Source organism: Ostrea edulis, chromosome 7 (assembly GCF_947568905.1).
Source record: "Ostrea edulis chromosome 7, xbOstEdul1.1, whole genome shotgun sequence".
Taxonomy (NCBI): domain Eukaryota; kingdom Metazoa; phylum Mollusca; class Bivalvia; order Ostreida; family Ostreidae; genus Ostrea; species Ostrea edulis.
The window spans coordinates 71,361,781-71,430,168 of NC_079170.1; the positions used below are offsets into that span (position 1 = coordinate 71,361,781).

The window sequence follows — 68,388 nt, forward strand, 5'->3', positions numbered from 1 at the left end:
GTTACATATTCACTAAGGTCACTCGACCTCTTTTCAAAAAGTGGAGATCAGAGGGTAAGCAAGTGCTTAGATGATGGTTTTGGCAGTCATTCAATTTTTGATAAATGTCTTCAAGTCGCCATAGAAATTAAGCAAGATCTTATCGACAGTGGATTTATTCCAAAAGTTGAAAAGTCAACGTGGAACCCAGTTACTATATGACTTTTTTAGGATATCATTTGAATTTAAATACTGGAATTTAAGTACATGTATACCAGATAAACGGTTGAAGAAAATCAAGACATTTTATTTCAGATATTTATAGATTTCTACAGAAATATGGAAAAGTTTCCAGTCATATTAATAGCCAGTTTGGTAGGCCAACTAATTTCAATGTCTTTTGTCGCATGAAATGTTGTGTATATCATGACTAAATTTTTGAGTGCAGACATTTTGCAAGCCGCATCATGGAACGAATTGATCCGATTAAACTGTTATAGTTTAAATCAAATTAAATTTTGGGAAATTAATCTTCACAAAATTACTGATAGAACATTCAAAACCGATTTATCTGTTCGTTCCGTGATTTACAGCGATGCTAGTGGCACTGATTATGGCGGTTATGTAGTAGACAGTCCTATTGATGTTTCTCACGGCATGTGGGATGATACAGAAAGAAACAAAAGTTCTACATGGAGAGACCTTGTTGCTGTACACAGGGTTTTTCTGTCTTTTTTGTCTTCATTAGAAAACATGTCCATCAAATGTTTTTCTGATGATAAAAATGTAGTGAATATTGTAGAAAAGGGAAGCATGAATGTAGAACTGCAAGAAATAGCTGTAACTATTTTTGATTTGTGTTTAGCGCATGGAATTAGTTTACACGCTGAGTGGGTTCCACGGTCAGAAAATATCCTAGATGATCAGATTAGCAGAATATTAGACTATGACGATTGGGCGGTTGCCGACTCCATTTTTAGTTATATACATGTAGATTCTATTTGGGGTCTGCATGAAATAGACGTTTTTGTCACTGATCAAAATAACAAATTGAAAGTGTTTTATTCCAGATATTGAATGCCCGGTGCAATGGGCATTGGTGCATTTACTGTTAACTGGCAAAGTGTCAGTGGGTGGTTTGTCCCACCCGTATGCATGATAGCACGAGTCATTTTGTATTTGAAGCAATGTAGAGCTTCTGGTTCAGTGGTTTTGCCTCATTGGCCTTCGGCCAGCTTCTGGCCTTTGATCATTGATGATCACGGTTTTATTAAGGAAGCTATCGCTCATGTGGAGCTGTCTACTGATGAAGTTTTATTATGAGCCTGGAAAAGCTGGATCCATGTTTGGGAAGATAAATCTCCCATTCAAGATGTTAACAATAAGATTTGACTTTTTTCATTGACGTACTTTCTTATTTGCATGTGTAACCGGAACCAAACTGTTTGTATACCCACAGTGCTCCCTACCCATATCGAACTATGCAGGGCCTTCACAAACTTATAATCATTTGTTTTAGAATGTCACTAAATTCAATTCAATTCCAAGTATATTCATAGGCCCATGAATTTAACATAAGCAGAGCACACTGCATATACAAAATAGTATAAATACTAAGAATGGTTCAAGATATTTGTCAACCCAGGTTCGTGAATTCTTGAACTATGTCACTTATGAGACCAGAATTCTTGAATTAAAACACCAGTGTAAGAGTTAATTTACAATTTATTAACATATCAAAAGTTAATGTAATATAAGAATAACAACTTTGAACTTAGAAAAACTTAACAAGTGGAAATAATGAAAAATAACCTGAGAATAAGGGAAGGAGTAGACCCAAGCAAAACAAAATATATCAATAAAGTACACTAATGGACCTCCATACTCTTCAAATTGATTCAGAACCTTGAAAATAACGTCAAAAACATTCTACACTATCTCTCATGTAGCAATATAAATCTACTACCTATAAATTATAAGTCCTATGTAGAGAGAATCGTATTTAACAAAATAAATAATATTTCCCTAGGTAAGAGATCTACTTCACCTTGAGCCAGACTTTAAGGTTCGGTTTCAATATCAAAAAGAATTTAATTCCTTGTCAAAATGGACAGTAATAGAAAATTAAGAGAGAAAATCGTGCAGCAAAAGCTCACACACTGCCTAGCTAATATTAGTATGGAATAAGAAAAGTGGTCGAACCTGGAGATTCTTTACCACAACCTAAAGTAAAGTTAACGTTTTTATATCCCCTTTAACCAATCAAACTCGACTTCACAATACCCCGCCCAATGAGTGAAACATGAAATCTAAAACGTTTAAAGCTGAGACCCTTGACCATTAATCAGGAACATTGTTTATAAGTAGAGAACTAGAGGATCTTTTCCTGTCAAAATACACGTGCTTTCTCAAACCAAAATAAACGTGAAAATATTCGAACACAGGAAAGAAATCAAAGAATTAAGGACAGGAAAATAACTGAATAGTAAAGGTAACATTATTTACGATAGATATAAGAAATTTAGACACGTTTTGGAATTATAAAAATCAAAACTATTACACATGATTATTCGTTAACATATATATCATTTTGAAATTCCATCTTTACATTTGTTTTTGCAGGTTTATAAGGATGATATTTCTGAGCTTCCCGAAGAATTAGCTGGCAAAATGGGACAAGTAGCTTCTCTTTTTTCGGAAAGTCGTTCTGCATCAACCGTTAAAGGTTACTACGTTGCTTTCATGCGCTGAAAAAATGGGGGAGTGATAATTATATTCAGGAGAGTTTGCCGGCTAAGCCACTTCACGTAGCTCTGTATCTATCCTGCTTGTCACAACACTCAAAGACACACAGTCCCGTCACGCAAGCTTTTTACGGGATAAAGACTTTCAGTGAGTCAAAATTTGGGTCTTTAACTTTGTTTTCATTTTTAATTCCCGTTCTTTGATCTTTCGACATGAGCGATAACCACGTCATCATCCACTTTATATAACGTGTTGTTATGTCTACAGGTTCTCAGGGGTGTCAGGAGAAATATAATTCTACTCGTTTGAATTTATGAATTTTTGAAAATTTAAAGAGATATCTCTCTAACTTAAAGAGATATCTCTTTTTACATCGATAGAGATATATCTCTTTACGCTAGAGAGATATCTCTTTCTCACTGAGAGCTATCTCTCTAGCTTTGAGATATATCTCTCAAAGAGAAAGAGATATCTCCCAAGCTTAAAGAGATATCTAATTTGTGTAAAGAGATATCTCCCTAGCTTAAAAAAGATATCTCTCTAACTTACAGAGATATCTCTTTAACCAATAAAGATATCTCTCTTATTAAAAGAGATATCTTATTTTACGAATAAATAGTAAAAGGGCTTGCCATACATATGCAATAGTAACGAGGTACAAAATGACTGTAGAAAATAACAGGGACGTGGTTAAAAACCTGATATATATTGTGTATGCTGTAAAATGGCCATTATAGACATATAACACTATCTCATTAGGAGGTGAAGCCGGGGGTGGAGAAATGAAGAGGCAGTTGCTTATCAAAATGACTATCCAACCACTAACACATACAAAGTACTTCCGGGTTTGATGAAAAATGAGAGGGTTCCAATTTTCTTTACAAATAACCAAAAACCTTTGTAAGCTGATCAAAAATGTGTGATAGAGCGAGAAATGGAGTCCTGTTGTCATTAAAGAATACTCACTACTGCAAAAACTTTGCTTGTCTTTAAAGCTGGAACATATTTATAGAGAATAGCAAAAACGAATCCCAGTCCTACCAAAAAATCACTCACACACAACATAAGAACTAAGAAGAGGTAAATGTTAAGTCTTATCTTCTTTTCCTTGACAATAAGAACTAATATTCCACTGTTGAACATAAGAGCCAGAATTCCAACCACCATAAATAAGCCATGACAGGTAATGGATAATGATCTTGTTCAACATGAAACGAAGAGTTTAAGGTCGTATATGGTCGACAGTATTATGTTTGTACCTGCACCCGTTTCGAAACCATCAGACAACTAATATGTCTATGTTCGACAAATATCTCATCGGAATCTCAGTTAAAATTATTTACCGGGCCAGTCCATAGAAAATTGGGAATGATATTGGGAAAAAATGTACTATCAAAAGATAACCATTGTATTTTACACAATCTAGGCTAAGCAAAATCAGACTTCGTAGATACTCGCCGTATACTCTATTGTAGCGATTGTGAGCGTATTTAACTAGATTGACTCTCACGTTTGTATTTTTTATGGGATTTACTAGTATGAGATTGATCAGATTCAGATTCAAATGTGTTTAGCTAGATATATATTTCATTGAAAAATGCCATTTTGAAAAAAGAACAACGAAAGTTTAGACAAAAGAGAAAAACTTATTGTGCACAACGTTATTTGTACCCCCCCCCCCACCCATTATTTTTAACATCTACATGTAGATACAATATCATAAAATGTAAATTAGGCCTAGTAGTTCATGTAATTTCTTCACAACACATGTCAAATGCGAAATCGAAATATTACGGTATAAAGTGAGGTGTGAAATTTTGCCTTAATGATTCATGATATATTAATTAATGTAGCACTTAAAAGCAATTAGGATAAGGAAAAACTTGTACTTGTTTGCATAATGAACTTGAAAAAAAAAGCTTTGGAAATTGGACTGACCTCGCAATAAACAAAGTTTTATCAATATGGGTTTTTTAAATTGAATTCATTTCGATTTTTATTATATTTTATTTTTCCAAAATATTATAGTGAAGAAATGAAATGATGAGTCCCTTATAAATATAGTATGAGTAGGACAATATTAGAAAGATATTTCATTTAATAAAATCAATTTGAACTAGGTAATGGGTGACATTAATTTTTATTTGCAATCGCAAACCCAATGCATACAATGTCGCATTAAAGCATTCAGTGGTGGATGTAGAGAGGGATGGATTGCATCCCCCAGTTAAAGTTTTTATAATTAAAATATCTCTCTCCACTTGTTTTGTAGAATGCCCCGTTAATCATCACTTTGCACTTTGTTTGGGATCAAACAGGATGATGCGTCTGGGTTGATGGAAACCTGATCCTCGTTAATTAAAGTGTCACTCACTGATCATCGTGTCTTGTCACAAATCTCAGTGTCTCTTTTCAGTTTCAGTGTCCAAATTCTTCAAAATTTAGGGCCTTTTGGGAAAAGAAACATACTTAATCCCTGTCCCGATTTCACATTGCAGTTCAAAGCAGCGCATTGTACCATAAATGCAGGGATTTTATATGTAAACACTATAAAAGCCTATAGCAATGCAATGGAAAGTTCATAAGCTACGAGCGATAACTCACGTCACAACACATTTATCGATCGCTCAGGTAAAAGTTTGATAGCGCCGTGTAATTCACGCCAAATGATTTTTATCAAAATTGCCTTCGAAATTAATCCATAAGTGTACGACAGACATTTTTCTGTATAAAACTCAAGTTTTAGGAAAAACATCGTACTTGACCTTTAACCAATAGAATGCTTTCTTTGTTGTTTCATCGGGTAATGAAGGTAGCTAGCACTGCGTAAACGGTTTATGCAATTTTTTTCTGCAGTGATTGCTACCTTCATCACCCGATAAAACAACGAAGAAAGGCATTTTATTGTTTATATTCATTTTTCATGTATCAATTAAAGATATAAACTACAGTAGATATCATATGGTTGACGCATCTGTTACGTAAAATAGAACAGCAAATGCACCCTTTGACCTTGATGACACTCCATATTTGGTGATTTTGCAGACAGATGGTACACAGGCACTTGTTTCTGTAAATGACTTATGACCTCTTATAGTATACAGAGGTCATACGTCATTTACAGAAACAAGTGCCTGTGAGATGGTACTAGAAAACCAGATCTAATTAGTTTTAATTTTTTGGCATAGAATTGTGATATTGATTTATTTAAGGTGAAACATCAAACATACACACGCACACACAATACACAATGCGACGTCAAAGTGAGATTAGTTTGGTTAGGCTGTCAGACTCTCGATCGAAAGGTCGTGGGTTCGAATCCTGGCCGAGGCAGGGCCGACGTTGTGTCCTTGGGAAAGGCGCTTTACACGAATTTCCTCACTCCACCCAAGTGTAAAAGGGGTACCTGGCTATAGACAGTGAAAGATATTGTCAGAATGTTAGTGCTCCAGCACCTGTAACGGCACGGCAGTTTGCACTGTATGCTTCCCAGGAGGCTGAGAAAGTTCTAGATTGATATAAGGTCTGTTGGGGTAATAATGTATTGCAAACCGCTTTGAGCAGCACACGCTGGAAAAAGCGCTATATAAAACCAATCACGTTTATTTCCCATCCCCGGGTCTGACTTTTGAAACAGACCAGGCAGGCAGGTGCGCATTTTTTTTTTTTTTGAAAATTTTCTTTGGAAACGCCTATGAAAAAGCAGCTGAGAGCACCGATAGTCATTTGCAATACTGTACATCAGAAGAAGAGTATGCCATGTATTAGTCGAGCTTGTTTTTATGTTGGTCACTGGATTGACATGTCTGCTGGCATTTATAATTCATATCCTGGACATGTTAGTGTGAATGCACTCGGTGGATGCAATATTTTGGTTTACTTTATGAATACAATGTACTTAACTAGAAACATTACATCTTTTCAAAGAAAACATTAAAAACAAAAACATTTATTTTTGACTTAGCAGAATCAGAAATGTACTTATTAAAAAAATAACATTTGTTCATGAAAACCTAACTCGAAAGTCACGCCGTTTGTTAGCTTGTCCGACACAGTGACAGAGACATCGTCCTACTTATCTATGTTTTGATCATCATCTGCGGTTAAATCATTAGAATAACTGTACAGTCGATTTACCACAATCGGAACCACTTTTGATGTTTGTTTCTTATCCTTACAGTATACGACAATGCGATCTCCGTGTCGCTCATCTTTGAAATCTCCCGACAACATTGAAACTTCGAGAGATAAATCCCGGCGACTTCCAAAAATAGGGAAAGTAAAATTTGGAACGGACACGATTTTTATTCCAGAAATAAAAAAAAACGCGATTTTTTGGTAAACATTTTTTTTTTACCCGTCCGGGGGAGGGGAAACAAACGTATTTTTATTTTTAGCCTTAGTCATTTGTACTACTTCCATCATTTTTTATGAGGTGAAATTAATAAAATGACGCAAATTGTTAAGGGTTTTTGGAAAAAAAAAAAGTTCTCCCAATAAAGTAATTGAAGAAATCTAAAGATTCTGTCATTTATTTCTCCGGGAGTGGAAAAAAATTGTTGCTTCTTTTATCGCTTAGTACATTTTTTTAAACAAGATACCACGATTTACCTTAGATTTGAAAATTTTAGAGGGGCGTCGGCTGTAGTACACGCACTCTTTTTCAATATTTCAATCCACTTTGATATACACTATAAATAGTGTGCTTCTTTTTAAACTTCGGTTATTGAAGCATATTCGTTATATAATTAATTGAATAATTTTATAATTCAGTTATTTGATGATGCATACGTAGCAGTCCTTTGTAATTTATCGAAGAGAAACGACAATTTTTAACATTATCATTTCATCACCAAGACGATTAAAGACGGCATTATCATAATTCCTTTTTTATAATCAAAATGTAAAAGCATACTTTTGGGGGTACATTATATACTTTATGGAGTATAGTTTCTTTATTTTCAGAGTTTAGATTTTTATTCAAAATTGTATGGCTCTTGGGTGAATGGGGGATCTTTGCGTGGCCAGAGCTGGGCAACGGAATCAATGATTAATTTTATAATTATTACTAATTACCGACAGACATAATCAACTATAGTTTTACATGTACGCGTACGCTGTTTAGGTACGAATTTACCAAACTAAGGGGACCTACTTGTTCCGATTAAAACATCACGATCACAAAATGCAGCAGTTTTTCTTATTATGTGGGCATAATCGATGTTATTCGAGCCGCGGAATTTACGATAGCATTTATTCCGTATGTGTGACCTTTAAAAACGGAATACACATAACATGATTAGTTAACATGTGTAAAAATTTAAAAGTATTAGTATCTAGTTAGTCTGTGTGCCGACTATATATAATTATATATCTTTATACATATAACCATGATAACGATATTGTTAAGTACGGGGATCGAAGAACATGAGTATGCCACTTTTAAAACCCAGTATTTACAAAGGGGCTGTGGAAATAGGTCAGTGTCTTCGACCGTGTTTGGGTTCCGACATTTACAAAACGTACTAGGTTTTCCGTTTTTTGGCAGGTGAAAGGGAAAGGCTATAAGCCCGTGAACTGATCCGACCGGAAACTCTGTGCACTCAAACACACACAAATTGCATACGTCATACCTTCTACTTTCGTTTTCCTATATATGATGCTGTACTCTGTTCACGGGCCTGATTCTAACACGAATTAAAATGTGATTCAGTTTCCGGGCCTGACTTTAATACTAATTAGGATAAGATTCAGTTCACGGGCCTCTAATTAGGATATGATCCAGTTCACGGGCCTGACTCTAACACTAATTAGGATGTGATTGAGTTCACGGGATTGCTTCTAACACTAATTAGGATGTGATTCAGTTCACAGGCTTGACTCTAACACTAATTAGGATGTGATTGAGTTCACGGGCCTGATTCTAACACTAATTAGGATGTGATCCAGTTCACGGACCCGATTCTAACACTAATTAGGATGTGATTGAGTACACGAACCTGATTCTAACACTAATTAGGATATGATCCAGTTCACGGACCTGATTCTAACACTAATTAAGATGTGATTCAGTTCACTGGCCTCTAATTAGGATATGACCCAGTTCACGGGGTTGACTCTAACACTAATTAGGATGTGACCCAGTTCACGGACCCAATTCTAACACTAATTAGGATGTGATTGAGTACACGGGCCTGATTCTAACACTAATTAGGATATGATCCAGTTCACGGACCTGATTCTAACACTAATTAAGATGTGATTCAGTTCACGGGCCTCTAATTAGGATGTGATTGAGTTCACGGGCCTAATTCTAACACTAATTAGGATGTGATTGAGTTCACGGGCCTCATTCTAACACTAATTAGGATGTGATTCAGTGCACTGGTCTCTAATTAGGATATGATCCAGTTCACGGGCCTGACTCTAACACTAATTAGGATGTGATTGAGTTCACGGGCCTCATTCTAACACTAATTAGAATATGATTCAGTTCACGGACCTGATTCTAACACTAATTAAGATGTGATTCAGTTCACGGGCCTCTTATTAGGATGTGATCCAGTTCACGGGCCTGACTCTAACACTAATTAGGATGTGACCCAGTTCACGGACCCAATTCTAACACTAATTAGGATGTGATTGAGTTCACGGGCCTGATTCTAACACTAACTAGGATATGATCCAGTTCACGGGCCTGATTCTAACACTGATTAAGATGTGATTCAGTTCACGGGCCTCTAATTAGGATGTGATCCAGTTCACGGGCCTGACTCTAACACTAATTAGGATGTGACCCAGTTCACGGACCCAATTCTAACACTAATTAGGATGTGATTGAGTTCACGGGTCTGATTCTAACACTAACTAGGATATGATCCAGTTCACGGGCCTGATTCTAACACTGATTAAGATGTGATTCAGTTCACGGGCCTCTAATTAGGATGTGATCCAGTTCACGGGCCTGACTCTAACACTAATTAGGATGTGATCCAGTTCACGGGCCCGACTCTAACACTAATTAGGATGTGATTGAGTTCACAGGCCTTATTCTAACACTAATTAGGATATGATCATGTTCAAGGACCTCATTCTACCACTAATTAAGATGTGATTCAGTTACCAGGTCTCTAATTAGGATATGATCCAGTTCACGGGCCTGTCTCTAACACTAATTAAGATGTGATTGAGTTCACGGGCCTGATTCTAACACTAATTAGGATATGATCCAGTTCACGGGCCTAATTTTAACACTAATTAAGATGTGATTCAGTTCACGGGCCTCTAATTAGGATATGATTCAGTTCACGGGCCTGACTCTAACACTAATTAGGATGTGATTGAGTTCACGGGCCTGATTCTAACACTAATTAGGATATGATCCAGTTCACGGGCCTAATTCTAACACTGATTAAGATGTGATTCAGTTCACGGGCCTCTAATTAGGATATGATCCAGTTCACGGGCCTGACTCTAACACTAATTAGCATGTGATTGAGTTCACGGGCCTGATTCTAACACTGATTAAGATGTGATTCAGTTCACGGGCCTCTAATTAGGATATGATCCAGTTCACGGGCCTGACTCTAACAGTAATTAGGATGTGATTGAGTTCACGGGCCTGATTCTAACACTAATTGGGATATGATCCAGTTCACGGGCCTAATTCTAACACTAATTAAGATGTGATTCAGTTCACGGGCTTCTAATTAGGATATGATTCAGTTCACGGGCCTGACCCTAACACTAATTAGGATGTGATTGAGTTCACGGGCCTGATTCTAACACTAACTAGGATATGATCCAGTTCACGGGCCTAATTCTAACACTGATTAAGATGTGATTCAGTTCACGGGCCTCTAATTAGGATATGATCCAGTTCACGGGCCTGACTCTAACACTAATTAGGATGTGATCCAGTTCACGGGCCCGACTCTAACACTAATTAGGATGTGATTGAGTTCACGGGCCTTATTCTAACACTAATTAGGATATGATCATGTTCACGACCTCATTCTACCACTAATTAAGATGTGATTCAGTTACCAGGTCTCTAATTAGGATATGATCCAGTTCACGGGCCTGACTCTAACACTAATTAGCATGTGATTGAGTTCACGGGCCTGATTCTAACACTGATTAAGATGTGATTCAGTTCACGGGCCTCTAATTAGGATATGATCCAGTTCACGGGCCTGACTCTAACACTAATTAGGATGTGATTGACTTCACGGGCCTGATTCTAACACTAATTAGGATATGATCCAGTTCACGGGCCTAATTCTAACACTAATTAAGATGTGATTCAGTTCACGGGCCTCTAATTAGGATATGATTCAGTTCACGGGCCTGACTCTAACACTAATTAGGATGTGATTGAGTTCACGGGCCTGATTCTAACACTAATTAGGATTTGATCCAGTTCACGGGCCTAATTTTAACACTAATTAAGATGTGATTCAGTTCATGGGCCTCTAATTAGGATATGATTCAGTTCACGGGCCTGACTCTAACACTAATTAGGATGTGATTGAGTTCACGGGCCTGATTCTAACACTAATTAGGATATGATCCAGTTCACGGGCCTAATTCTAACACTGATTAAGATGTGATTCAGTTCACGGGCCTCTAATTAGGATATGATCCAGTTCACGGGCCTGACTCTAACACTAATTAGCATGTGATTGAGTTCACGGGCCTGATTCTAACACTGATTAAGATGTGATTCAGTTCACGGGCCTCTAATTAGGATATGATCCAGTTCACGGGCCTGACTCTAACAGTAATTAGGATGTGTTTGAGTTCACGGGCCTTATTCTAACACTAATTGGGATATGATCCAGTTCACGGGCCTAATTCTAACACTAATTAAGATGTGATTCAGTTCACGGGCTTCTAATTAGGATATGATTCAGTTCACGGGCCTGACCCTAACACTAATTAGGATGTGATTGAGTTCACGGGCCTGATTCTAACACTAACTAGGATATGATCCAGTTCACGGGCCTAATTCTAACACTGATTAAGATGTGATTCAGTTCACGGGCCTCTAATTAGGATATGATCCAGTTCACGGGCCTGACTCTAACACTAATTAGGATGTGATCCAGTTCACGGGCCCGACTCTAACACTAATTAGGATGTGATTGAGTTCACGGGCCTTATTCTAACACTAATTAGGATATGATCATGTTCACGACCTCATTCTACCACTAATTAAGATGTGATTCAGTTACCAGGTCTCTAATTAGGATATGATCCAGTTCACGGGCCTGACTCTAACACTAATTAGGATGTGATTGAGTTCACGGGCCTGATTCTAACACTAATTGGGATATGATCCAGTTCACGGGCCTAATTCTAACACTAATTAAGATGTGATTCAGTTCACGGGCTTCTAATTAGGATATGATCCAGTTCACGGGCCTGACTCTAACACTAATTAGGATGTGATTGACTTCACGGGCCTGATTCTAACACTAATTAGGATATGATCCAGTTCACGGGCCTAATTCTAACACTAATTAAGATGTGATTCAGTTCACGGGCCTCTAATTAGGATATGATTCAGTTCACGGGCCTGACTCTAACACTAATTAGGATGTGATTGAGTTCACGGGCCTGATTCTAACACTAATTAGGATTTGATCCAGTTCACGGGCCTAATTTTAACACTAATTAAGATGTGATTCAGTTCACGGGCCTCTAATTAGGATATGATTCAGTTCACGGGCCTGACTCTAACACTAATTAGGATGTGACCCAGTTCACGGACCCAATTCTAACACTAATTAGGATGTGATTGAGTTCACGGGCCTCATTCTAACACTAACTAGGATATGATCCAGTTCACGGGCCTGATTCTAACACTGATTAAGATGTGATTCAGTTCACGGGCCTCTAATTAGGATGTGATCCAGTTCACGGGCCTGACTCTAACACTAATTAGGATGTGACCCAGTTCACGGACCCAATTCTAACACTAAGTAGGATGTGATTGAGTTCACGGGCCTGATTCTAACACTAACTAGGATATGATCCAGTTCACGGGCCTGATTCTAACACTGATTAAGATGTGATTCAGTTCACGGGCCTCTAATTAGGATGTGATCCAGTTCACGGGCCTGACTCTAACACTAATTAGGATGTGATCCAGTTCACGGGCCCGACTCTAACACTAATTAGGATGTGATTGAGTTCACAGGCCTTATTCTAACACTAATTAGGATATGATCATGTTCAAGGACCTCATTCTACCACTAATTAAGATGTGATTCAGTTACCAGGTCTCTAATTAGGATATGATCCAGTTCACGGGCCTGTCTCTAACACTAATTAAGATGTGATTGAGTTCACGGGCCTGATTCTAACACTAATTAGGATATGATCCAGTTCACGGGCCTAATTTTAACACTAATTAAGATGTGATTCAGTTCACGGGCCTCTAATTAGGATATGATTCAGTTCACGGGCCTGACTCTAACACTAATTAGGATGTGATTGAGTTCACGGGCCTGATTCTAACACTAATTAGGATATGATCCAGTTCACGGGCCTAATTCTAACACTGATTAAGATGTGATTCAGTTCACGGGCCTCTAATTAGGATATGATCCAGTTCACGGGCCTGACTCTAACACTAATTAGCATGTGATTGAGTTCACGGGCCTGATTCTAACACTGATTAAGATGTGATTCAGTTCACGGGCCTCTAATTAGGATATGATCCAGTTCACGGGCCTGACTCTAACACTAATTAGGATGTGATTGAGTTCACGGGCCTGATTCTAACACTAACTAGGATATGATCCAGTTCACGGGCCTAATTCTAACACTGATTAAGATGTGATTCAGTTCACGGGCCTCTAATTAGGATATGATCCAGTTCACGGGCCTGACTCTAACACTAATTAGGATGTGATCCAGTTCACGGGCCCGACTCTAACACTAATTAGGATGTGATTGAGTTCACGGGCCTTATTCTAACACTAATTAGGATATGATCATGTTCACGACCTCATTCTACCACTAATTAAGATGTGATTCAGTTACCAGGTCTCTAATTAGGATATGATCCAGTTCACGGGCCTGACTCTAACACTAATTAGGATGTGATTGAGTTCACGGGCCTGATTCTAACACTAATTGGGATATGATCCAGTTCACGGGCCTAATTCTAACACTAATTAAGATGTGATTCAGTTCACGGGCTTCTAATTAGGATATGATCCAGTTCACGGGCCTGACTCTAACACTAATTAGGATGTGATTGAGTTCACGGGCCTGACTCTAACACTAATTAGGATGTGATTGAGTTCACGGGCCTGATTCTAACACTGATTAAGATGTGATTCAGTTCACGGGCCTCTAATTAGGATGTGATCCAGTTCACGGGCCTGACTCTAACACTAATTAGGATGTGACCCAGTTCACGGACCCAATTCTAACACTAATTAGGATGTGATTGAGTTCACGGGCCTGATTCTAACACTAACTAGGATATGATCCAGTTCACGGGCCTGATTCTAACACTGATTAAGATGTGATTCAGTTCACGGGCCTCTAATTAGGATGTGATCCAGTTCACGGGCCTGACTCTAACACTAATTAGGATGTGATCCAGTTCACGGGCCTGACTCTAACACTAATTAGGATGTGATTGAGTTCACGGGCCTTATTCTAACACTAATTAGGATATGATCATGTTCAAGGACCTCATTCTACCACTAATTAAGATGTGATTCAGTTACCAGGTCTCTAATTAGGATATGATCCAGTTCACGGGCCTGTCTCTAACACTAATTAGGATGTGATTGAGTTCACGGGCCTGATTCTAACACTAACTAGGATATGATCCAGTTCACGGGCCTAATTCTAACACTGATTAAGATGTGATTCAGTTCACGGGCCTCTAATTAGGATATGATCCAGTTCACGGGCCTGACTCTAACACTAATTAGGATGTGATCCAGTTCACGGGCCCGACTCTAACACTAATTAGGATGTGATTGAGTTCACGGGCCTTATTCTAACACTAATTAGGATATGATCATGTTCACGACCTCATTCTACCACTAATTAAGATGTGATTCAGTTACCAGGTCTCTAATTAGGATATGATCCAGTTCACGGGCCTGACTCTAACACTAATTAGGATGTGATTGACTTCACGGGCCTGATTCTAACACTAATTAGGATATGATCCAGTTCACGGGCCTAATTCTAACACTAATTAAGATGTGATTCAGTTCACGGGCCTCTAATTAGGATATGATTCAGTTCACGGGCCTGACTCTAACACTAATTAGGATGTGATTGAGTTCACGGGCCTGATTCTAACACTAATTAGGATTTGATCCAGTTCACGGGCCTAATTTTAACACTAATTAAGATGTGATTCAGTTCACGGGCCTCTAATTAGGATATGATTCAGTTCACGGGCCTGACTCTAACACTAATTAGGATGTGATTGAGTTCACGGGCCTGATTCTAACACTAATTAGGATATGATCCAGTTCACGGGCCTAATTCTAACACTGATTAAGATGTGATTCAGTTCACGGGCCTCTAATTAGGATATGATCCAGTTCACGGGCCTGACTCTAACACTAATTAGGATGTGATTGAGTTCACGGGCCTGATTCTAACACTGATTAAGATGTGATTCAGTTCACGGGCCTCTAATTAGGATATGATCCAGTTCACGGGGTTGACTCTAACACTAATTAGGATGTGACCCAGTTCACGGACCCAATTCTAACACTAATTAGGATGTGATTGAGTACACGGGCCTGATTCTAACACTAATTAGGATATGATCCAGTTCACGGACCTGATTCTAACACTAATTAAGATGTGATTCAGTTCACGGGCCTCTAATTAGGATGTGATTGAGTTCACGGGCCTAATTCTAACACTAATTAGGATGTGATTGAGTTCACGGGCCTCATTCTAACACTAATTAGGATGTGATTCAGTGCACTGGTCTCTAATTAGGATATGATCCAGTTCACGGGCCTGACTCTAACACTAATTAGGATGTGATTGAGTTCACGGGCCTCATTCTAACACTAATTAGAATATGATTCAGTTCACGGACCTGATTCTAATACTAATTAAGATGTGATTCAGTTCACGGGCCTCTTATTAGGATGTGATCCAGTTCACGGGCCTGACTCTAACACTAATTAGGATGTGACCCAGTTCACGGACCCAATTCTAACACTAATTAGGATGTGATTGAGTTCACGGGCCTCATTCTAACACTAACTAGGATATGATCCAGTTCACGGGCCTGATTCTAACACTGATTAAGATGTGATTCAGTTCACGGGCCTCTAATTAGGATGTGATCCAGTTCACGGGCCTGACTCTAACACTAATTAGGATGTGATCCAGTTCACGGGCCCGACTCTAACACTAATTAGGATGTGATTGAGTTCACAGGCCTTATTCTAACACTAATTAGGATATGATCATGTTCAAGGACCTCATTCTACCACTAATTAAGATGTGATTCAGTTACCAGGTCTCTAATTAGGATATGATCCAGTTCACGGGCCTGTCTCTAACACTAATTAAGATGTGATTGAGTTGACGGGCCTGATTCTAACACTAATTAGGATATGATCCAGTTCACGGGCCTAATTTTAACACTAATTAAGATGTGATTCAGTTCACGGGCCTCTAATTAGAATATGATTCAGTTCACGGGCCTGACTCTAACACTAATTAGGATGTGATTGAGTTCACGGGCCTGATTCTAACACTAATTAGGATATGATCCAGTTCACGGGCCTAATTCTAACACTGATTAAGATGTGATTCAGTTCACGGGCCTCTAATTAGGATATGATCCAGTTCACGGGCCTGACTCTAACACTAATTAGCATGTGATTGAGTTCACGGGCCTGATTCTAACACTGATTAAGATGTGATTCAGTTCACGGGCCTCTAATTAGGATATGATCCAGTTCACGGGCCTGACTCTAATACTAATTAGGATGTGATTGAGTTCACGGGCCTGATTCTAACACTAACTAGGATATGATCCAGTTCACGGGCCTAATTCTAACACTGATTAAGATGTGATTCAGTTCACGGGCCTCTAATTAGGATATGATCCAGTTCACGGGCCTGACTCTAACACTAATTAGGATGTGATTGAGTTCACGGGCCTGATTCTAACACTAATTAGGATATGATCCAGTTCACGGGCCTGATTCTAACACTAATTAGGATATGATCCAGCTCACGGGCCTGATTCTAACACTAAATAAAATGTGATTGAGTTCACGGGCCTAACTCTAACGCTAATTAGGATATGATCCAGTTAACGGGCCTGCTTCTAACACTAATTAGGATATGATTCAGTTCACGGGCCTGATTCTAACACTAATCAAAAATGTGATTGAGTTCACGGGCCTGACTCTAATACTAATTAGGATATGATCCAGTTCACGTGCATCTAATCCAATCCTTGTAAACCCTAACCCAGTCCTTGTAGAGCATAGATTAGTCCCTGTAGAGCATAACCTAGTCCCTGTAGAGCATAACCTAGTCCCTGTAAAGTATAACCTAGTCCCTGTAGAGTATAACCTAGTCCCTGTAGAGCATAACCTAGTCCCTGTAAAGTATAACCTAGTCCCTGTAGAGCATAACCTAGTCTCTGTAGAGCATAACCTAGTCCCTGTAGAGCATAACCTAGTCCCTGTAAAGTATAACCTAGTCCCTGTAGAGCATAACCTAGTCCCTGTAAAGTATAACCTAGTCCCTGTAAAGTATAACCTAGTCTCTGTAGAGCATAACCTAGTCCCTGTAGAGCATAACCTAGTCCCTGTAAAGTATAACCTAGCCCCTGTAGAGCATAACCTAATCCCTGTAAAGTATAACCTAGTCCCTGTAAAGTATAACCTAGTCCCTGTAGAGTATAACCTAGTCCCTGTAAAGTATAACCTAGTCCCTGTAGAGCATAACCTAGTCCCTGTAGAGCATAACCTAGTCCCTGTAAAGTATAACCTAGTCCCTGTAAAGTATAACCTAGTCTCTGTAGAGCATAACCTAGTCCCTGTAGAGCATAACCTAGTCCCTGTAGAGCATAACCTAATCCCTGTAAAGTATAACCTAGTCCCTGTAAAGTATAACCTAGTCCCTGTAGAGTATAACCTAGTCCCTGTAAAGTATAACCTAGTCCCTGTAGAGTATAACCTAGTCCCTGTAGAGCATAACCTAGTCCCTGTAGAGCACAACCTAGTCCCTGTAAAGTATAACCTAGTCCCTGTAAAGTATAACCTAGTCCCTTTAGAGTATAACCTAGTCCCTGTAAAGTATAACCTAATCCCTGTAGAGCATAACCTAGTCCCTGTAGAGCATAACCCAGTCCCTGTAGAGCATAACCTAGTCCCTGTAGAGCATAACCTAGTCCCTGTAGAGCATAACCTAGTCCCTGTAGAGTATAACCCAGTCCCTGTAGATCCTAACCTAGTCCCTGTAGAGCCTTACACAGTCTTAACCTATAAAATGCAACTTTGTCTCTGTACAACAGTATCGTATTTCACTGATAATAAATTTTCCATACATGTTTATTATTAGTTTAATCATCAGGCACAATTGAATAGTCTCGTGGGGATTCGGGTTAGAATAGATCCTCAGTACCCCCTTGCTTGTCGTAAGAGGCGATTAAATGGGGCGGTCCTTCGGATGAGACCGCAAAAACAGAGGTCCTGTGTCACAGCAGGTGTGGGACAATAAAGATCCCTCCCTGCTCAATGGCTATAAGCGCTGAGCATAGGCCTAAATTTTACAGCCCTTCACCGGCAGTGGTGACGTCTCAATGTGAGTGAAATATTCTCGAGAGGGACGTTTAACAATATTCAATCAATCAATCACAATTGAATAAATACCCGGTCTCTCTGTGTTATAGACTTTACCAGTCATCTTGAGCTAAATCAACATTTTTGTGCCAGACCCATTTTTGTGTGCATCATAACTCAGTATCTCTATAAATAGTTGAATCTGCAACTACTACATGTAAGAGCTTGACGTATTTGACAGACATTTTTTTCCACAATTTCCTCTGGTACTTAGTCTTGATTTTAATTAAGAAGAAAAAGTTGAACAGATAACAGTTTTATTATCAAGACCTTAGACATACAATGATTACATTATCACATTGTTGTAACCTTTGACATTGAAATATATTTTCCAGATGCATGTACTTATGAAAGAGCTGGCTCGCATTCTACCTCATGCTCCAAGATTGCGTAGCAATAGTAACACATGATGGCTATATTAGACAGATTGATAATGATGGGTAATCAGATCAAACATCCTTAATATAAATCAAATTTACATAATCTGTTAAGAATTGATTATATATTACTGGGTAATTAAGGGGTCTTTCATGAAAAGAAATGAAAAAAAATTTAAGTTTTCATAAAACATATGAAACAACAATTTTATCTTTCTTTCAGTGATTAATTGGTAAACGCATTAAACGTTTCAATGTTCCATGGGAAATACAACATAACTACATGTATTTATTCTATATGTTGAACAAGAGGCCCATGGGCCACATCGCTCACCTGAGCCACCTTGGCTCATATTGAAAGATTTTTCCTGAATAATTGTATGTAAAACTTTGATTCTCTATTGTGGCCCCATACAACCCCTGGAGGCCATGCTTTCAATAAACTTGAATCTGTACTATGTCAAGAAGCTTTCATGTACATTTTAGCTCTTCTGGCCCAGTGGTTCTTGATAAAAAAAATTAAATGACCCACCCTATTTTTGTGGTCATCTCCCCTTTGAAGAGGGCATGGCCCTTCATTTGAACAAACTCGAAAGCCCTTTACCCAAGGATACTTTTGGCTAAGTTTGGTTATTATTGGCCCATTGCTTCTGGAGAAAATATAAAATGTTTAATCACGGACAGACAATGAACAACAGGCGATCAGAAAAGCTCACTTGAGCTTTCAGCTCAGGTGAGCTAAAAAGTATTTACGTATGGAATAATTTTCTTCATATGTGTCTTTTTTCATCCAATGCTATTTCTCCCCACTTTTAAATTAACGTTCAGATTTAAAATACATCAGAGTTTCCTGTAAATATGCATATCGATATGTGATATATGTCCTTATCAACTACAGAGTTTCATAATACTGCCTTGCCTTGCACGTGAGTTAAAACAGTATACCCTTTACAAGTCGTTGCCTGCAGTATATAATAACCTCTCTAGGATAAGAATGAGTTGAATTAAACAATGCTATAATTCTAATATACAAATGATCCATGTGTACATGTATACTCTCCAAAGAAAACAATTTAAACAATGTTAATGTTGCTGAAGAAAATTTACCACAAAGCAAAAGAAATGCAAAAGTTTGGCATCGGATCAAGTGCCTTTGACCTTGTTGACAATATACAATTACAAACAAAAGAAATAATAATAATTTATTCGTTTTGTGAGTGCACACTCAGTGGAGGTCAGTGGAGGTGCATCTTCTGTTGGCCTCCTCATATGCCATTCCTGTTTTGGAACAAATGAGAACAACGGCCTCTTTTAACATCACTAGGGGCAGGTAGTGAGCTGCCATTCTGGATAGCAAACAAAATTCTATGAAAATTTAAACTTTAAATATTGTGCAATCATAATAAACTATACTGTCTTTAAAAAATTTAAAGGTTGAAAAAGCATAACATACATAAATATACTATATTAAATTAGTTTTTATTGTTTCAAGGATGATATGTTTAAGTTCTAGATATGAATTACTGGTAAGTAGCCTTACAGTGGATAATTTAGAATTTTTTTTACTGAGGTCTTCATTTTGCAAGCCTTGCAGTGTTCTGTATTTGGTAAAATCTAAAATAGATATTGAAAAAATATTATATTCAAAACATGATGAAATCATGAACTCTTTGGGAATAATTTATGATTCAATTGCAACTACATGTAGGATCGTCTATGAAATAGACATGAATGCCCTTTCTTGCAGAGTGGTGAGAAATCAACACACAGAACAATAGATGGAAGGAAGGACATAATTTAGATAATTATAACAAACATTATACAACCTAGCCATATACATGCTTGGATATGAAAAGTATCAATATTAAATGGGAGTATCTCTACCCATGACGAGCCTTGCTGCACATCATTCTGTCCCTGAGTATATTTAGAACGTGTCCCAGTTCCTAAAAATAAAAGTCGGATTAGAAAGCTTTAATATGTTATGTGATGCACTACTTGTGTAAAAATTGAGCAAACATGTTCATTCAACTTCATAAAGATGTGTATTTTGGATCCATACCCAAAATATATATTGACTAATTCCTATCATATCAAAGTAATCAAAATGTGAGCTGCTGATTCTTTAGAAAATTACTTTCTTACCAATATATCAATATACTTTCCCCAAAGCAGTAAAGTTTAATATATTTATTGAACGGATTTTTTTTATAAACTGGTGGTGTCTTTCATGGTCTTCTTCCTCACTGGAAAAATACTGTTGTCTTGTTCATACATGGTTTTGAAGTGGACATTGTTTTCAGAAGTAAGGATGTAGATGTATATCATGTTTTCCCCACAACCCCTGGCCAATGGATTTTTTTTTTTTTTAGGTTCATACAACATTTATTCACATTATGACAGTCAGGGTTTTAACATCATGCCCTTACAAACCCACCTGACTAGGGGGTACAGGGTATTTTATCTACCATTTACTCACACATCCACTCTAATAGGCATTCATTCAAAGATAGGAAAAAAGGAAGAGAATTAGAAAGGAATGAAATTACTCTGGCTTATCATATGTACACTATACAAAATAATATTAATCTAATAGGTTGTCACAAACTAAAGGTTTTAAATGTATAACAAATGTACTGTTATGACATTGATAATAACTTCCGATGATATACATAGGCTAATTAATATATACAATTACATATTATATATTCTGGATGATCTAAAATCTATAAATCTTTTAATTTATGAAATGTATTCCATTTCTTCTCAAAAACATCTACATAATCATTTTTACATGCTAACTGCCTTTCTACTTTGTACACATCTGTCCAAGTGGTAATAAAGTTATTTAACAAAGGCGGATTGCCTCTACATTTGCAACCATACACAAAGTACTTTAAATAATAATTAATCAAATTGATCATTTCATTTTCTGAGCTACCCAGCAAAAAGGTTTTTTTTATCAACAACAATATTTACTGGAAAAAAATCCCTAAACCATGACTGCACATTCTTGCAAAATAAAACAACATTTTCACAGTCATACAAAACATGCTCTATTGATTCCCTTTCTTTTACACAAAACGAACATAAATCGTTGTCTATTTTCTTTATTTTGAACAAAAATAAATTTGTGACTAAAATTTTTTGATTTATACGATATTGTAGCCACTGTAATTTTGTATCCTTTGTAATAGTAAAAACATTTTTATTAATTGTATTCCACTCTTCTTGAGAGATATCAAATTGTATATCCCACTTCTTTTGACCTGTAGGTTTTTCTTCACTATGATTAAAAATTTGGTACAGTTTTTTCTTGTTTCTTTTAAAATATATGAAAGGGGCTATATGTATGGGAATAGTAGGTTCTTGAACTTTTATAAACTGGTTTATTCCATTATCTCTCATTGCTTTCTTCAATGCTTGTCTTAAACCAAAAAATTCCAAAAAATGAGATTTTACTTTATACATTTCCATGAATTGATTATAATTCATGATATCTCCATTCTCATCTAACATTGAGTTAACTGTATATACATTATTTTCACACCATTCTTTCAGATATAAAGTTTTTCTATTTACCTTTATGTTTTCATTGTACCATAAAACACTATTAACCATACGTTCAGAAGATTTTTTTTTCTCAAAAAGACATATTAACCATTTCCAGGATTTACTTACATCCCTCCAAAACATATTCTTTCATTTTTCAAGTTTTTGTAAAGCATACAACGGTCCAAATTTAATAACAATGGATTTGAATAATTAGGAGCTAGGATGAACTAAAAATTGTCTACCACACCACATACAAACAAGAGGCCCAAGGGCCACATCGCTCACCTGAGTCACTTTGGCTCATACATATGTATTTAAAGATTTTTCCTATATATTTGTATGCAAAACTTTGATCCCCCATGTGACCCCATCCTACCTCTGGGAGCCATGATTTTCACAAACTGAAATCTGAAATATGTCAGGAAGCTTTCATGTCAATATCAGCTTTTCTGGCTCAGTGGTTCTTGAGAAAAAGATTTTTAAACATTTTCCTTATATATTTGTATGTAAAACTTTGATCCCCTATTGTGGCCCCATCCAACACCCGGGGGCCATGATTTGAACAAACTTGAATCTGCATTATGTCAGAAAGCTTTCATGTAAATATCAGTTTTTCTGGATCAGTGGTTCTTGAGAAGATTTTTAAACATTTTCCTTATATATTTGTATGTAAAACTTTGATCCCCTATTGTGGCCCCATCCAACCCCCAGGGGCCATGATTTTAATAAACTTGAATTTGTACTATGCCAGTAAGCTGTCATGTAAATTTCAGCTTTTCTGGCCAAGTGGCTCTTGATTAGAAGATTTTTGAATGACCCCACTCTATATTTGCATTTTTGTGATTATCTCCCCTTTGAAAGGGACATGACCCTTCTTTTGAACAAACTTGAAAGCCCTTTACTCAAGGATGCTTTGTGGGAAGTTTGGTTGAAATTGGTCCAGCGGTTCTTGAGAAGAAGTCGAAAATGTAAAACGTTTATGATGCCGACGACGACAGACAACGGGCAAATTTTGATCAGAAAAGCTCACTTGAGCCTTTGGCTCAAGTGAGCTAAAAATATAAATGCTCACCATTTACGAATATCACAGTTTATCATTCCTGTCGGTGCATGGAGTAAACTGCCAATCTGCAAGATATTTAATTATCAAATACTTTTATGCTATTCTCTAAACTGAGCACACTAAAACCTCTAATTCATATAATACAACACAAGAGATGTTTCTAAAACACATATGCCCCCAAGTTGCAAAATTGAAAGGGTTATACCCGTGCCTCATTTAATTGATAGTAGTATCACCAATTCAAAATATTGAGCAGACAATACCTTCCTATGTCAAGAGTGGACTGACCATGTGACCTAAGAATCAATAGGGGTCATCTACTCCTTATATATGCTGTACAAGTGTACCAAGTTTGTTGTCAATCAACCAATTAATTCGTAAAATATAGGAAACATCCCCCTTAATGTATTGAATAGTATGAAGGAGAATGCATGGGCAGGAAGATAGACATGAACTCTGATAAGCCGTATAGGAGGAGAAGCGTTCACAAACTATTTTATACCCTACACCCCTCAGATCCACTTTAACTTTAAGGATAGCAATTGGATCCTCCTGTCCCTACAACTTACACATCTACAAATGGCATTGAAGCATTGTACAAATTCTCAAGTCTATCAGATAAGCCATATAGGAGAAGTGTTCACAAGGTATTTTAACATCCTCCACCCCTTTTAGATCCACTATATCTTTTAGGAAAAACTTTGGATCCTCCCATTCCGACAATATGCACATCTACAAATGACAATTAAGCATTGTACAAAGTTTCAAGTCTATCCAATAAGCCATATGGGAGGAGAAGAGTTCATAAGCTATTTTACATCTTCCACCCCTCTTAGATCCACTATAACTCTTAGGAAAACAATTGGATCCTCCCGTCCCAACAATATTCACATCTGTAAATGACAATGAAGCATTGTACAAAGTTTCAAGTCTATCTGATAAGCCATATAGGTGGAGAAGCGTTCACAAGATTTTGTGACAGAAGGAAGGACGGACAGAAAGTACAAATACAATATGTCTCCCCCTGGAAGAGGGAAGATATAATTATATGAGTGCATGTTTATATACACACAGCACTAAACATAACTTAAAGTAATTCCACCCTCCTATGATGTCATCAGATTTTGCAAAATCAATGATTTATTTAGATTTATGCATGATAGGAACATAAATTTTGTTAGTCTTTTCCGATAGTTATTGTAAAAAAAACACAAAAAACTGTTAAAACAAGAGGTACTGTGAGCAATGCTCACTAAGAATACCCCCCGCTTACCCCAATCTCCTAAAGGGTGTTGGAAATATATAGGTAAAACTTCAATATTATGATCCAAAAGGTATCTAGGAACACAGCATCTCCATGCGATGAAAAAAGCCGTTAAAGAATTTAAATGGAAACCATATTGCTACTTTGATGTCCAGTGCGCGTGACCTTTGACCTTTTGACCCCAAAATCGATAGGGAACATCTTCATCCCATGGGTAGTTCATATATATGATATGGTAACGGTAGGTGGAAAGGATAATGCTTTAGAGCCCGGAAACCATTGCGTCTACAGACGGACGGACAGACGGACGGACGGACAGACAGACGGACAACCCGATTCCAGTATACCCCCCCCCACAACTTGTTGCGGGGGGTATAATAAACTATTTCAAAAGTCTAAGTTATAGATGAATAATCAATGATACGATTTAAATCAAAATAGATGTGTGTAACATTTCACTATAAAGAGTTGTATGAAAATGTGATTTGTGGAAATAAATAATAATGCTATAATTCTAATTAGAGGCCTGTGATCTTAATCACATCCTAATTAGTGTTAGAGTCAGCCCCCTGAACTGGAGCATATCCTAATTAGTGTTAGAATCAGGCCCGTGAACTCAATCACATTTTACTTAGTGTTATAATTAGGCCCGTGAACTCAATCACATTTAATTAGTGTTAGAATCAGGCCCGTGAACTCAATCACATGCTAGTTAGTGTTAGAATCAGGCCCGTGAACTGGATCACATTTTAATTAGTGTTAGAATCAAGCCCGTGAACTGGATCATATCCTGATTAGTTTTAGAATCAGGCCCGTGAACTCAATCACATTTTACTTAGTGTTAGAATTAGGCCCGTGAACTCAATCACATTTAATTAGTGTTAGAATCAGGCCCGTGAAGTCAACCACGTGCTAGTTAGTGTTAGAATCAGGCCCGTGAACTGGATCACATTTTGATTAGTGTTAGAATCAGGCCCGTGAACTGGATCATATCCTAATTAGTGTTAGAAGCAGGCTCGTGAACTCAATCACATGCTAATTAGTGTTAGAATCAGGCCCGTGAACTGGATCACATTTTAATTAATGTTAGAATCAGGCCCGTGAACTGGATCATATCCTAATTAGTGTTAGAAGCAGGCCCGTGAACTCAATCACATGCTAATTAGTATTAGAATCAGGCCCGTGAACTCAATCACATGCTAATTAGTGTTAGAATCAGGCCCGTGAACTCAATCACATTTTACTTAGTGTTAGAATTAGGCCCGTGAACTCAATCACATTTAATTAGTGTTAGAATCAGGCCCGTGAAGTCAACCACGTGCTAGTTAGTGTTAGAATCAGGCCCGTGAACTGGATCACATCTTGATTAGTGTTAGAATCAGGCACGTGAACTGGATCATATCCTAATTAGTGTTAGAAGCAGGCCTGTGAACTCAGTCACATGCTAATTAGTGTTAGAATCAGGCCCGTGAACTCAATCACATGCTAGTTAGTGTTAAAATCAGACCCGTAAACTGGATCACATTTTAATTAGTGTTAGAATCAGGCCCGTGAACTGGATCATATCCTGATTAGTTTTAGAATCAGGCCCGTGAACTCAATCACATTTTCCTTAGTGTTAGAATTAGGCCCGTGAACTCAATCACATTTAATTAGTGTTAGAATCAGGCCCGTGAACTCAATCACATCTTATTTAGTGTTAGAGACAGGCCCGTGAAGTGGACCATATCCTAATTAGAAGCCCATGAACTCAATCACATCCTAATTAGAACCCTGTGAACTCAATCAAATCCTTATTAGTGTTGATTCTGTACCTCCACTTACAAAATTTTTTTAATATGCATCTCGGGTACGAGTTAATACTAGGCCTTTAGTAAAAACGAAAGTAAATTGTATGACGTATGCAATTTGTGTGTGTTTGAGTTCACGGAACTTCCGATTGTATCAGTTCACGGGCTTATAGACCCTGCCCAGGTGAAAACTCTGGTACGTTTGTAGAAGAATTTTCAGAAAAGTTTATGTACCTAGGTGACGAACAGTAACTTCTGCAAATTATGTGTCATTAAGAGAGAAATCTCAAAAAATCGCTATCCGGGACTTTCGGGTTTCGGCCGTACTACATTTAACACTCATCATACCACCCACCCGTGGAAAAACCCGAATGCGTAACATTTACATGACAACGACAGGGGTGGTTCAACCTAAAATACCTTAAGTTTCTTGACGATCAGAACTTTATGAAGAACGCAGGGAACTGACTGTTTATGGCAAAAGGATATGCAGTTATCAATGAACACACAATCAGGTAAATATATCAATGTATATATACAATTTTACTTTCGGTTAGGGGGATAGGAAAACCCGAATATAGATAACACCCTCGTTTCCACAGAAGTTAAGTTTGATTCTTATTCAGACACGGTTTTACGTACCCTCCTGTGTGGGGGTGTTGCTAAAACGTGGAACGGAAAATGAGACGGAACGGAAAACATTATATGCATTAATGTTATGAGGTCAGCATTTTGTAAAATAAAAAGTTCATCATGAACAAAGAAAGCAGAAATTACACACAGAGAGCGGGAAGTCATTCACAAAATCCACCGTTTCATATACTTCATAGTAATAAATATGTATCTTAAAATCATTAACTTACCATGAAAAATATTAATAGAGAAAATATATTTTTTTTAATCATACTGAAAAAAACTTGAATTTTCAAATTTCATATTGATAAAAGCTCCCCCCCCCTTCCCTCCCGAAAACAACATTGTAAAAGATAAAATAAATCTTTCAACAATTTTCCCCAAAGATAGCCTTCTTAAATCGAACTTGCTTTTATTTTTAATTTAGTTCTACTTCGGGTATAATATATGACTGTATGTATTTATGTATCACATCAAGTTTTAAAGCGAACGAGTCCAGTGTGTATTTAATGGTTTGGCTCGTTTGGGATGAATTTATGTGAAAGTTCGTATATTTACCGATATCATGCGGATTAGTGTTGAACCCGAAGAGATACAGCGGAAAAGAAAGATTGAAACAGAACTAATAAAAACTAAGGTGAAGTTTACGATCCATAGTATGAGGAATTAACAGATATGAAATAGCCAAAAGACTAACTGACAATTTCTGCTTGAATGGAATTAAAAGGTTGTGTTATCATTAATCTAAATATTCAGATACAAGTATTTAGAATAGACATAAACTGCTAGAAGTCCTAAAAAACAATATATCAAACACAAGATGTGTAACTTAATGCTGACTTAATAAGATCACGAATTGTCGTTGTTATATCCTGTTGTAAGTATACACATAATATTATGTGTAAATTTACACGTAAATGTGCGTTAATGACGTTTTACCATCAGATGGGGGGGGGGGGGGGGGGGGGGGGGGGGGGGGGGCATATAAAGTACATGTGTTCTTTCCATTCTCTAGCTATAGGTGGCATTGCTCGCTAGCACATCTGTCAATGCCGACATTTCGAAATTCTTGTAAAACGCTTTATAAATTCTTCTACAAACATTTCACTTCGCTTAATCGATTAATGATGTAGAATTTTAAGATAAAATTGTTTTATCTCTTGTATACTCTTGTATACAAATTCCCAAAATTTGGATTTTAATCATAATAATGTATTTTATTAGTGTCCAGGAGTCCGTGTTTGCCCGAGTATCTATTTCGTATTGCTTATGCAAGGTGAAGATAACGAACAGTGATCAATCTCATAACTCCTATAAGCAATACAAAATAGATAGTTGGGCAAACACGGACCCCTGGACACACCAGAGGTGGGATCAGGTGCCTAGGAGGAGTAAGCATCCCCAGTTAACCGGTCACACCTGTCGTGAGCCCTATATCCTGATCAGGTAAACGGAGTTATCCGCAGTCACAATCAGTGTGCCAAGAACGGCTTAACAATCGGTATGAAGCACGTCAGACAGCATTTGACCCAATCAAGGTTGTACTGACGCACTAGATCGTTATAACGACCATAGAATTTGCGAAATGCTGACTTCAATCGAGACTGTTGAAACCCTGTGCCATCAACTTGTTTGTCAGTAGCTTACCTCGATTTAAAAACTGACTAAACGCTGAACAAGCTCTTGCATATCGAATCAGCTGAGATATATAAAAACCATATGCAGGTGATAATGGAATATTGCTACATAAATATGGGAAGTTGACGATGGAGAAGATGAAATCATCCCGTTTGTCATACAGTTGTGTTGTCAGTTTGCCGTTAATGTCTACTTTCAATAAAATATCTAAGTATGAAGCAGAAGTGGACGACTCTGTGGTGTTATGAGATTCATCACTGTTCGTTATCTTCGCCTTTCATGAAAGCTTCCTGACAAAGTGCAAATTTGAGTGTGTTCAAATCATGGGTCCTGTGGTAGGTTGGGGCCACAATAGGGAATCAAAGTTTGTTCAAGTCATGCCCCCCCCCCCCCCCCAAGTGGAAGTTGGGGTCATAATAGGGGATCAAAGTTTTACATGGTAATAAATAGAAAAAAAAATCTTCAAAAATCTTGTCAAGAAACATTGGATCAGAAAACCTGACATTTACTACATGAAAGCTTCCTGACATAGTGCAGATTTAAGTTTGTTCAAATCATGGCTCCTGTGGTAGGTTGCCCGGGGCCACAATAGGGGATCAAAGTTTTAAATAGAAATATATAGAGAACATGTTTAGAATTAAAGAACCATTGCGCCAAAGAAGTTCTTTTACATGAAAGCTTTCTGAGATAGTGCAAATTCAAGTTTGTAAAAACCATGGCTTCCAGGGTTAGGTTGCCCATATAGGGACTAAGTTTCTCTCTCTCTCTCTCTCTCTCTCTCTCTCTCTCTCTCTCTCTCTCTATATATATATATATATATAAAAGCACTGAGAAGGCCACGACACTGTTGGTATTTAAAACTCAAATTTTTTACGCAACCCGCGTCTTTATCAAGAGACATATATTACATAAACAAATAACACACCACGAAAAACGACAAGTATCAATAAACTACATTGGTAACAAGAATAATACACTGTTGTACTAGGTGATAAAAATGGTGGTTTTGTTGTAAAGCGTGTTTACTGACGTCAGATGGTGTAGAAAGTTTGTACCATGGTCGGGTCGGGATGAAAATAGAATTATTCTTGAAATTACAGAAATCAGATAAATTTAGAGGGAAAACTTCTAAAACAATGTGATTATGAAATAAAATAGTGGGGAGATAATGATATGGAGTGATTAAGTTCAAAACAATAGTTGGTAGTCCGTACCATTGATGCTTCAGATATGGTAAATAGTGCTGGCAACGAAAAATAATATGATTGCTAGAAGAACACGATTAAACAACAAAGTCAATCAAAAGACACAGATCTCACATTAAAATCAACAATCCAAGAGGTGAATGGGAGAGAAGTCTAAGGAAAAAGATACTGTATTATCTTTTTCAAGTTAAAATATTTTTCAAGGTCAGACAATTTAAAGCCCATTCTAGAAATTCTAATATCGCAACATAAAGATCTATATGAATTCGAACTTATGTTAATTTGGAATAATGTTTTAACATTGTTTAGAGGTCTCAAGATGATATATAAATAATATACTAATCTTCAAGGTTTTCTTATTGTCACCCCCCCCCCCCCGTTTTAAAAAAGAGAAAAAAGCCGCAATGTCAAGACTAGAATATGAGAGAGAGAGAGAGAGAGAGAGAGAGAGAGAGAGAGAGAGAGGGCAATATAAATTCATGATTGTAGTGATTTCTATTGATGTTCTAACATAATAAGGACGTATTGAATGCCAAACAATAATTGCTATATTGGATATATATATATATATATATATATATATATATATATATATATATATATATATATATATATAATGTCTTTTCACCTTGGAAAAACCGAAACAATTTTATTTGGACCACCCCAAAAATTGAAAAGTGTTACGAGTTTTAAAATTCTATGTAATGGTCATGAAATCAAAGCATCTGATAGTGTTAAATATTTAGGTGTATAGATAAATTTCTATCATGTGAAAATATTGTTTCAAGCATCATTCAAAAGGTAAATGCTAGACTTCATTTTTTTTTTTTACAGAAATGCATCTTGCCTAAATTTACAGCCAATAAAGATCTTATATTCTGCATTAATACAATGCTATTTTAATTATGCATGTTCTTCTTGGTATTGTGGTAATGGCAAACAACTTTAACAAAAATTGCAAGTAAACCAAAACAAAGTTTTATTTCATGGTAAAGCCCCACATTATCTCTATGATCAACTTGATCTAAACAATAACACTAATAGAAGTGCTACAAACAAAATTTTTAGCATACCTATATAAGATAAAAGGCAAATAATCTTCTTGGTTTTTTTTTTTACAATGCTATCAAGGATTGGAATAACTTACCATTAGGTGCAAAAGAGTTGTCAACTAAGCAAAGTTTTAAAAAAGCTGTAAAGTCCTTATTAGACGGCAAGGCAAGGGGCATAACCAGATAACATGTCCAATTTTGTTTAATACTTCCTAGTATTTTTTTTTACAACTAGTATTTTTTTTTATCACTTTAGTATTCTAGTATAAAATATGTCTGGAGCTTGTCATTTTTCACTGCATTATGCAACTATTAATCAAAACCTGCCAACATTCCAACTGTTAGTAATGTAATGGTTATTCTTTTTGTCTGTTGATCATATATATTGTATAAATATAAGGACCCCATTGGAAATAAACTAATTTCAACTTTTATGGGTTATCCTTAGGTTAAGATATCATTTGTCATGTTATTCATAGTCACTTATTCTTTAACTGTTATACGTGCATGGTGCTATAGATTATGACAGGTTTCAATTTGTTAGGTCACCTGAGTAAACTCAGGTGACCTTTAGATTGCAATTGGTGTTCGTCCGTCGTCGTCCGTTGTGCGCCGTGCGTTAACAATTGAACATTTCTAACTTCTTAATATCTACCAGTCCGATTCTTTTCAAATTTAATATAAAGCAATATATCATTGGGACAAGGGCGATATAAATTGAAAATCACGGGACTCCAGCACCCCTGGGGCCCTAGTGGCGGGGCAAAAACTGCCCAAAATTGACGAATTCCCCAAAATCTTCTCAAGAACCACACATATAAGAAAAACTATATGCATGGTGATGTAGAGCAGGAAGACCTCTGCAAAAATGGTAAATTTCATGATCCCCAGAGTAGGAGTTGTGACCCCAGGGCGGTGTCAAACTTGTTATATAGTGTTTATGTGTAAGACTCTTAACTTGCATCTTCTTTAATGCTATTGATTCTAAATTGAAAGTAAACAGATGTTTAAGAAGAACAGGTAGTCCTTTACCAGAATTGTAAATTGATTATTCCAGGGGTAGCGGTTTTGGTATCAGGGCGGGGCCAAAATTGTCAGTTATTAATGTGTGAACAATAGACATTTTTAACTTCTTCTTGATAACCATCTTTCCAATTCTTTTCAAATTTGGCATGAAACATATTTGGAACAAAGGGACTATTAATTGTAAATTTCAATATTCCTGCACCCCTGGGGTCTTCGGAGCAGGGCAAAAACTTCCCCAAAATAATTTTTTTTCAAAAATCTTCTCAACCACACACATATAAGAAGAATTAAATGCATACTGATGTAGAGCAGGTAGGTTTCTATCAAAATTGTAAATTTCATGATCTCCTGGGTAGGGATTATGACCCCTAGGGTGGGACCAAATTTGTTATATAGTGTTTATGTGTAAAACACTTAAACAGCATCTTCTTTAGTGCTTTTGATACTAAATTGAAAGTAAATAGATATTTATAAAGAACAGGTAGTCTTTTACCAAAATTATAAATTCGATAATCCCAGGGCTAGGGGCTTTGGTATTAAGGTGGGGCCAAAATGGTCAGTTATTAAATGTGTGAACAATACACATTTTTAACTTCTTCTTGATAACTATCATTCCAATTCTTTTCAAATTTGGCATGAAACATATTTTGGGACAGTTTTTGCCTTGACCCTAAGGCCCCAGGGGTGCAGGAATCCTGAAATTTACAATTTATGCTCCCTTTGTTCCAAATAACAAATTTTCAAAAATATTCTTCTTAAGAACCACACACATGTAAGAAAAACTAAATGCATAGTGATCTAGAACAGGAGGGCCTCTACCAAAATTGTAAATTTCATGATTCCTGGGGTAGGGGTTGTGACCCCAGGGCGGGGCCAAACTTGTTATATAGTGTTTATGTGTAAACCACTTAAATAACATTTTCTTTAGTGCTTTTCATACTAACTTGAAACTAAATGGATAGAGGAGGTAGTCTTTTACCAAAATTGTAAATTTGATTTTCCCCAGAGTAAGGGTTTTGACCCAAAGGTGGGGTCAAACTTTGTATATATAGTATTTATGTGGAAGTTTGCTGATACTTTATAAAATCTAAATGCATACTTGGGAATAACAGACAAGGATATTTTTTTTTTCATATCAGTCTTTAATTCCAAAATGCATTACTATTTCGGGGTAAAGTCTCCGCAGAGACCCCCTTATAATCTTTACCTAGGGTGCCAGGGGCCCCCTGGATTAGATGTATATAGGCATAGGTATACATATATATAAATTTATACATATAAATATCTACATATACAAAACACAAACATATATGCATACTCATACAAACACAGACTCATATAGTATACTGTTATATAACAAAATTTATTAACATGTTATGGCTAAAAAATGTTGTTATTTTTACGGAAAAACAAACCAACAACACAACAATATAATAATGTACATAAAGAACCTGAAACTGCCATATGCGGGGTTAGCAATTCAAAAGTTCGTATCACAAATAGCAGACAAGGATATACAAGAAATGGTGAATTCCATTAAGACACGTTAAAGGAAAGTTAAATAGAACAATTTCAACAATGCTTAAGAAGTTACTTGAGGAAATCATGACAAAAGCCAAATATGCAACCAACTGGTGCAGATTGTCTAAAAGGCGTAATGAACCACAGTTCTGTACAAAAAACAAATCAAGTGTCTGTTTCTATCCCATTTGTATTTGCTGGGAAGTCTAACAACAAATGTGTGTTCTGTAACTGTAAAACCGGCCTCAGAGTTGTACCAAGAGAGGGGAGAGTTCATGCTTTTATCATATCCGATATATTAGTACCAGTAGGTTGTATAAATGCTGTTCAAAAACATTTGTTGGGGGAAAACGGAATCAAATTAAAGCATTTATACAGCACCATACAGAAAACGCTATTCCACATTTGATTTACACCACAAAACATGTGAGGTTTCTCATTCACATCAGTAAATATGTCAATGGAAATGTGGAGAACATACTGTTGGATGTTGCGAGCATATATGCAGTGTCATTTGGTACCTTATGTACTCCAGGCATCAGTGTAATTATGAGTTTGTTAAATACCGCGTAATGTCTGATAAACATGATGCTGGCTGTGAAACCAATTCTGATGATGATCTGGATTCAATATCATTCTTTGAAGTATGATCTATATATTTGTTTTGAATTCTAAATATTTTGGACAGCGTTTTAGTACGGTACTGTGTAACTACGGTTACCATCAATGTGGATTTTAAACTCCCGATTCGCGATAGGTTCCCAATCATGAAAAGGCTATATTGTTCGCCAAGTTCATCTATCTTCTTTGTATGCAGTCATCCATGATTTCTGCTGCAGTTCTAACTGAAAGCACTATTTTAAAAAGCCACAAATAAAACAGTGAACGCATCCGAGTTGGTGATGGCTGGTGAAAGCCGAGAAGTCAAATATATGGAAAAAAAGATGTGCAGACTATTTTTGAAATACAAATAAGAAATATTTAGCTGAATGAGAGTTGGATCCCATTAGCATAAGTGCCAGGGGTCTGCCCAGACTGTCTGCATACCCTTGAACCATTTAGATTGTGTAAGTACATTCAGAAGTAAATATTTTTGATATATCAATAAACTTAAACTATATAAATAATGTTGATATTTTGGTAATGATTTAATTTTTTTTTAAATCATCACACCATTTTCCTGTCAAAACATATTCAATAGTAGTGTTGCTCTGACAACCAATTTGATTATAGATACTTGTATAGCATAGTGTCAGAAAGGAGTGTGAAACTTGTGAATTGTGTTTTATGCTATATGTTTCATTGAATAAAAAAACACAATACATTAAAAATTGTTCATTAGGTATATACATACATACAAACAGAGATACCAAGGATAACCAATGAAAACTCGAAAGCTTACTTTCAATGGGTCCTTTATTGCACGGTTGTTGACGCTAGGGGGTCATTTATATGGGAGCTAGGAATCAGAAGTACTCGGGGGAAGCCCGCGTGTCCGAGCGGACGACCGTCATACCCTCTCACATACAACCACTGCTGATCACGGGGATCAAATTCGGGTCAACGCGGTGAGAAGCGAGAGCGTTACCCGGACACCCCGTTTCTTATAAAATATCTGGACATGATCCTCATCAACCAATGATAGGTGAAATACATGTCTGATGATTGAAAGTTTACTTGCAGTCCAATTTAAGCAGAACTGATATTGAAAGTATGAAATTCGATAGAGCATTTATCGTTATAGAAATAATAGGGGGCGAAGCCCTCTCACGACCCGAAGGGTCGTGAGGGAGCTCTCACTATAAGTAACACGTATATATACATATTTAAAAGGAAAATATAGAAAATTAATGAAAAATTAAACCATGCCTATTGAACTTAATGTTGGTCCCAATGGTGTCGATTCTAATATCAGCTTGGGGACATTTATTTCTCCATTTTGAATCTCGTGTACCCAAGTTCACCTCGTTCTGATATGTTACATTTAACGCGATTGTACCATGTCACATATGTTTGTGAATTTGCTAAACACCGACGCTAGATATCATATGACGTCATAATCCACTGTTTACATCAGTTTCCCACATTCAATGAATAGGAACACGTTAGGTACTAACTTCGGGGTGTGTTTTGTCCATTGTGGATCTAGATACTAATGCCAATACTTTTTGCTTTGCCCTCAAACACGGCCACGCCGTCAGACATATTAGGTCATGATTGATTAATAGCGAGCGAAGTTTGCGTCGCGACGACCTTTCTCCAATGATTACACATAAAAGTCGCGCGATTTGCTCTTCATCGGCTGAAAAAAGATGAGTATTATCCGTAATGCTTCTGGCAAACTGTCGCCGTCACTGTGGTATTATACTTCATTGACAATCCTGTAATTAAAATGTATTGATTAGATTGTTTAGAAAGTACCAGAAACGTTTTTAAATCCAAGACATACTTTCTCATAGATTCGAACGTTTTGTTACTGTTTGGTTTGAAAGAAGAAAAACAAGCATCGCAGCTAATATGACGTCACAATGAAACTGTTAACATCCACCGCGTTATGTTCCCCATGTTAAATGAAGAGGCCGATATAATGCCTCTAAGTCAGGTTACAAGATGTTTATGAGATTTGCTCGGCCCAACGGTCACATCTTACATCATATTAGGTTTAAGTTAAACTTGTTAGAGTTTACAATCTTTTTGCATATTCTGAAAAAAATAATTCTTACCTACCTACCCTATTTTTTTCTGGATCATTAGCGGAAACTCAACAGTTTTGTCTTTGGCCGACAGCTGATAAAAGATAAGTACTACCCGTAATGCTTCTGAAAAAAATGTCGCCATCACTGTTGTATTCTTTATGGACAACCCCGTCATTAAAATAATTTGAGAAAGTACCATAACAGTTTTTTAAAATTCCAGACAAGCTTTCTCATAGCTTCGTGTGTTTTCTTTCGTGGTTTAAAAGAGGAAGAAAAAAAACAACAATGTAGCTAATATGACATCAGAATATAACTGTTTACATCCACCCAAACTCCCCTTCTAGGCCTCATTAGGTCACCTACGTATAGACCTCTCCTATGTGACGCACTACAATACACAGATTTGTATTTAATGAATCAGTGTTTATCATGCGGGCAAATAACACGAAAGAAGTAGTTCGTAGTTAAAGCTTGAAAGTATTGACATTAAAGACCCAACTTTAAGTTAACGCCCCCAAATTTTACCTGTGTCGCGATCAATGATAAGACGCTGGTCAATCAAACTTTTAACAATAGAGCTTAGATTGATTGACGTTTGCAGAGACCGTGGTCTACAGCTACCTGAGAAAGATGTTTTGATAACAATCATGGCTAATGATGACCAGCAGTCTTCAGATCTCGAAGAAAGCCCCAGTATACCTGAGTTTTGATAGCATTGACTCGCACCTAGAATATTTTAATTTCTAACGTCCCCTATACAATGCAATTTATCATTGTATTTTCTCTCTCCATCTTTATACATGTATTATAGATTAAACAATCAGAAATCAAACAATAATAATAAAAAAAACCCAAACAAACATAAGTTATTGGAATATTTTTTATTAATGATTTATTGTGGCTTTATATTTATAAAAACATGAACAATTCTTTATTGGCGCAGCACATCAACATGTATAATGGTTATATTGCCCATGCGTAAAACTGTTACAATAGTTTAAAAAATGCTTCTGTTTGAGATACCACATGGAGTATAAATTACACAATCAGAAATCAAACAACAGTAAAAAAGCATAAATAAGTTATTGAGATATTTCAATTTATAATTTATCACGGCTTTATATTGAGAGAGAGAGAGAGAGTTACTGAGATATTTCTATTTATAATTTATCACGGCTTTATATTTATAGAGAGAGAGAGAGAGAGAGAGAGAGAGAGAGAGAGAGAGAGAGAGAGTTGTTGAGCTATTTATAATTTATCACGGTTTTATGTTTATAAAGAGAGAGAGAGAGAGAGAGAGAGAGAGAGAGAGATGTGTAAAACTGTAGCAATAATATAGGTGAAATAATATGGCATGGCAATAGTGTTGCATACGTATGACAATAATTACTCATTTAGTCAATGATTGAGAGTAAGGGAGAGAGAGAGAGAGAGAGAGAAAGGAGGTAGACTAGCTATGTGCCAGCTTTTGTTTGGGATACCATCGTTACACAAACACTACGTCCACAGAAACCCTAAAGAGAGAGAGAGAGGAGGGGGGTATACTTCGTGTCAGCTTCTGTTTGGGATGCCATCGTTACACAAACACTACGTCCACACAAACCAGAGAGAGAGAGAGAGAGAGAGAGAGAGAGAGAGAGGAGGGGGGACTTCATGTCAGCTTCTGTTTGGGATACCACCATTACGCAAACACTACAGCTACAGAAACCCTACAGACAGCCCATATTAAGGGGTATCTTGACCATTCTTCATTTGGTTGTACATGTACACAGATCTACTTGGATTTATTCATTCTCTCGAAACATGGATATTTTACCTACTATACCCACGACACCGCGAACTCCCAGGACACGCCGGGTAATATTATATTTAGGAAATTATTTATATACGATATATAACAATTTAATTAGAAGTTTTAAAAAGCAAAGGTTTAGAAATGGGCTAAAGCTGTCATTTGCAATCCATAAATATGACCAAGTTTGAAGGTTTACGGGAAATAGAAATGCGGTATGCATGTAGGTAGAAATTTTAATTATTTTTTTTGGGCACAAATGAAGACACTAAGCATAATTTGTAATAACCTGATAAATTTCCTGTGTATATCATAAAAATATACACAACAACTGATCTCTTGGCCAGGTAAATTCCAGGTAAATAACATTGACCATGGATAAGCTCCGCCCACATTCAGTCATCCGTGGAGCAACCGTACGGTGTTTTTTTTTTTTGGTCTTTAAGCTCTTTAGAGCTCTATAAATCTGTGGATTTTATTTCAAACATAGAATGATCAAAATATCATTAAAAATGGGGAGACTCTGTTCAAATTATAATGTAAAGTAATGAACTTGATGTTCACGTTCTTGTTTTGAACTGTTTACGTTTGACGTTATGTATTTTCGTCATTCTATAGTGCCGTCACACAGTATACTCGGCGTAAGAAATCCTCATAATGCCTAACTGGAAGAGTTTGGTTTGTGAGCAAACGAACTCTAGCGGAAGTTTGTACATCCCCCCATTGATCACTGTTGGTTACCAATCTCTCACCAGAGGGCGTTACGCTACGCTCCACAACACCTCTGTTATCGTCTGATTTACAAGAATTTTGTAAAACAGAACGTCTTTGAAAATAAAATAAATCTGCATCATTTTCATAAATGAAACATAAATTTATGAGTTAAAAACACATTGGTAGGTATCGAAACGCTGTATTACGTTAGTGTAACCTCCATATTTATGGAACTATTTTGTCTTGTCAAATGTATTAATTTCTCTTTCACTTCGTAACTATGGACTCTACATAAAAGTACATTAGAAAAACTATTAGATTATAATGATGAAAATCTGACATTACACAAAGAACAGAAACGTGTCTTTCTGTTGGAGTCAAAGACGCTATTTTGTCCGTGCGAGATCATGTGGTTAGCCGAACTATTTATCAGACGATAACAGAGGTGAAAGTGAAGCTTGCGTAGCGCGCCCTCTGGTGAGAGAATGTGTTGGTTACCTTCACCTTTCATCCATCACGTTATATTTCCCGCGTTAAATGAAGAGGCGGATAAATTGTCTATAAGTTCCTGTTGCAAGATGTGTTAATGGGCTTTGCTTGTCCTAACGCTCTCACCTTATAACATATCAGGTTGGTGGCTTGAAAACCTGGTATAGTATGGAAGTCTTAAATATGGCTGCGACGTGACGAGTTCGCTCCAATGATTACACATTTGAGTGATGTGATTTGCTCTTCATCAGCTGAAAAATGATAGAATATCACTGTCACTACGGTACACTTCATGGACAACCCCGTCGATAAAACAAATAAATAATTTGGAAAGTACCACAGACGTCTTTGTTGATTAGCTTGAAATTAAGAAAAGAAAAAAAACCCCAGGTAATATCGATGATATCACAATGCATTGTTTACATCAACGGTGTTATATATTTCCCGCGTTAAATGAATAGGCGGATTTTGAAATGCATAATGTCGGGTTGCAAGCTATATTATGTGTCTTCGCTCGTCTTAACGGTCACACGTAATACCGATATTTGCTGAAAATTGTGAAATTCAATTTTATTTGATATTCAAACCTATTTAAGCAATTATTCTTCAAACGATCTGGAATGATTTTATCCAAAATATTCAGCTAAAATATTTATGGGGATATAGAATAGATGTTTGTTCACATCGACATTTATTTATTGTTTTAAAATCTTTACAAGTATGGAAGTGAACGTGGTTCTATTTGATTGACTATACCTAACATGGCTACGCCAAGAAATGAAATCATTTGAAGCTGTCAGTTTTCGGGTCATATGGGGTTTTGATGAATGTTTGATTAGAGGGTATGTTTGATTAGAAGGTATGTTTGATTAGAGGGTATGTTTGATTAGAAAGTATGTTTAATTAGAATTAGGTATGTTTGATTAGAAGGTATGTTTGATTAGAAGGTATGTTTAATTAGAGGGTATGTTTGATTAGAAGGTATGTTTGATTAGAGGGTATGTTTGATTAGAGGGTATGTTTGATTAGAAGGTATGTTTAATTAGAAGGTATGTTTGAACACCAGTATAGTGGGAAGATGTATTAAGAATTCTTTCCTATTAATTTTTGAGACGGTGATGTAAATATACTATGACATAGTTATGTCCTGGCTGTGCAAATTTTTGCTGCCGTAATGTTTTTATAAGGTGTGTTTCTGTACCTGTCTGGCCTTAAGGTAGCTGTCCCTAATTTCCCAGAGTGCTTCAGATCTGCAGCTATGTATATCATAAATGCTAGCTTTTGAAAATTCCCATGAGGGGTTTGTACAAATCATCATTTCAAAGCAATGCTCTAAATGTGCGACATTTTGTTGTGAGATATCTATCTTTTCTGTAATCTATGCATGGCCTCAATTAAATAAATAGTTGTTGATTTGGTGATGCTGACCCACACTTTAACCTGCTGGGTGGGTAGATAGGAATATTTTTAGCTCACCCGAGGTGAAAGCACAATTGAACTATATTCTGATAAACTTTTTCTGTCTGTAAACTTTTTCTTCTTCTCTCAAGCGACTCGGCCAATTTCAATCAAACGTGGCACAAGTTATATCCTTCGCTGAAGGGAATTCAGGTTTGTTCAAATGAAGGGCCATGTCCCCTTCAAAAGGGAGGTAATCACAAAAATAGGAAGGGCTCCTTTAAAAATCTTCGTGTCATTAGAACCACTGAGTCAGAAATGGAAGTTTCCTGACATAAAGAAGATTTATTAATAAGTTTCTTTTTTGCTGGGCCAAGGTGATTCAGGTGAGTGATGTGGCCGACGGGCTTCTTGTGGATTTGTGTGTGTGTGGAGATCGCGGGACTTACCTTAAAGAAAACTCTGGGATAATTAAAAACTTATAATACAATATTTTCTTTGCATTATCAGATTCTTTTATCGCAATTAATTTTACTCTGAAACAGAAAATTAAGTGAAAACTTGAATAGAAAAGGACCAATGCGCTTCAATTGATATGAAAATAGATATTTTGAAATGCTAAACATGTCATTAATGGAAAAGATTCTAGATGAAACTGTAAATGATACATATATGTACATCTTTTCAGACAAGGATTTAGCATTCAAATGAACTTTTCTATATATATATCTAAACATGAATATTAAACACCTTAGGCTTCATTTATTCAGAACACAACTCCGGAAATCTGCCCTATTATGTGAAATATAAGGCCAATATATATATATGTTGGTTTCCACTTTCCCAACCCTAACACATTTCTGTCGACCCTAACACATTTTTGTTTTTTTCATTCTCACACCTAAATATCAAACATTATATAGATATAGTAATCGGTATCTTACACACAAGTGCCATGAATATGGCTAATGATAATCATGGGGATCATTCGGCTCGGCGGAGTATTTGGAAAAAAAGCCGTTGCCGAATATTGGCACAGTGAGTCCTTCATAATTCTTTATAAGTCAACTAAATTCAGCCAATTTAATGCAAACAATTATTGTGCACCTTCACAACAATGTTGTCTGCTTCAGTATAAAGCTATTTGTATAATGAACTAATTTTTCATAGCTATGTGCAATACATGTCTCACCGTTTAGTTAACTTCAAAATTAACACAACCAGTATTTCTTTTTCATTAAAAAATGGCAATATCCATGACAGTACATGCATATCAGGACGCACTAAATACCTGAAATTTTAAAAACCCTAATTTGCTCCAGCAACACAAATTTTGTCTCATATTTATTTTCAAAGTTTTATGTATGCAGTCAAGGAAGGCTATATATAAAATTCATGAACCCTGTCGACTATCAAGCAAAATATGAAGCGTATATTGGTCAGGTATTAAATATTGGTCAGGTATTTTCATTCCTGGTTATTGGCATTTATTATCTTGTTGTTTTTTTTTTTTGTTTTTTTTTGGTTTCTTCGGTGATTGTGTTTTTTTTGGGGTTTTTTTTAATGATAGAATTTATACAATTTGATTAAATGTGTACATGGTACATGAGTTCCTTATAAAGTTAAAGAAATATACATTACCATTAAAATATTTCTTTAAAAATTCATAAATAAAACATCAAAAGTGTATCAATGACAAACTTTGTGCTTGGTAAAGTTGAGTCAGGGTCTTAGTAGTTCAGGTGATTAGTGCATCACGATATACGTCATGGAGACATTTTTTTAATAGAAAAATTAAGTTATTGGCTTTATTTGGGGATTTACATATCTATATGTTAAGTAGTGCATGACTAATAGTAATGGGAAGTTAGTTTAATAAACAAATATTAACTTATTGGAAGCAAATAGCATCCTTGCCAAGGTGTACAGTAATTGCTAGTACCGGCTGAAGTTGACTGGATTTCCAGACATGAAGGTTCATCGACAGAGTCAGTCCAAAGAATCTCAGCCGAGATTAGTCCAATGACACCATGGAACTTTGTGCTGTCTATTAGATTTTACGAATGTCATGATACTACAACAACGGTATATATTTACTGACTTAAGAAGTCATTTAGTATGCACTAATACTAGATAGATTCCAAAACACAGAAACAGTTTTTGTTTACAGTACAGTGGAATATTTGTTTTGATTCATCATATAACTTTTATTTGATTACTAGATAATCACTGTATTTTATGCATATTAGAATACCGAATCATTAAAAAATAATTCAACGTATAGAATAAAAAAAACCAACTTTACATAACTACCGGTCCTTAAAAATGTGTAGGTAAAAGTGCATGAGAACCAACATACACACTTATTTGGCCTAAATGTAGATTGTAACCAAGAATTATTTACACATTCACTGATTTTGACTAAATAGTTAAAGGTCAAGGGTCAAACTGGACATAAGAATATACCATCCACTCGATATCTTGAGAACCCTTTGCTTGACAGGCATCAACCTTGGTACACTGGTACATCTTCGGAAGTAAATGGTTCCAATTTATTTTGAGGTCACATGGTCAAAGGTCAAACTGGACATAGGAAAATACTGTCCTCTTGATATCCTGAGAACACTTTGCTTGATATACATCAAACTTGATACACTGGTAGATGTTCAGAAGATGACCCCTATTGATTTCAAGGTCATATTGTCAAAGGTCAAGGGTTCATACAATATTCATGTTTTTATTTCGCCCACAGATTAGTGCCTGACTTGGTAGAAGGTGATGGCTAGTGTATATGCATCGACGCTAGAGACAACAAATGCAAACAGAGCGTGTCGAGGCATACTCGGTCCCTGTACGGATGGTCTACGTGACTTACTGCGTCACCACGTCCCACCACACACATTCCCTCATGTCATAAAACAAAACAAACTCAATCTTCCACATCTGACGGCTGTTCAGCGTGACCTAATTTTACCAAAGCATGGAGGTTATTCCGGAACATATGATGATATGTATATTATTGTATATCTTATTGAGAAACATAGCCAAGATATCTCCTCACTCCAAGGGCTGGGGCAAAGATCCCAACCCCCATGACAGGAGTCTCTCGGCCAACATAGAGAGGATTCGATTGGTCCGGAATCGTTGTGTTCACTCATGTGATCCATCCATGTCCATCACAGACTTTAACTCCATCTGGTCCACCATTAAATCGACAATGGTGGATCTTGATGCCTTCCTCATGAATGGAAACAAATATGAAAAGGCGGTGGATTTCCTATGTCACGAGTCGATGGACCCGCAAAACGACCTACATTACGAAGAAGAACTGAGGAAGCAGGTAGAGGAAGATAAGACAACCAGGGAAATGGTGGACAACCTTGAGAGTAAGTCAAGATTCTGTACTCAGTTTTGAAATATCAGAAAATTACTGTATCATGTGATACTATATTGGTAAGTCATGATCAACAGTATATTTGACTCCACGTTTTTGGTACACTGTTTTTCCTTATAATAGCTCTAAATCTTCAATGTTATTTCGGATTTCAAACATTTCGACTGAGCATCACTGAAGAGACATTATTTGTCGAAATGCACATCTGGTGCATCAAAATTGGTACCGTATAAGTTTTATATTAGTACTACCTATCATTGGGTCAAATGCTGTCTGATATATGTTTCATACCTATTGTTAGACCATTCTACACACGCCAACTTTGACTAAGGATTGCTTCGTTTATCTGATCAAAATATCTGGCTTACTCGTCCTAGGCACCTGCCTGATCCCACTTCTGGTATGTCCAGGGATCTGTGTTTTATCCTAATCTTAATTTTGTTTTCTTTATAGGAGTTTTGAGATTGATCATTGTTTGTACATTAGTATCAAAATCACTACTCAGCATATCATCAACTCAAAGGTACATGTATCAACATTACTATCTCGGCATATCATCAATCAATAAAGGTCACATCTGCATAATATCATGCATAGCTTTACAGCCGTACTGAATGAAATATGACATTTTCTCCAAGGTACAGAAACTGGGCATTGACACTTAGCCTATTATAGGATCAAAAATGTATCATGGACAAAGTGCTGTGTACCTAGCATTCTTACATGTATTTACGTAGACCATCTGTCAAACTTCCTGTCAACATACTACATGTATTACAAATAAATTGTTGGTGAAGACACCCTGATGGTGTTTCCCTGGGTAATTTAACTCAGCATTTCACAAATTTATTTTACAAAAACAGCCTGTCTACAGGTTAAATGCTGTGTTTGAGATATTTTATTCTATTTGTTAGGCCGTTCTTTCATATTAATTTTGACTACAGGTTACTCAATTTATCTGATCAAGACATAGGGCTCACGGTAGGGATGGCCGGTCGACAGGGGGTACTTATTACTCCTCTTAGGTACCTGATCCCATCTCTGGCTTATGTCCAGGGTAGATGCTTGTCCTAATCTTAAATTTTTATTAGTCCCCTACCGACGGAGTCGAAGGGGACTTTAGGTTTGTACTTTGTCTGTCTGTCTGTCAGTTTACGGATCAGTTTTCTGCACTGCAATATTTTCTCAGTTCTTGTAGATATTTATTTCATATAAAATTTGGTACATTACTTTGCCATTTCTGTAACAGATCAAGCTTGAATTTGGTTTCGGTGCGTTAATTTTTACTACGTTAGGGCCCTTGGACTTATAAAAATAGCATGAATTATCAGTTTTCCGTACTTTTGAGCTAACCTGAGCTAAAGGTTCAAGTAAGCTTTTCTGATCACTTACTGTCCGTCGTCTGTCTGTCCGTCTTTTTGTAAACTTTACACATTTTTGACTTCTTCTCCAGAACCGCTGGGCCAATTTCAAGCAAACTTGGCCAAAGGCGTCATTGGGTGAAAGGTTTCAAGTTTCCTCAAATGAAGGACCATGATAGGGTGGAGGTCATTTAAGAATCTTTTTAAGAACCACTGAGCCACAAGAGCTGAAATTTACATGAAAACTTCCTGACCTAGTGCAGATTCAAGTTGGTGAAAAATCATGACCCCCGGGGGTAGGATGAGGCCACAACAGGGGATCAAAATTTTACATGCAGATAAACACTGTGTAGGTAAAAACTTTGAAAATCTTTTCAAGAACCACTGGGCTAGGAAAGTACAAGTTTACATGAAAGCTTTCTGACATAGTGCATATTCATTTTTGTTAAAATCATGGCCTCCGGGGGTAGGTTGGGGCAACCATAGGTAATCAAATTTTACATACAAATGCATAGAGAAAATTTTTAAAGATCATCTTCTCATGAATCATGGGACCAAAGAAGTTAACATTTACATGAAAGCCTTTTGACATAGCGCAGAGTCAATTAAGTTTGTAAAAATCATGGCATATGGGGGTAGGTTGGGGCTACAGAAGGGATAAAAGTTTTACATATGAATATATAGGGAAACTATATTTACATATAGGCCAAGGTGACTCAGGTTAGCAATATAGCCCATGGATCTCTTATTCTTTGTGCCTGCAGATTTTCATTTGACATTTAGTATATTGCTTTATCAATTAAATGTAGCATGTTGCACATCAAGTATGGATTTTGTGATTTAAAGGGTTATTACCCTTTGACTTAAAAAATAGTCCGATTTATCAGTTTTTGGACTCCTTTTTGTACTGCTTGCAGATATTCATAATCATAATTTGTACACTTTTAGTTTGCCTCTACAAAGTTGATAAGAACTAGTGGAGTGGCATCTACACCAGCTTAAAGTTTACATGCAAATTTCTTATTTCTGTAGATTGATTGTATCTTGCTTAACCTCTCACTCGAGAATTTTTCACTCAGATGGAGACGTCACCAAGACCGACCAAGGGCTTCAAATTTAGGCCTATGCTCAGCGCTTAAGGCCATTGAACAGTGAGGGTTCTTTAGCGTGCCACACCTACTGTGACACGTGACATCAATTTTTAAGGTCATCTCCGAGGAGCTGTGATATTCCCACTTGATGCCGAGCATTTGGCGATGGAACTGTCACTACTTAGCCTGTTTTAACGACTTAGGTTTGTCGCAGCCAGGATTCGGACCCTGGTCTTCCGCATGCGGGGCGAACGCTCTAACCTCTTGGCCACCGCTATTTGTTACATTCACCTTTTCATAAATAAGAGGACATGAATGTGTTTGATTAGATATATTGTGAATAATATAATTTCATTTTATTTTCTTTGTTTGTGTTCTAGATAAACTGGAGAAACTGATAAAGTCATCCATTCCCCAAAATGTGAGAGGTATGTCACTACAGAATAACCACTCATTATTGAATGAATTATGTTGGAATGTCATTGTATGTTAATGAGTTACAGAGTAAGGCCATGACGCTTTTTCTGTATTTATTTACATCAACATTTTGGTCCTTCAAAAGAAACCTTAGAATAATTGATTCAATGTTAATTTCATGATTAAAGACAAAAATGTTTAGAAACTATGACATTATTTACAGTGTTTTAGAATGAATATTAGTTCTGTAATAGTGTTTTTAGCTCACCTTTGCTGGAGGCTCAAGTGAGCTTTTCTGATCAAAATCTGTCCTTTGTCGGCGTCGTAATTAAGCTTTGCACTTTTCATCTTTTTCTCCAGAACCACTCGACCAATTTCAACCAAACTTTGCACAAAGCATCTCTAGGTAATGGTAATTCAAGTTTGCTCAAATGAAGGGCCATGCTCCCTTCAAAGGGGAAATGATCACAAAAATGCAAAATTAGAGTGGGGTCATTTTAAAATCTTCTCAAGAACCACTGGGCCAGAAAATCTGAAATAGGGGATCGAAGTTATTCGTGCAAATATATAAAGATAATCTTTTAAAAAAGCCTTCTCAAGAACCAATGGGCCAGAAGAGTGGATATTTACCTGGAAACTTTCATCCTGATTAGAAGTAGATTAAAATTGGCTCAGATCATGGCCCCCAGGGGTAGGGTGGGGCCACAATAGGGGATCAATGCCTGACATGCTGATATATATATATATATATATATATATATATATACACACAACGAGGGGATGCTTACTCCTCCTAGGCACCTGATCCCACCTCTGGTGTGTGTCCAGGGGTCCGTGTTTGCCCAACTATCTATTTTGTGTTGCTTATAGGAGTTATGAGATTGATCACTGTTCGTTATCTTCACCTTGCATATACAAAGCACTAAATTTACCAACGACACGAACAACCAGATTTCCAAATTTTCGGGACAACACGTCCCTTCTTCAGGACAAACGAAGAGAATTACATAATGTGGCCAATATTAACTGAGAATAATAACAAAAACTACATATAAATACATCTAGCACTACATAAAAACTAATCTACAAATTTAACATATTTACAACTCAGACTAGATGTTTTGGGGGTTTTAGGCTTGCCAATCAATATTATAAGTGGATCGAATTAGGACATGCATTATTCGTCCAAAGAGCTGATCCTGAATAATTATAATCTCAAGTGGAACGAGTTAACCATATTGTGTTGACAAATAGTAAAGCTAGCTCGTACCCAGAGATTCTATTTTAACTATGTATTAAGAATAAACAATTTATAACAGATAAAATTAAGAAATAAATATCAGCAAAAAAAAACTAAGTAAATGAATGAACACTTTGAAAAAGAAATAAGAAATGAACAAACATTTAAGAGCAAAAAATAATGTAAATAACAAGTTTGAATGAGTAAGCAAAGTGAACCAACTCCAAACAAAAACAAAGAATAAGCAGCCTAGGAAATTGAATCAACATCAGATATTCCCGTACTGGTCATGTCTAGGGTAGACATGTAAGAAACATAGAATCACGGAAACTGATAAATGGGTACATGTACGCGATCGGTTATGAAAGTCAAAGTAATTTAGAATAGGGGGGGGGATTGTAAACAGAGTTTTTTTGTATTTGACCTTGTATCCATATATATATAATATATATATATATATATATATAAAGCACTAAATAATCACAACTAGGTACTGAAAATTTTCGCCCCAGCCCGGGGTCGAATCAGCGACGTACGGCACCCACCGCCTAGCAAGATTGACAAACCAGTGCGTAAGTCCACTCGGCCACAACGACTTCCCTAAAAAAGGAAGCTTTGTTATGCTCCTAAAGCGCTACTTATACACACTGATGCAATCCCACACAGTCGCTGTGTCATTCAGTGTTTAAGATATTTTATAAGGAGAGTGGATCTCTCGATGCAATTGTATAGAATATTTAATATAAAGCACAAACAAACAATTATAACACCCAACCTTACGTTTACCCCTAGGATCTAAACGATACATGTGGAAATCAATTAATTAATATATAAAGCACTAAATAATCACAACAAGGTACTATTGTAATATTGCTATATTTCATTCCAGCACATGTAATGTTCGACTATGTTGTCATTGGTATTCAGCTATGGGAGGCCAACAAAATCACGATTCCATCCCTGTAACTATGTGTTCATAAGTACACAATTACAGCATTTGTTCGTTGTGAGAATGTAAATGTAGAAAATAATGTTAACTTGACAATTGCTATTATTAGTGCAATGTCAGATCAGTGGGTTGGAACGACTGTAAATGTTGTTACACAATGCATTGGTTCTATATCTGTAGAATGTTAAAATGCGTACATAAAATACATCCTGAAAATTTTCCAAATCATGCCCCCCCCCCACCTGGAGGTAGGATGGGGCCGCAAGGGGGGTTCAAAGTTTTACATACAAATATAGGGAAAATCTTTAAAAATCTTCTCAAAAAAACCCTGAGCGAGAAGAGCTGAGATTTACATGAAAGCTTTTTAACATAGTACAGATTCGAGTTTGTTCAAATCATGGTCCCCGGGGTTAGGATGGAGCCACAATAGGGAATCAAAGTTTTACATACAAATATAGGGAAAATCTTTAAAAATCTTCTTTTCAAGAACCAATGAGTCAGAAGAGGTGAGATTTATATGAAAGCTCTCTGACACAGTGCTGATTTATGTTTGTTCAAATCATGTCCCCCAAGGTTAGGTTGAGGCCACAATAGGGAATCAAAGTTTTACAGAGAAATATATAGGAAAAATCTTTAAAAATCTTCTTCTCAAATACCAATGAGGTAGAAGAGCTGAGATTCATATGAACGCTTCCTGACATAATGCAGATTCAAGTTTGTTCAAAATATGGCCCCGGGGATAGGTTGGGGTCAGAATAGGGGATGGAAGTTTTACATAGAAATATATAGGGAAATTTTTTAAAAATCTTTTTCTCAAGAACTATTGGGCCCGAAAAGCTGATATTTACATTAAAGGTTTCTGATATAGTGCAGATTCAGGTTTGTAAAAAAACTAAGGTTTACATATATATGTGGAAAGTCTTGAAATATGGGCCAAGGTTACTCAGGTGAGCGATGTGGTTCATGGACCTCTTGTTACTTTTGCGAAACCAAATCCTAAATCTTGGCATGAGGGGGGGGGGGGGGGGCACACACTCTATAGAATTTTCAAAGATTGATGTGATTATGTGACCCATATTAGAATACAATAATTATTTAACTCACAATATTTATTATGGATTTAATGTATATAACAGACACTTGCCATCATTTTTCAAATGGGGGAAGGGGGGGGGGTGACAGGATGTAAAAATTAAAATCACCAATGATTGCAAACTATTCCATTGTAAGCTTTTCAGAACAAATGACAGATTTACCCATACCCCAAAACATGTTTTAAAGAACAAGGTACGATTGTGTACATGAAAAGGCCCAAAAAATTTTCTCTATAAAATGTGTCTGGAATTAACCTTAATCAGCGTTTTAAGAAAGTAAAATATATGCCAGGTATACTATGTCAACAAAATCATTATGGTATTCCTAATTGGATGACATTATGACATCATGAATATGACATTTTCCGCCTTTTTTTCAAAATAAGCCTGAATACTGTCAAATGTCATACATATTATTGCTCAGGAAAAGTTGTGTGCATTTGTCGAGCAAAATGAAAATTATATATATATATATATATATATATATATATATATATATATATATTGTGTATTATTTTAAGATGAAAAACATACTTGAATATGAATTTGCTCGAGGCATGCGCTGAATGTTTCAGAAAGGAAAACCACCTGAATTTATGGATATTTTCATTGAAAATGGTATTTCTGCAATTTTATACCAACTTCTAGCTCTCGTCATATGATACAAATCATTTTGCTGATCAAACTGAGCGGATTTTGGGTTTGCTAATCCATTCCTTATTTCAATGTCAGGGTTTGAGCTCCAAGGGAAGTCATCGATATTTTGGGCCAAATGACTTTAGAAACTGTACCTACTTCTTTATATTTATGAAAAACCAAATTACACGTTGACATTAGTCACAATTTTTGTTCAAACATTCTACAGATGATGCATTTAGTAACACCATTTGTAGTTATTCAAACCCACTGGATTTACATTACATTGACAATAATTACTGCAGTTGTCTCGCTACATTTAACATTTTTACATTGATATTTAATATCTTTACATCGATATTTAACATTTCGACATTTACATTTAACATTTTCACATTTATGTTTAACATTTCTGCATTTACATTGAACGAATGGTGCATTGTGTAGTTACAAATACACAGTTACAGGGATAGAATATTGACCCTGTTGGCTTTCCATAGTTAACTGCTTCTTCACATGTAATTTCAGAGCAATATGATATTGACGTTGAGAAATGGAGAGAGGAAGACAAGCTTTACTATGAAACCCACAGCTTTCCGTCAATGGTGGAGAAAGTGAGGAACCAACCTTGCGTGACGTTTGTTGGTGTGCCTGGGTCCGGGAAGTCTGCCACGGCTCACCACATCGCCCTCAAGCTCCGGGAGGAAGGTTACGAAGTTGTACCAGTTGATGAAATCAGAGAGATAAAGCAATACTGTGACACAAAGAATCCACAGGTTTTTGTTATTGATGATGTGGTGGGTGTTTTTGGCCTCCAGAAAAGTAAATTAGATGTGTTGACTGATTATGAACAGAAAATAACACAGCCTTGCATGGCTAAGTCTAGAACTTTGATGACATGTAGAGAGGCTGTGTTCAATGAGACACTACCTTACAAACCATTCCTTACAAAGGAAGAGACTGTGATTAAGTTACACAGTTCTGATCATGCATTAGACAATCATGACATAAAACAGCTTCTCCAGAAGTATGGTTTGAATGTTAGTCTAATATCACCTGCATTGCTGACATCAACATCTCGCATGTTTCCTCTTCTCTGTAAATTGTTTTCAAAGGAACCAAAATTCCAAGCTCTTGGTTCAAAGTTTTTCCTGAATCCAGTCCAATGTATCATTGATGAACTTGATAATATGCAGAGGCATAACAAACTGAATTATGTAACACTTGTTTTGTGTATGCTAAATGAAAACAGTCTCTCCAAAGATAATTTTGAACATAAAAAGCTTATTGATAAGAAAAAGAAAACTTTGGAAAACTGCAGATTAGAGCTCAACACTGATACTTTCAAGTTTATGGATGCTTTGTCAGCAATGAAAGGGACCTACACAAAACAGTGTGGTGCACAGTACACATTTATACATGACTCCATGTTTGAAATATGTGCTTATCAATATGGTAAACAGTTTCCTGACCAAATGTTGCAGTGTATGAGTAGTAGTTATATTGCTAATAATGTCAAAACACAGACAAGTGAACCAGGAAATGTTAACAAAGTGAAAGAGAAACAGGGTGATTCTCAACCTATTGAGGGGCGTGAGAGTAGTGAAGGTAAAGAGAAGGAGAGTGATGATAAAAACAGTGAGGGAGAGGAATCGTCTGATCTGTGTATAAGGTTATGTGAGGATCAGTACCCACTGTTAGCAGAGAGATTGTACAGAGACATACAGAACATGGAGCTGTATGATGTTTTCAGGAATCAGGTTTTAAAACATCCCCAAGTGTGTCAGGTTTTTATTGGTGTGTTAGAGACAAAGTCATACGCAGAATTAAAAGACTTGTTTCTGTCCAGTCAGGGAGAGGTAGATAAGATAGCGAGTAAACGAGAGCGTGTGGAAGATGAGGGTGAGAGGAGTGAGTGGCAGAGACAGGAGGTGCTGATAGGAAGGAATAAACGAAAGGGAGAAACAAATAGAGAATACAATGTGAGAGTGGTCAGCTGGGTGATTTACTATGGACACTATCAGATAATAGAGTACATAGTACAACAGGCTGAACAACACAATGAAGTAAGTGAATTATTTGGGATAACAGGAAATTCTCCACAGGAATCTCGATCTGAGATGGAGAGATCTGGAATAGAGACATGTAATAATCAGAACAATAGGCCTGTAGAACAATCTACATCTGGGATATATACATGTAATGCAAAGGGAAATGAAATCAATAGGCTTGTAGAACAATGTAGATTACTCTTATTGAGTTGTTATAGTGGTGATGTACAGACAGTCAGAGTTCTGCTTCCTCTCTGTAAAAAAGCAATCAATGGGATAGGTGGGATCTGTAGAGGTATTTATTGGAATCGTGATACACCTCTTACTACTGCATGTTATAGAGGACATGTGAGTATAGTGAAGGAGCTGGTGAAGGAAGGGGCTGGTGTCAATCTACAGGATATCAAGGGGAATACAGCACTGATATCTGCATGTAAGGGAGGACATGTGAGTATAGTGGAGGAGCTGGTGAAGGCGGGGGCTGATGTCAATCTACTAGGTAAGTACAGCAATACACCACTGATAGCTGCATGTAAAGAAGGACATGTAAGTATAGTGGAGGAGCTGGTGAAGGCGGGGGCTGATATCAATATACAGGGTCATTGCAGGAATACACCACTGATAGCTGCATGTGATGGAGGACATGTGAATATAGTGGAGGAACTGGTGAAGGCAGGGGCTAATGTCAATCTACAGGATACATGGAGGAATACACCACTGATAGTTGCATGTGAGGGAGGACATGTAAGTATAGTGGAGGAGCTGGTGAAGGCAGGGGCTAATGTCAATCTACAGGATGATGACGGGAATACACCACTGATAGCTGCATGTAATGGAGGACATGCGAGTATAGTGGAGGAGCTGGTGAAGGCAGGGGCTGATATCAATCTACAGGATAGGGGAGGGAATACACCACTGGAAGCTTCATGTAAGGGAGGACATGTAAGTATAGTGGAGGAGCTGGTGAAGGCGGAGGCTGATGTCAATCTACAGGATAGGGGAGGGAATACACCACTGATAGCTGCATGTAACGAAGGACATTTGAGTATAGTGGAAGAGCTGGTGAAGGCGGGGGCTGATATCAATCTACAGGATATTAAGGGGAATACAGCACTGATATCTGCATGTGAGGGAGGACATGTAAGTATAGTGGAGGAGCTGGTGAAGGCAGGGGTTGATGTCAATCTACAAGATAACAGTATACAGGGGAATACAGCACTGATATCTGCATGTGAGGGAGGACATGTAAGTATAGTGGAAGAGCTGGTGAAGACGGGGGCTGATGTCAATCTACAGGATAGGGGAGGGAATACACCACTGATAGCTGCATGTAACGAAGGACATGTGAGTATAGTCGAGGAGCTAGTGAAGGCGGGGGCTGATGTCAATATACAGGATAGGGGAGGGAATACACCACTGCTAGTTGCATGTGAAGGAGGACATGTAAGTATAGTGGAGGAGCTGGTGAAGGCGGGGGCTGATGTCAATCTACAGGATGATATCGGGATTACACCACTGATAGCTGCATGTAAGAGTGGACATGTGAGTTTAGTGGAGGAGCTGGTGAAGGCCGGTGCTGATATCAATATACAGAATAGGGGAGGGAATACACCACTGATAGTTGCATGTAACGAAGGACATGTGAGTATAGTCGAGGAGCTAGTGAAGGCGGGGGCTGATGTCAATATACAGGATAGGGGAGGGAATACACTACTGCTAGTTGCATGTGAAGGAGGACATGTAAGTATAGTGGAGGAGCTGGTGAAGGCGGGGGCTGATGTCAATATACAGGATATTAAGGGGAATACAGCACTGCTATCTGCATGTGAGGGAGGACATGTAAGTATAGTGGAGGAGCTAATGAAGGCGGGGGCTGATGTAAGTATACAGGATATTAAAGGCAATACAGCACTGATATCTGCATGTGAGGGAGGACATGTAAGTATAGTGGAGGAGCTGGTGAAGGCGGGGGCTGATATCAATCTACAGGATATTGAGGGGAATACACCACTGATATCTGCATGTGAGGGAGGACATGTAAGTATAGTGGAGGAGCTGGTGAAGGCGGGGGCTGATATCAATCTACAGGATATTGAGGGGAATACACCACTGATATCTGCATGTGAGGGAGGACATGTAAGTATAGTGGAGGAGCTGGTGAAGGCGGGGGCTGATATCAATATACAGGGTAATTGCAGGAATACAGCACTGATAGCTGCATGTGAGAAGGGACATGTGAGTATAGTGAAGGAGCTGGTGAAGGTGGGGGCTGATGTCAATCTGCAGGATATATGGGGGAATACACCACTGCTAGTTGCATGTTTGGGAGGACATGTGAGTATAGTGAATGAGCTGGTGAAGGCGGGGGCTGATGTCAATTTACAGGATACATGGAAGAATACACCACTGAGAGCTGCATGTTGTAGAGGACATGCGAGTATAATAGAGGAGCTGGTGAAGGCGGGGGCTAAGGATAGACGGGGGGGATACACCACTGATAACTGCATATGAGGGAGGACATGTGAGTATAGGGGAGGAGCTAGTGAAGGCGGGGGCTGATGTCAATCTACAGGATAGATGGGGGAATATACCACTGATAGCTGCATGTTATAGAGGACATGTGAGTATAGTGAAGGAGCTGGTGAAGGCGAGGAGTGATGTCAATCTACAGGATATTAAGGGGAATACACCACTGATATCTGCAGTAAGAAAGTTCCCGTTATCAACGGTGAAATGTCTAGTGGAACATGGAGCTGACTGGGTAACTCAGGTTGTTGATATCGATGTGTCAGCAGTATATAAAGCATCAATACTGAACAAAACAGATATAATGAAATATCTCATACAGGAACAAAATAAAATCACTCCAGGTCAATGTAACGGAAATGTACACCTATTTAACTGTCTGGTGGACATCAGACATGCTGGAGTTAAAACAGACAGTGGGGATGATGTGGTGGTGACAGACAGATCAGTGTGGTGTATGGATAGATGGGGAGATATGTGGGAGACAATCAGTGAGAGAGACTGTGATGTACTGAGGCGTCTGTTGTGTGTGGGTCTGGATGTCAATCAGTCAATACAGTTATATGATATGTTCAATGATTACAAGCCTGGTGTGACACCTCTATTGTATACACTGATTGATGAGAATGGTATTAATGTTAGTCAAATAATGGAGAAGGTGGGGATCCTACTGGGGGCGGAGGCGGACGTCAATATCAGGGTGAGGTATAGAGAGTATAACACTGTGTTCGACTGGGAGGGCATTTGTGAGTATGATTATGTATTAGACAGGGCGAGGTATAGAGAGTATGACTCTGTGTTAGACTGGGAGGGTGTGTCTGTTCTAGAGAGGACGAGGCGACTGGTGTGTAAGTATAGTAATAGTGAAAAATGGTTTGACAGAGAGTACAAAGTTTCAGAGTGCAAGAAAGTGATGTGTGAGATAAAGAAACGTGTCAGAAGATACTCTGTATAGTCCCTGATAGAATTGTAGAGAGATGTTGTTACTAAGTGCAAGAGATAAAGAAACATGTCAGAAGACACTCTGTATAGTCCCTGATAAAATTGTAGAGAAATGTTGTTATTGAGTACAGGAGATAAAGAAACATGTCAGAAGACACTCTGTATAGTCCCTGATAGAATTGTAGAGAGATGTTGTTATTTAGTACAAGAGATAAAGAAACATGTCAGACGACACTCTGTATAGTCCCTAATAGAATTATAAAGATATGTTGTTACTGAGTACAAGAGAGTGATGTGTGAGATAAAGAAACATGTCAGAAGACACTCTGTATAATCCCACATAGAATTGTAGATATATGTTGTTACTAAGTACAAGAGATAAAGAAACATGTCAGAAGACACCCTGTTTTGTCCCTGATAGAAATTAAGAGATATGTGTTCCTTTGTCAGTAGATGTGGTGAGTATAAAACCCAGTAGGTTACCAGTATCTTTGTACATAATATAATTTACTAGATTGTACGCCCGTGCATCTCTCTCCTTAAGTTTCCATTTGTTTGTGTACAGTAATATAGTGTTTCACATGCATATATTCTGTAAATATTGGAACCTTTCTGAAAATACCGGTATGCTGAATAACATCTGTGATTAATAGTAAATGTTCACTGCGACAGTTTATTGTCTTAGTCATTGATTATAATTAAGTGGACCGCCGTGGTGTTCTGGAGGTAGAGCAATTGCCCTGCATGCAAGAGGTCAGGGTTCGAATCCCGTCCGCGTGAGATTTAAGGTCGCTCACTACACTAAAGCTTATACTCTATATGACATCACATCACAAGATGGCAATTATGTTTTGTGAAATTATTTGTATCGATCGATTTGTTTGTCTATCATCGAAGCTCAGTAGTTGAAAGAATTTGTTTTTAAAATCATGTTTTTAATTAGATTTGTATATATTTTGCCTTGTTGGCATATATACTTGTATATTATCATATTTTTATGCCCCCGAGATCGAAGATCGGGGGGCATATTGTTTTTGTCCTGTCTCTCATTCTGTCACTGTCTGAAACTTTAACTTCCTAAGAACTTTTGAACAGTACGTGATAGAGCTTTGATATTTCACATGAGTATTCCTTGTGACAAGACCTTTCCGTGGGTACCAACATTTTTTACCCCGTGACGTTGACCTTGGAGTTTGACCTACTTTTTAAAACTTTAACATTGCTAATAACTTTTGAACAGTAAGTGATAGAGCTTTGATATTTTACATGAGTATTCCTTGTGTCAAGACCTTTCCGTGGGTACCAACATTTTTACCCTGTGATCTTGACCTTGGAATTAGACCTACTTTTTGAAAACTTTAACCTTGCTAATAACTTTTCAACAGTAAGAGATAGAGCTTTGATATTTCACATGAGTATTCCTTGTTACAAGATTTTTCCGTTGGTGTTGAACCTTTTGACCTTGACATTTGACCTACTTTTATTTTTTTTTTTTACATTTGTCATAACTTCTGAATGGTAAATATTAGAGCTTTCATATTGTACATGAGCATTTCTTTTGACAAGATCTTTCTACTGGTACCAAAATATTTGCCCCTGTGACATTGGCCATCTTTGGAATTGGCCATTATCGGGGGTATTTGTGTTTCACAAACACATCTTGTTTATAATTAGATCAATTTGTATTGATTTGAGAAACTATTTCTGGGTCTAGTGAGCCAACTTAAGTCGTTAAAACAAGTAGTGACAATTCCATTGCTAAACTCTCGGCATCAGGTTTGAATGGCATGGGTCCTTGGAGATTGTATTTTTTTTTTGGTATATCGGACAGTTGAAATAAATTATAATTGGACTGATTAAATACATTACAAGAGTGTTACATCTTTCCCTTCTAAATTTCGTACTAATTGAATTTTAATTTCAGGTAAATACCAGCTTAGTATAGTGTCTCCCTCCAGAAAATGAGTCCCAGTCAGATTGCATGCCTGTTCGGGGGGTGGGGGGGGGGGTGGGGGCGCAATACATAAAGTCAAGGTACCTCTTCACATAACACCCCCATGTAAGCTAAGATTAAACAGACTTATTGACAATTTGTCTTTTTGTCTACATACCAGTGGTACTAGTAAATACATTCAAGTAAACAAACTGAATCCTAGAATTTTAGTTGAAGGTTTCCCCTAAAGTTTTCAGCGATAAGAAATCCATGTGCTTAAAACGTTAAGAGACACACACAGATTACATGTACCTTGAAATTTCAAACAATATATCCCGTACGTAAGGTTGAGACCTCCGATGTTTAGTTCACTCCTTTATTCTAAAGTCCCATGTAGACTAATATGCATTTTCACAGGCTTAAATGTATATACATGTATCAACTATGGTTGACTAATGTTGGTGTGCATTTTTAGATTCATACTGTCACAGTCGGTGTGTCTAGAAATTAGATTATAGAGAACATGTACCCTATGATGAAACTAAAGTTGGTTATTCAATATGTACTCTTTTATAGAATGTAGTATCACCATTTCTTTGTTAATGTGTAGAGGGCCCTGAACAAAAATATACCAAAAATACAGCTCAGATGAAGATTACAACATTGTATGTGTACCAAAATTAAAGTACAGATGAAAAAAAAATCGCGGCGGTTTTACCCCTTGGTCCCCAAGCAGGGCTTTTGATAACCACTAGGCCCCTGAGGATTAGTCTCTCTCCCCTCCTATACTGAAGTCTTGCACCCACCCCTGGGGGTTGTACTAATTACATATTTATGGGTATATTTTACATTCGGGCTAGTTTTATTAAATGATAATTTGAGTATATAGATTGAGGAGGGGGAGGGATGCTACACCACTGACCTTGATTTGCATGACCCCCCTCCTTTCCGTTTTTATGTGTTGATAGTGTCAGTTATACTTTCAATTTTTATTACAATTTCTTTATAGCTAGAATTTTAGAATTTTAGTGTAGAAAATACCATATCCGTTATTGGTACTAGATAATTTCTTGATATTTAAAATGTTAGTGGAAAAAAAAAATACCACATCCGTTATTGATACTAGACAATTTCTTTATAACTAGAATTTCAGCGTAGAAAATACCACAACCATTGTTAGTACTAGACAATTTCTATAAAACTAGAATTTTAGTGTAGAAAATACTATATCTGTTATTGGTACTAGACAATTTCTATATAACTAGGGTTTTAGTGAAGAAAACATGTGACGGTTTATTTACAATGGATACAGTTTAATCAGTTAATGATTACATTTTATCAAATGATGTCAAAGTAGTTCATCCAATGGAGAGATTGCTGGAATAAGGGAAACCAGCCCCCATCCTACCACCACAAGAAAACTTTCGTGCAACTGGGTCCAGGATAGGGTTACCCTTGATACAGTTTTCAAGGTCATATGGAAAGGGTGGGGGTCAATGAAAATGTACCAAATCGAGGCAGTCTACTTACAGTCAAGTTGATGATACAGGGGTTTCAACAGTCTCGTTTAAAGTCAGTATTTCGTAAATTCTATGTTTGTGATAACGGTCCAGTTTGCTAATACAACCTATTATTGAGTTGAGTCAAATGCTGTCTGACCTGTTTACCTGATCAAGATATACACTGTAGGGTTTATGGTTGGTGTGACTGGTCGACAGGGGGATGCTTACTCCCCCAAGGCACTAGCTGAAGAACTGTAACTTTCTGATAAATATTGGGACAAATCAGAGAGCTACAGATCCACCCCTTATAAAAACCTTCGATTTACGGCGATTTATCTCACATTAACGTCGACAACTCACATTCAAATTACTGAAAACTAGAAATACCATAGTTACGCATTCTAAACATAAAAAAATGGAAGAAAAAAATTGAAAATTGAAAATTTTCAGCTCAAAATTGTATTCATGTTCATTTTCAACTCACCTGAGCTAAAAGCTTAAGTGAGCTATTTTGATCACCCGTATTCCGGCGTCCGTCCGTCAGTCCGTCTGTCCGTCCGACCGTCTGTAAACTTTTAACATTTTTGACTTCTTCTCAAAAACCAATGGGCCAATTTCAACCAAAGTTGGCACAAAATATCCTTAGGAAAAGGGAATTCCAAATTGTAAAAATAAAGGGCCAGGTTACCTTCCAAGGGGAGATAATCAAGAAAAGGTAAAAATAGAGTAAGGCCATTAAAAATCTTCTCAAGAACTATTGGGCCAGAAAAGATGAAATTTATAGATAAACTTTATTAGGTAGTGCAGCTTCTAAATTGTTAATATCATGGCCCTCGGGGGTTGGATGGGGCCACAATAGGGGATCAAAGATTTACATACAAATACATAGGAAAAATCTTTAAAACTCTTCTTCTCAAGAACCACTGAGCCAGAAAAGCTGAAATTTATATGAAAGCTACATCATGGCCCCCGGGGGTCGGATGGGGCCATAATAAGGGATCAAAGTTTTACATACAAATATATAGAGAAAATCTTTAAACATCTTCTTCTCAAGAACCATTGGGCTAAAGAAGTTCACATTTATATGAAAGTTTTCTGACATAGTGTAGATTCAATTTTGCAAAAACCATGGCCTCCAGGGGTAGGTTTGGTGCCATAATAGGGACTGCGGTTTTACATGCAAATATATATGGAAAATCTTCTGATATGGACCAAGGTGACTCAGGTGAGCAATGTGGCCCATGGGCCTCTTGTTTGATATTGAGAGAGAATTGTATGGTTTCTTGACAGTTGGGGTAGTGAGAATTGTTACACTTAATCACGTACACTGCGGTCTTGGTTTGATATTGTAGCATTTTCAGTACTAGTACTCTCGATCATGTGACCCAGAACTTTATATAATCGATGTAGACTTTTTATTTTTTATGTATTTAAATATATTTCAGCAATTGTTATCCAGTTTGTTGTCAACCTATACATGTACAGGACATTTGTCTCAGTGTTGACTCAAGTTCATAACTATTAGAAGAAATTAAAAAGTCGAAAGTCCGGATTTTACATTAGAGGGTCTTTGGGGTTATTACATTGAGTTTATTCCAACTGTTTCTACGAAACAAAGAAGAGAGAAATCATTTAGCCAGTCTAGAAAACGACGCATTGTGTTTCTCAACTAGTGTTTATTTACAAAGATAAAACAAAATTAAAGAAATAATAATGATGATTTAAAATTAAACCACAAGATATTTATTGCTGAAATACCGTTCAATGCATTGAAGAAATGGAATATAAGAATTCTACGTCCAGTGATCGACATTGTCAGAACCATGGACTTCCCTCCAGTCCTCTACACTTTATTGTAACGAAGAAAATACACATGATTTCTTTATTTGTTCTTTATTATAGCCCTCATCCTCTGAACATCGGAAAAACAGGTATCAGGTTTATTTGGCTTTACTTAGAAGCTAAAATCATTTTTGAATCAATTAGTCTTATTTCATATTAAACTCTTGGAAATAATTAAACGCATTTGTTTTTCTTTAAATTATCAAATAACCCAGTGCGCCATGATGTACATAGGATTGTATCTGTGTACATATGTTAGTGCGACACGTCATCTAATCTTAAATTAACCGACCAATGCGATTATCTCATTTATATGGTGGCATGCTTCTGCCATCACCCGTCCTATCAATATGACTTTGAGCACTTCTCAGGGGCGGATACAGTAATTTCAGTTACTGGAAGCGCCACTGTATTAGGCAGGGGGCGAAGTCCTAAGAAGTTCATGATTTTAGAGATTTTACAGAGCTTGAAATATGTCTCCTATTTAGTCATTCGTAGTATTTTCTATCATTTGTAATAAGGTGAAATTAATGGAACGACGCAAATTTTAAGGGTTTTTGAAAAAAAAATAAGTTCTTTCAATAAAGTAATTTAAGAAATCAAAAGATTTTGTCATTTATTTCTCCGGGAGTGGAAGAAATCGCTTCTCGTATCGTTGAGAACATTTTTCTAAATAAGATACGCCCCCCTTAAATCCGCCACTGCTTGTCGAATGATAAAAAGTTGAAAATTTTAAGGCCAATTCAACTTAATTAGTAGATTATCATTCGGGGTCACAAAAACCAAGGGGCGGGTGGGAGGATTTTATTTTTCAAACTTTTATTTCCCGAGAAAAAAATAATGACAAAGGGCATCACTCAAAGTGTTAATCAAGTTAACATTCAAAGAATCCTTGGTAGAGGATATAAAACCAACATTCTGTGACTTTAACCATTCACTCATATGTCACTGGGAAGCAAGTTTGTTTTTAATCATAACTTTTGCGAAAATAACCCCGAGGGGCGGCTGGGGATAATAATCTGTCAATTAATTCTAACTGGCTAACCGTAAAAATCCCCGAAATATGTTATCCAATTAAAAACATAATCTGAAAAGTCGACATAAATGTATATGAAATGGTGAGAGGACTGTACCACGGTGACTTATCATAGAATGACACTATAGACACGTGACTCATCATACAATGACACACTATAGACACATGACTTATCATACAATGACACACTATAGATATTACTTATCATACAATAACACGCTATATACACATGACTTATCATACAATGTCACGCTATAGACACATGACTTATCACTCAATGACACACTATATACACATGACTTATAGAATGAAACGCTATAGACACGTGGCTTATCATACAATGACACGCTATAAACACATGACTTAACATACAATAACACGTAATAGACACATGACTTATCACACAATGACACGCTATAGACACATGACGTATCATATAATGACACACTATAGACACATGACTTATCATATAATGACACACTATAGACACATGATTTATCATCCAATGACAGGCTATAGACACATGACTTATCATACAATGACACGCTATAGACACATGACTTATCATACAATGACACGGTATAGACACATGAATTATCATACAATGACACGCTATAGACACATGACTTATCATACAATGACACTATAGACAGATGACTAATCATACAATGACACACTATAGATACATGACTTATCATACAATGACACGCTATACACACATCACTTATCATATAGTGACACGCTATAGACACATGACTTATCACACAATGACACACTATAGACACATGACTTATCATACAATGACACACTATAGACACATGATTTATCATCCAATGACACGCTATAGACACATGACTTATCATACAATGACACTATAGACACATGACTAATCATACAATGTCACGCTATAGACACATGACTTATCATACAATGACACGGTATAGACACATCACTTATCATACAATGACACACTATAGACACATGACTTATCATACAATGACACGCTATAGACACATGACTTATCATACAACGACACGATATAGACACGTGACTTATCATACAATGACACGTTATAGACACATGACTTATCATACAATGGCACACTATAGACACATTATTTATCATAGAATGACACGCTATAGACACATGACTTATCATACAAAGACACGCTATAGACACATGATTTATCATTCAATGGCGAACTATAGACACATTATTTATCATACAATGACACGCTATAGACACATGATTTATCATACAATGACACGCTATAGACACATCACTGATCATACAATAACACAAGATAGACACATGACTTATCATACAATGACACGCTATAGACACATGACGTATCATATAATGACACGCTATAGACACATGACTTATGATACGATAACACGCTATATAGACATATGATTTATCATACAATGACACGCTATAGACACATGGCTTATCATACGATGACATACTATAGACATATGACTTATCATATAATGACACGCTGTAGACACGTGATTTATACAATGATACGTTAAAGACACATGAAATATCTTACGATGACACAACTAAAGACACATGACTTATCATAAAATAACACGCTATATACACGTGACTTATCATATAATTACACGCTACAGACATATGAGTTATTATATAATGAAACGCTATAGACACAATATACACACGCTATAGACACATGACTAATCATACAATGACACGCTATAGACACATGACTTATCATACAATGACACGGTATAGACACATCACTTATCATACAATGACACACTATAGACACATGACTTATCATCCAATGACACACTATAGACACATGACTTATCATACAATGGCACACTATAGACACATTATTTATCATAGAATGACACGGTATAGACACATGCTTTATCATACAAAGACACGCTATAGACACATGACTTATCATACAATGACACGGTATAGACACATTATTTATCATACAATGACACGCTATAGACACATGATTTATCATACAAAGACACGCTATAGACACATGACTAATTATATAATAACACGCTATATACACATGACTTATACAATGACACGGTATAGACACAAGACTTATCAAAGAATGACACGCTATAGACACATGACTTATCATACAATTACGCGGTATAGACACATGACTTATACAATGACACGGTATAGACACATGACTTATCATACAAAGAGACGCTATAGACACATGACTAATTATACAATGACACGCCAGAGACACATGACTTATACAATGACACGCTATAGACACATGACTTATCATACAATGCCACGCTAAAGACAGACATGTGACTTATCATACAATGACACACTATAGACACATGACTTATCATACAATGGCACACTATAGACACATGACTTATCATACAATGACAACCTATAGACACGTGCCTTATCATACAATGACACGTTATAGACAAATGATTTATCATCCAATGACACGGTATAGACACATGACTTATCATACAATGACACACTATAGACACATGACTTATCATACAATGACACACATGACTTATCATACAATGACACGGTGTAGACACATGACTTATCGTACAATGACACACTATAGACACATGACTTTCCATACAATGACACGGTGTAGACACATGACGTATCATACAATGACACACTATAGACACATGACTTATCATACAATGACACGCTATATAGACATGTGATTTATCATACAATGACACGCTATAGACACATGACTTATCATAAAATGATACACTATAGACACATGACCTATCATACAATGACACGGTATAGACACATGACTTATACAATGACACGGTATAGACACATGACTTATCATACAAAGAGACGCTATAGACACATGACTAATTATACAATGACACGGTGTAGACACATGACTTATACAATGACACGCTATAGACACATGACTTATCATACAATGACACGCTAAAGACACATGACTTATCATACAATGACACGGTGTAGACACATGACTTATCGTACAATCACACTATAGACACATGACTTTCCATACAATGACACGGTGTAGACACATGACGTATCATACAATGACACACTATAGACACATGACTTATCATACAATGACACGCTATATAGACATATGATTCATCATACAATGACACGCTATAGACACATGACTTATCATAAAACGCAGTATTAAGTCTTCCCCGGAAGACATGTGTCGCCTGCTAGTTCATTCTATATGTAATATATCACGTATAATGTTGAAAAAGTAAATTATTCAAATGGTTTTTGTCAGTTTAATACTCCTTTTAAAGGTTTTGAGAATTACTAAACATTCTTTAACGATAACTGAATTGAATTTGAAAGATGAGACATTATTATGCAATGGAATTTGTGGGAGAATCTGTTTGAAATTAAGACATTTATTAAATCTAGACTGAATGAAAACATATGTTTGAAAATATGTCCTTCAGTTAATCATAAAATAAAATCTTCAGCAAAAAATGTTTTTGCTGTAAAAAATTCTAAGTCCCGGCAAACAGGAAGTTCATAAGCGACAGATTCGAAAATGTCTTATACAATCCAGTTGGCCACAGTGATGCTCTGTGCAAAATATCAGGGAGTTGCCCCATGTGGTTCTTGAGAAAACTGTGACCGAATTTTTGTGTGACGACGACGACACCAGACGACGACGCAGGACGACGCAAGACGACGGATAGTGATCCCTATATGTCGCCACTGCGTGTAACGCAGGCGATACAATGATACACTATAGACACATGACTTATCATAGAATGACACGCTATAGACACGTGACTCATCATACAATGACACACTATAGACACATGACTTATCATACAATGACACACTATAGACACATGACTAATCATACAATGACACGCTATAGACACATGACTTATCATACATTGACACGGTGTAGACACATGACTTATCATACAATGATACGCTATATAGATATATGATTTATCATACAATGACACGCTATAGACACATGGCTTATCATACGATGACACACTATAGACACATGACTTATCATACAATGATACGCTATATAGACATATGATTTATCATACAATGACACGCTATAGACACATGACTTATCATAAAATGATACACTATAGACACATGACGTATCATACAATGACACACTATAGACACATGACTTATCGTACAATGATACGCTATATAGATATATGATTTATCATACAATGACACACTATGACACATGGCTTATCATACGATGACACACTATAGACACATGACTTATCATATAATGACACACTATAGACACATGACTTATCATATAATGACACACTATAGACACATGGCTTATCATATAATGACACACTATAGACACATGGCTTATCATATAATGACACACTATAGACACATGACTTATCATAAAATGATACACTATAGACACATGACGTATCATACAATGACACACTATAGACACATGACTTATCGTACAATGATACGCTATATAGATATATGATTTATCATACAATGACACACTATGACACATGGCTTATCATACGATGACACACTATAGACACATGACTTATCATATAATGACACACTATAGACACATGACTTATCATATAATGACACACTATAGACACATGGCTTATCATATAATGACACACTATAGACACATGGCTTATCGTACAATGATACGCTATATAGATATATGATTTATCATACAATGACACACTATAGACACATGACTTATCATATAATGACACACTATAGACACATGACTTATCATATAATGACACACTATAGACACATGACTTATCATATAATGACACACTATAGACACATGGCTTATCATACAATGACACGCTATAGACACATCACTTATCAAACAATAACACGCTATAGACACATGATTTATCACACAATGACACACTATAGACACATGACTTATCATACAATGGCACACTATAGACACATGACTTATCATATAATGACACACTATAGACACATGACTTATCATACAATGGCACACTATAGACACATGACTAATCATACAATGACACGATATAGACACGTGACTTATCATACAATGACACACTATAGACACATGACTAATTATACAATGACACACTATAGACACGTGACTTATCATTAATGAGATTCTTTAATTGTGTTTGTCTGTTTTTTACTAGCTAGTATCTTCAATTAATATTCATATCTGATGTTAAATTTAGATTCAAGTTGTACCCTTCAGTTTTGACTATGCTGGTCTGGATGCAAGGTTTCTTAAGATGACCTGTATCCTGTCCCTGGTAAGTATAAATATGATATATTGTTTTTTTTTTCAAGTCAAAATGGTCAATATTTTCTAAGCGTTATGTGAAAGATCAATGGCTCACTAGGTTTCAAGTTTAGATAGGGTTTCCACCATAATTTGACATGTGGAAAACATTTCCTTTCTTCCAATAATAGTTTAACCATTTTCTGCAGAGAAAGTTGAATTTTCATTTATTTCTCTGTAATGTAATATTGAACATGATTTTTCTCTGAATTAGATAAATAGGGTTGTGC

General features: G+C 36.8%; 1 protein-coding gene and 1 long non-coding RNA gene across 3 annotated transcripts; one reads left to right on the forward strand and one right to left on the reverse strand.

Moving 5' to 3' along the window:
- Window positions 1-19,418: 19,418 nt before the first annotated feature.
- On the reverse strand, window positions 19,419-25,627 carry LOC130048475 (uncharacterized). 2 transcript variants are annotated; one of them, XR_008797269.1, is made up of 5 exons: window positions 24,865-25,627; window positions 23,601-23,656; window positions 20,858-20,919; window positions 20,514-20,587; window positions 19,419-20,319 (listed from the first exon to the last, which is right to left on the reverse strand). It is a non-coding gene; the product is annotated as an uncharacterized LOC130048475 (long non-coding RNA). The 2 variants fall into 2 exon arrangements; XR_008797268.1 differs by lacking the exon at window positions 24,865-25,627 and having other exon boundaries at window positions 23,601-24,028.
- A 1,379-nt stretch (window positions 25,628-27,006) lies between these two features.
- On the forward strand, window positions 27,007-57,184 carry LOC125654906 (ankyrin-2-like). Its single transcript, XM_048885013.2, has 4 exons — window positions 27,007-27,160; window positions 43,562-44,195; window positions 47,036-47,083; window positions 51,520-57,184. The coding sequence occupies exons 2-4, from the start codon at window positions 43,790-43,792 to the stop codon at window positions 55,551-55,553; spliced, it is 4,488 nt and encodes a 1,495-aa protein (XP_048740970.2). The 5' UTR covers window positions 27,007-27,160; window positions 43,562-43,789; the 3' UTR covers window positions 55,554-57,184.
- Window positions 57,185-68,388: the final 11,204 nt, after the last annotated feature.

Coding starts and splice junctions, on each gene's coding strand:
- LOC125654906 (XM_048885013.2), top strand. CDS start 43,790: ATGGAGGTTATTCCGGAACATATGATGATATGTATATTATTGTATATC. Junction 44,196..47,035: donor AATGGTGGACAACCTTGAGA/GTAAGTCAAGAT, acceptor TTTGTGTTCTAG/ATAAACTGGAGAAACTGATA. Junction 47,084..51,519: donor CATTCCCCAAAATGTGAGAG/GTATGTCACTAC, acceptor ATGTAATTTCAG/AGCAATATGATATTGACGTT.